The following is a 72,089-nucleotide window of genomic DNA, read 5'->3' as shown; positions in this document are numbered from 1 at the left end:
CTCTGATTCCACACCTCTGATTCCCCATATCTGATTCCCCGCCTCTATTTCCCCATATCTGATTCCCCGCCTCTGATTCCCCAACTCTGATTCCCCGCCTCTGATTCCCCAGCTCTGATTCCCCGCCTCTGATTCCCTGCGTCCGATTCCCTGCCTCTGATTCCCCGCCTCTGATTCCCCATCTCTGATTCTCCATATCTGATTCCCCGCCTCTGAATCCCCATCTCTGATTCCCGGACTCTGATTCCCCTCCTCTGATTCCAGGCCTCTTATTCCCAGCATCTGATTCCCGGCCTCTGATTCCCGGCCTCTGATTCCCCGCTTCTGATTCTGATTCCCTGCCTCTGATTCCCCATCTCTGATTCCGCACATCTGATTCCGTGCCTCTGATTCCCCACCTCTGATTCCCCATATCTGATTCCCCGCCTCTGTTTCCCCGCCTCTGATTCCCCGCCTCTGTTTCCCTATATCTAATTCCCCACCTCTGATGCCCCAACTCTGATTCCCCGCCTCTGATTCCCCAGCTCTGATTCCCCGCCTCTGATTCCCTGCATCCGATTCCCCATATCTGATTCCCCGCCTCTGTTTCCCCGCCTCTGATTCCCCGCCTCTGTTTCCCCATATCTGATTCCGGCCTCTGATTCCCAACTATGATTCCCCGCCTCTGATTCCCCAGCTCTGATTCCCTGTCTCTGATTCCCCGCGTTCTATTCCCTGCCTCTGATTCCCCGCCTGTGATTCCCCATCACTGATTCACCACCTCTGATTCCCTACCTCTGATTCTCCATATCTAATTCCCCGCCTCTGTTTGCCCGCCTCTGATTCCCCGCCTCTCTTTCCCCATATCTGATTCCCCGCCTATGAATCCCCAACTCTGATTCCCTGCCTCAGATTACCCAGCTCTGATTCCCCGCCATTGATTCCCCCCGTCTGATTCCCAGCCTCTGAATCCCCGTGTCTGATTTCCTGCCTCTGATTCCCCGCCTCTGATTCCCCATCTCTGATTCACCGCCTCTGATTCCCCACCTCTGATTCCCCATCTCTGATTCCGCACATCCAATTCCCTGCCTCTGATTCCCCAACTCTGATTCCCCACCTCTGATTCCCCAGCTCTGATTCCCCGCCTCAGATTCCCCGCGTCTGATTCCCTGCCTCTGATTCCCCGCCTCTGATTCCCTGCCTCTGATTCCCCATATCTGATTCCCCGCCTCTGATTCCCCAACTCTGATTCCCCGCTTCTGATTCCCCATCTCTGATTCACCGCCTCTGATTCCCCACCTCTGATTCCCCATCTCTGATTCCGCACATCCAATTCCCTGCCTCTGATTCCCCAACTCTGATTCCCCACCTCTGATTCCCCAGCTCTGATTCCCCGCCTCAGATTCCCCGCGTCTGATTCCCTGCCTCTGATTCCCCGCCTCTGATTCCCTGCCTCTGATTCCCCATATCTGATTCCCCGCCTCTGATTCCCCAACTCTGATTCCCCGCTTCTGATTCCCCAGCTCTGAATCCCCGCCTCTGATTCCCCGCATCTGATTCCCTGCCTCTGATTCCCCGCATCTGATTCCCTGCCTCTGATTCCCCGCCTCTGATTCCCCATCTGTGATTCACAACCTCTGATGCCCCACCTCTGATTCCCCATATCTGATTCCCCGCCTCTGTTTCCCCGCCTCTGATTCCCTGCCTCTGATTCCCCGCCTCTGATTCCCCATCTCTGATTCCCCACCTCTGATTCCCCGTGTCTGATTCCCTGCCTCTGATTCCCCGCCTCTGAATCCCAGCCTCTGATTCCCCATATCTGATTCCCGGCCTCTGATTCCCTGCCTCTGATTCCCCAGCTCTGATTCCCCGCCTTTGATTCCCCCCGTCTGATTCCCAGCCTCTGAATCCCCGTGTCTGATTTCCTGCCTCTGATTCCCCGCCTCTGATTCCCCATCTCTGATTCACCGCCTCTGATTCCCCATCTCTGATTCCCCACCTCTGATTCCCCATATCTGATTCCCTGCCTCTGTTTCCCCGCCTCTGATTCCCCACCTCTGTTTCCCCATATCTGATTCCCCGCCTCTGATTCCCCAACTCTAATACCCCACCTCTGATTCCCCAGCTCTGATTCCCCGCCTCTGATTCCCCGCATCTGATTCCCTGCCTCTGATTCCCCGCCTCTGATTCCAGGCCTCTGATTCCCAGCATCTGATTCCGGCCTCTGATTCCCGGCCTCTGATTCCCTGCTTCTGATTCTGATTCCCTGCCTCTGATTCCCCATCTCTGATTCCGCACATCTGATTCCTTGCCTCTGATTCCCCACCTCTGATTCCCCATATCTGATTCCCCGCCTGGGTTTCCCCGCCTCTGATTCCACGCCTCTGTTTCCCAATATCTAAGTCCCCACCTCTGATTCCCCAAATCTGATTCCCCACCTCTGATTCCCCAGCTCTGATTCCCCGCCTCTGATTCCCCGCATCTGATTCCCTGCATCTGATTCCAAGCCTCTGATTCCCTGCCTCTTATTCCCAACCTCTGATTCCCCACCTCTGATTCCCCATATCTGATTCCCCGCCTCTGTTTCCCCGCCTCGGATTCCCCGCCTCTGTTTCCCCATATCTGATTCCCGGCCTCTGATTCCCCGCCTCTGATTCCCCGCCTCTGATTCCCTGCCTCTGATTCCCCATCTCCGATTCCGCACATCTGATTCACTTCCTCTGATTCCCCGCCTCTGATTCCCCGCCTCTGATTCCCTGCCTCTGATTCCCAACCTCGGATTCCCCACCTCTGATTCCCCATATCTGATTCCCCGCCTCTGTTTCCCCGCCTCTGATTCCCCGCCTCTGATTCCCAACTCTGATTCGCCGCCTCTGATTCCCCAGCTCTGATTCCCCGTGTTTGATTCCCTGCCTCTGATTCCCTGCCCTGATTCCCCATCTCTGTTTCACCGCCTTTGATTCGCCACCTCTGATTCACCATATCTGATTCCCCGCCTCTGTTTCCCCGACTCTGATTCCCTGCCTCTGATTCCCAACCTCTGATTCCACACCTCTGATTCCCCATATCTGATTCCCCACCTCTATTTCCGCATATCTGATTCCCCGCCTCTGATTCCCCAACTCTGATTCCCCACCTCTGATTCCCCAGCTCTGATTCCCCGACTCTGATTCCCGGAGTCCGATTCCCTGCCTCTGATTCCCCGCCTCTGATTCCCCACCTCTGATTCCCCGCCTCCGATTCCCCGTGTCTGATTCCCTGCCTCTGATTCCCCGCCTCTGATTCCCCGCCTCTGATTCACTGCCACTGATTCCCTGCCCCTGATTCCCCAATTCTGATTCCCCATATCTGATTCCCCGCCTCTGTTTCCCCGCCTCTGATTCCCCGCCTCTGATTCCCCAGCTCTGATTCCCCACCTCTGATTCCCAAGCTCTGATTCCCTGCCACTGATTCCCCAGCTCTGATTCCCCACCTCTGATTTCCCATATCTGATTCCCCGCCTCTGTTTCCCCAGCTCTGATTCCCTGCCTCTGATTCCCTGCCCTGATTCCCCATCTCTGTTTCACCGCCTTTGATTCGCCACCTCTGATTCCCCATATCTGATTCCCCGCCTCTGTTTCCCCGCCTCTGATTCCTGCCTCTGATTCCCAACCTCTGATTCCACACCTCTGATTCCCCATATCTGATTCCCCGCCTCTATTTCCCCATATCTGATTCCCCGCCTCTGATTCCCCAACTCTGATTCCCCGCCTCTGATTCCCCAGCTCTGATTCCCCGCCTCTGATTCCCTGCGTCCGATTCCCTGCCTCTGATTCCCCGCCTCTGATTCCCCATCTCTGATTCTCCATATCTGATTCCCCGCCTCTGAATCCCCATCTCTGATTCCCGGACTCTGATTCCCCTCCTCTGATTCCAGGCCTCTTATTCCCAGCATCTGATTCCCGGCCTCTGATTCCCGGCCTCTGATTCCCCGCTTCTGATTCTGATTCCCTGCCTCTGATTCCCCATCTCTGATTCCGCACATCTGATTCCGTGCCTCTGATTCCCCACCTCTGATTCCCCATATCTGATTCCCCGCCTCTGTTTCCCCGCCTCTGATTCCCCGCCTCTGTTTCCCTATATCTAATTCCCCACCTCTGATGCCCCAACTCTGATTCCCCGCCTCTGATTCCCCAGCTCTGATTCCCCGCCTCTGATTCCCTGCATCCGATTCCCCATATCTGATTCCCCGCCTCTGTTTCCCCGCCTCTGATTCCCCGCCTCTGTTTCCCCATATCTGATTCCGGCCTCTGATTCCCAACTATGATTCCCCGCCTCTGATTCCCCAGCTCTGATTCCCTGTCTCTGATTCCCCGCGTTCTATTCCCTGCCTCTGATTCCCCGCCTGTGATTCCCCATCACTGATTCACCACCTCTGATTCCCTACCTCTGATTCTCCATATCTAATTCCCCGCCTCTGTTTGCCCGCCTCTGATTCCCCGCCTCTCTTTCCCCATATCTGATTCCCCGCCTATGAATCCCCAACTCTGATTCCCTGCCTCAGATTACCCAGCTCTGATTCCCCGCCATTGATTCCCCCCGTCTGATTCCCAGCCTCTGAATCCCCGTGTCTGATTTCCTGCCTCTGATTCCCCGCCTCTGATTCCCCATCTCTGATTCACCGCCTCTGATTCCCCACCTCTGATTCCCCATCTCTGATTCCGCACATCCAATTCCCTGCCTCTGATTCCCCAACTCTGATTCCCCACCTCTGATTCCCCAGCTCTGATTCCCCGCCTCAGATTCCCCGCGTCTGATTCCCTGCCTCTGATTCCCCGCCTCTGATTCCCTGCCTCTGATTCCCCATATCTGATTCCCCGCCTCTGATTCCCCAACTCTGATTCCCCGCTTCTGATTCCCCATCTCTGATTCACCGCCTCTGATTCCCCACCTCTGATTCCCCATCTCTGATTCCGCACATCCAATTCCCTGCCTCTGATTCCCCAACTCTGATTCCCCACCTCTGATTCCCCAGCTCTGATTCCCCGCCTCAGATTCCCCGCGTCTGATTCCCTGCCTCTGATTCCCCGCCTCTGATTCCCTGCCTCTGATTCCCCATATCTGATTCCCCGCCTCTGATTCCCCAACTCTGATTCCCCGCTTCTGATTCCCCAGCTCTGAATCCCCGCCTCTGATTCCCCGCATCTGATTCCCTGCCTCTGATTCCCCGCATCTGATTCCCTGCCTCTGATTCCCCGCCTCTGATTCCCCAACTGTGATTCACAACCTCTGATGCCCCACCTCTGATTCCCCATATCTGATTCCCCGCCTCTGTTTCCCCGCCTCTGATTCCCTGCCTCTGATTCCCCGCCTCTGATTCCCCATCTCTGATTCCCCACCTCTGATTCCCCGTGTCTGATTCCCTGCCTCTGATTCCCCGCCTCTGAATCCCAGCCTCTGATTCCCCATATCTGATTCCCGGCCTCTGATTCCCTGCCTCTGATTCCCCAGCTCTGATTCCCCGCCTTTGATTCCCCCCGTCTGATTCCCAGCCTCTGAATCCCCGTGTCTGATTTCCTGCCTCTGATTCCCCGCCTCTGATTCCCCATCTCTGATTCCCCGCCTGTGATTCCCCATCACTGATTCACCACCTCTGATTCCCTACCTCTGATTCTCCATATCTAATTCCCCGCCTCTGTTTGCCCGCCTCTGATTCCCCGCCTCTCTTTCCCCATATCTGATTCCCCGCCTATGAATCCCCAACTCTGATTCCCTGCCTCAGATTACCCAGCTCTGATTCCCCGCCATTGATTCCCCCCGTCTGATTCCCAGCCTCTGAATCCCCGTGTCTGATTTCCTGCCTCTGATTCCCCGCCTCTGATTCCCCATCTCTGATTCACCGCCTCTGATTCCCCACCTCTGATTCCCCATCTCTGATTCCGCACATCCAATTCCCTGCCTCTGATTCCCCAACTCTGATTCCCCACCTCTGATTCCCCAGCTCTGATTCCCCGCCTCAGATTCCCCGCGTCTGATTCCCTGCCTCTGATTCCCCGCCTCTGATTCCCTGCCTCTGATTCCCCATATCTGATTCCCCGCCTCTGATTCCCCAACTCTGATTCCCCGCTTCTGATTCCCCATCTCTGATTCACCGCCTCTGATTCCCCACCTCTGATTCCCCATCTCTGATTCCGCACATCCAATTCCCTGCCTCTGATTCCCCAACTCTGATTCCCCACCTCTGATTCCCCAGCTCTGATTCCCCGCCTCAGATTCCCCGCGTCTGATTCCCTGCCTCTGATTCCCCGCCTCTGATTCCCTGCCTCTGATTCCCCATATCTGATTCCCCGCCTCTGATTCCCCAACTCTGATTCCCCGCTTCTGATTCCCCAGCTCTGAATCCCCGCCTCTGATTCCCCGCATCTGATTCCCTGCCTCTGATTCCCCGCATCTGATTCCCTGCCTCTGATTCCCCGCCTCTGATTCCCCATCTGTGATTCACAACCTCTGATGCCCCACCTCTGATTCCCCATATCTGATTCCCCGCCTCTGTTTCCCCGCCTCTGATTCCCTGCCTCTGATTCCCCGCCTCTGATTCCCCATCTCTGATTCCCCACCTCTGATTCCCCGTGTCTGATTCCCTGCCTCTGATTCCCCGCCTCTGAATCCCAGCCTCTGATTCCCCATATCTGATTCCCGGCCTCTGATTCCCTGCCTCTGATTCCCCAGCTCTGATTCCCCGCCTTTGATTCCCCCCGTCTGATTCCCAGCCTCTGAATCCCCGTGTCTGATTTCCTGCCTCTGATTCCCCGCCTCTGATTCCCCATCTCTGATTCACCGCCTCTGATTCCCCATCTCTGATTCCCCACCTCTGATTCCCCATATCTGATTCCCTGCCTCTGTTTCCCCGCCTCTGATTCCCCACCTCTGTTTCCCCATATCTGATTCCCCGCCTCTGATTCCCCAACTCTAATACCCCACCTCTGATTCCCCAGCTCTGATTCCCCGCCTCTGATTCCCCGCATCTGATTCCCTGCCTCTGATTCCCCGCCTCTGATTCCAGGCCTCTGATTCCCAGCATCTGATTCCGGCCTCTGATTCCCGGCCTCTGATTCCCTGCTTCTGATTCTGATTCCCTGCCTCTGATTCCCCATCTCTGATTCCGCACATCTGATTCCTTGCCTCTGATTCCCCACCTCTGATTCCCCATATCTGATTCCCCGCCTGGGTTTCCCCGCCTCTGATTCCACGCCTCTGTTTCCCAATATCTAAGTCCCCACCTCTGATTCCCCAAATCTGATTCCCCACCTCTGATTCCCCAGCTCTGATTCCCCGCCTCTGATTCCCCGCATCTGATTCCCTGCATCTGATTCCAAGCCTCTGATTCCCTGCCTCTTATTCCCAACCTCTGATTCCCCACCTCTGATTCCCCATATCTGATTCCCCGCCTCTGTTTCCCCGCCTCGGATTCCCCGCCTCTGTTTCCCCATATCTGATTCCCGGCCTCTGATTCCCCGCCTCTGATTCCCCGCCTCTGATTCCCTGCCTCTGATTCCCCATCTCCGATTCCGCACATCTGATTCACTTCCTCTGATTCCCCGCCTCTGATTCCCCGCCTCTGATTCCCTGCCTCTGATTCCCAACCTCGGATTCCCCACCTCTGATTCCCCATATCTGATTCCCCGCCTCTGTTTCCCCGCCTCTGATTCCCCGCCTCTGATTCCCAACTCTGATTCGCCGCCTCTGATTCCCCAGCTCTGATTCCCCGTGTTTGATTCCCTGCCTCTGATTCCCTGCCCTGATTCCCCATCTCTGTTTCACCGCCTTTGATTCGCCACCTCTGATTCACCATATCTGATTCCCCGCCTCTGTTTCCCCGACTCTGATTCCCTGCCTCTGATTCCCAACCTCTGATTCCACACCTCTGATTCCCCATATCTGATTCCCCACCTCTATTTCCGCATATCTGATTCCCCGCCTCTGATTCCCCAACTCTGATTCCCCACCTCTGATTCCCCAGCTCTGATTCCCCGACTCTGATTCCCGGAGTCCGATTCCCTGCCTCTGATTCCCCGCCTCTGATTCCCCACCTCTGATTCCCCGCCTCCGATTCCCCGTGTCTGATTCCCTGCCTCTGATTCCCCGCCTCTGATTCCCCGCCTCTGATTCACTGCCACTGATTCCCTGCCCCTGATTCCCCAATTCTGATTCCCCATATCTGATTCCCCGCCTCTGTTTCCCCGCCTCTGATTCCCCGCCTCTGATTCCCCAGCTCTGATTCCCCACCTCTGATTCCCAAGCTCTGATTCCCTGCCACTGATTCCCCAGCTCTGATTCCCCACCTCTGATTTCCCATATCTGATTCCCCGCCTCTGTTTCCCCAGCTCTGATTCCCTGCCTCTGATTCCCTGCCCTGATTCCCCATCTCTGTTTCACCGCCTTTGATTCGCCACCTCTGATTCCCCATATCTGATTCCCCGCCTCTGTTTCCCCGCCTCTGATTCCTGCCTCTGATTCCCAACCTCTGATTCCACACCTCTGATTCCCCATATCTGATTCCCCGCCTCTATTTCCCCATATCTGATTCCCCGCCTCTGATTCCCCAACTCTGATTCCCCGCCTCTGATTCCCCAGCTCTGATTCCCCGCCTCTGATTCCCTGCGTCCGATTCCCTGCCTCTGATTCCCCGCCTCTGATTCCCCATCTCTGATTCTCCATATCTGATTCCCCGCCTCTGAATCCCCATCTCTGATTCCCGGACTCTGATTCCCCTCCTCTGATTCCAGGCCTCTTATTCCCAGCATCTGATTCCCGGCCTCTGATTCCCGGCCTCTGATTCCCCGCTTCTGATTCTGATTCCCTGCCTCTGATTCCCCATCTCTGATTCCGCACATCTGATTCCGTGCCTCTGATTCCCCACCTCTGATTCCCCATATCTGATTCCCCGCCTCTGTTTCCCCGCCTCTGATTCCCCGCCTCTGTTTCCCTATATCTAATTCCCCACCTCTGATGCCCCAACTCTGATTCCCCGCCTCTGATTCCCCAGCTCTGATTCCCCGCCTCTGATTCCCTGCATCCGATTCCCCATATCTGATTCCCCGCCTCTGTTTCCCCGCCTCTGATTCCCCGCCTCTGTTTCCCCATATCTGATTCCGGCCTCTGATTCCCAACTATGATTCCCCGCCTCTGATTCCCCAGCTCTGATTCCCTGTCTCTGATTCCCCGCGTTCTATTCCCTGCCTCTGATTCCCCGCCTGTGATTCCCCATCACTGATTCACCACCTCTGATTCCCTACCTCTGATTCTCCATATCTAATTCCCCGCCTCTGTTTGCCCGCCTCTGATTCCCCGCCTCTCTTTCCCCATATCTGATTCCCCGCCTATGAATCCCCAACTCTGATTCCCTGCCTCAGATTACCCAGCTCTGATTCCCCGCCATTGATTCCCCCCGTCTGATTCCCAGCCTCTGAATCCCCGTGTCTGATTTCCTGCCTCTGATTCCCCGCCTCTGATTCCCCATCTCTGATTCACCGCCTCTGATTCCCCACCTCTGATTCCCCATCTCTGATTCCGCACATCCAATTCCCTGCCTCTGATTCCCCAACTCTGATTCCCCACCTCTGATTCCCCAGCTCTGATTCCCCGCCTCAGATTCCCCGCGTCTGATTCCCTGCCTCTGATTCCCCGCCTCTGATTCCCTGCCTCTGTTTCCCCATATCTGATTCCCCGCCTCTGATTCCCCAACTCTGATTCCCCGCTTCTGATTCCCCATCTCTGATTCACCGCCTCTGATTCCCCACCTCTGATTCCCCATCTCTGATTCCGCACATCCAATTCCCTGCCTCTGATTCCCCAACTCTGATTCCCCACCTCTGATTCCCCAGCTCTGATTCCCCGCCTCAGATTCCCCGCGTCTGATTCCCTGCCTCTGATTCCCCGCCTCTGATTCCCTGCCTCTGATTCCCCATATCTGATTCCCCGCCTCTGATTCCCCAACTCTGATTCCCCGCTTCTGATTCCCCAGCTCTGAATCACCGCCTCTGATTCCCCGCATCTGATTCCCTGCCTCTGATTCCCCGCATCTGATTCCCTGCCTCTGATTCCCCGCCTCTGATTCCCCAACTGTGATTCACAACCTCTGATGCCCCACCTCTGATTCCCCATATCTGATTCCCCGCCTCTGTTTCCCCGCCTCTGATTCCCTGCCTCTGATTCCCCGCCTCTGATTCCCCATCTCTGATTCCCCACCTCTGATTCCCCGTGTCTGATTCCCTGCCTCTGATTCCCCGCCTCTGAATCCCAGCCTCTGATTCCCCATATCTGATTCCCGGCCTCTGATTCCCTGCCTCTGATTCCCCAGCTCTGATTCCCCGCCTTTGATTCCCCCCGTCTGATTCCCAGCCTCTGAATCCCCGTGTCTGATTTCCTGCCTCTGATTCCCCGCCTCTGATTCCCCATCTCTGATTCACCGCCTCTGATTCCCCATCTCTGATTCCCCACCTCTGATTCCCCATATCTGATTCCCTGCCTCTGTTTCCCCGCCTCTGATTCCCCACCTCTGTTTCCCCATATCTGATTCCCCGCCTCTGATTCCCCAACTCTAATACCCCACCTCTGATTCCCCAGCTCTGATTCCCCGCCTCTGATTCCCCGCATCTGATTCCCTGCCTCTGATTCCCCGCCTCTGATTCCAGGCCTCTGATTCCCAGCATCTGATTCCGGCCTCTGATTCCCGGCCTCTGATTCCCTGCTTCTGATTCTGATTCCCTGCCTCTGATTCCCCATCTCTGATTCCGCACATCTGATTCCTTGCCTCTGATTCCCCACCTCTGATTCCCCATATCTGATTCCCCGCCTGGGTTTCCCCGCCTCTGATTCCACGCCTCTGTTTCCCAATATCTAAGTCCCCACCTCTGATTCCCCAAATCTGATTCCCCACCTCTGATTCCCCAGCTCTGATTCCCCGCCTCTGATTCCCCGCATCTGATTCCCTGCATCTGATTCCAAGCCTCTGATTCCCTGCCTCTTATTCCCAACCTCTGATTCCCCACCTCTGATTCCCCATATCTGATTCCCCGCCTCTGTTTCCCCGCCTCGGATTCCCCGCCTCTGTTTCCCCATATCTGATTCCCGGCCTCTGATTCCCCGCCTCTGATTCCCCGCCTCTGATTCCCTGCCTCTGATTCCCCATCTCCGATTCCGCACATCTGATTCACTTCCTCTGATTCCCCGCCTCTGATTCCCCGCCTCTGATTCCCTGCCTCTGATTCCCAACCTCGGATTCCCCACCTCTGATTCCCCATATCTGATTCCCCGCCTCTGTTTCCCCGCCTCTGATTCCCCGCCTCTGATTCCCAACTCTGATTCGCCGCCTCTGATTCCCCAGCTCTGATTCCCCGTGTTTGATTCCCTGCCTCTGATTCCCTGCCCTGATTCCCCATCTCTGTTTCACCGCCTTTGATTCGCCACCTCTGATTCACCATATCTGATTCCCCGCCTCTGTTTCCCCGACTCTGATTCCCTGCCTCTGATTCCCAACCTCTGATTCCACACCTCTGATTCCCCATATCTGATTCCCCACCTCTATTTCCGCATATCTGATTCCCCGCCTCTGATTCCCCAACTCTGATTCCCCACCTCTGATTCCCCAGCTCTGATTCCCCGAGTCTGATTCCCGGAGTCCGATTCCCTGCCTCTGATTCCCCGCCTCTGATTCCCCACCTCTGATTCCCCGCCTCCGATTCCCCGTGTCTGATTCCCTGCCTCTGATTCCCCGCCTCTGATTCCCCGCCTCTGATTCACTGCCACTGATTCCCTGCCCCTGATTCCCCAATTCTGATTCCCCATATCTGATTCCCCGCCTCTGTTTCCCCGCCTCTGATTCCCCGCCTCTGATTCCCCAGCTCTGATTCCCCACCTCTGATTCCCAAGCTCTGATTCCCTGCCACTGATTCCCCAGCTCTGATTCCCCACCTCTGATTTCCCATATCTGATTCCCCGCCTCTGTTTCCCCAGCTCTGATTCCCTGCCTCTGATTCCCTGCCCTGATTCCCCATCTCTGTTTCACCGCCTTTGATTCGCCACCTCTGATTCCCCATATCTGATTCCCCGCCTCTGTTTCCCCGCCTCTGATTCCTGCCTCTGATTCCCAACCTCTGATTCCACACCTCTGATTCCCCATATCTGATTCCCCGCCTCTATTTCCCCATATCTGATTCCCCGCCTCTGATTCCCCAACTCTGATTCCCCGCCTCTGATTCCCCAGCTCTGATTCCCCGCCTCTGATTCCCTGCGTCCGATTCCCTGCCTCTGATTCCCCGCCTCTGATTCCCCATCTCTGATTCTCCATATCTGATTCCCCGCCTCTGAATCCCCATCTCTGATTCCCGGACTCAGATTCCCCTCCTCTGATTCCAGGCCTCTTATTCCCAGCATCTGATTCCCGGCCTCTGATTCCCGGCCTCTGATTCCCCGCTTCTGATTCTGATTCCCTGCCTCTGATTCCCCATCTCTGATTCCGCACATCTGATTCCGTGCCTCTGATTCCCCACCTCTGATTCCCCATATCTGATTCCCCGCCTCTGTTTCCCCGCCTCTGATTCCCCGCCTCTGTTTCCCTATATCTAATTCCCCACCTCTGATGCCCCAACTCTGATTCCCCGCCTCTGATTCCCCAGCTCTGATTCCCCGCCTCTGATTCCCTGCATCCGATTCCCCATATCTGATTCCCCGCCTCTGTTTCCCCGCCTCTGATTCCCCGCCTCTGTTTCCCCATATCTGATTCCGGCCTCTGATTCCCAACTATGATTCCCCGCCTCTGATTCCCCAGCTCTGATTCCCTGCCTCTGATTCCCCGCGTTCTATTCCCTGCCTCTGATTCCCCGCCTGTGATTCCCCATCACTGATTCACCACCTCTGATTCCCTACCTCTGATTCCCCATATCTAATTCCTCGCCTCTGTTTGCCCGCCTCTGATTCCCCGCCTCTCTTTCCCCATATCTGATTCCCCGCCTATGAATCCCCAACTCTGATTCCCTGCCTCAGATTACCCAGCTCTGATTCCCCGCCATTGATTCCCCCCGTCTGATTCCCAGCCTCTGAATCCCCGTGTCTGATTTCCTGCCTCTGATTCCCCGCCTCTGATTCCCCATCTCTGATTCACCGCCTCTGATTCCCCACCTCTGATTCCCCATCTCTGATTCCGCACATCCAATTCCCTGCCTCTGATTCCCCAACTCTGATTCCCCACCTCTGATTCCCCAGCTCTGATTCCCCGCCTCAGATTCCCCGCGTCTGATTCCCTGCCTCTGATTCCCCGCCTCTGATTCCCTGCCTCTGATTCCCCATATCTGATTCCCCGCCTCTGATTCCCCAACTCTGATTCCCCGCTTCTGATTCCCCAGCTCTGAATCCCCGCCTCTGATTCCCCGCATCTGATTCCCTGCCTCTGATTCCCCGCCTCTGATTCCCCATCTGTGATTCACAACCTCTGATGCCCCACCTCTGATTCCCCATATCTGATTCCCCGCCTCTGTTTCCCCGCCTCTGATTCCCTGCCTCTGATTCCCCGCCTCTGATTCCCCATCTCTGATTCCCCACCTCTGATTCCCCGTGTCTGATTCCCTGCCTCTGATTCCCCGCCTCTGAATCCCAGCCTCTGATTCCCCATATCTGATTCCCGGCCTCTGATTCCCTGCCTCTGATTCCCCAGCTCTGATTCCCCGCCTTTGATTCCCCCCGTCTGATTCCCAGCCTCTGAATCCCCGTGTCTGATTTCCTGCCTCTGATTCCCCGCCTCTGATTCCCCATCTCTGATTCACCGCCTCTGATTCCCCATCTCTGATTCCCCACCTCTGATTCCCCATATCTGATTCCCTGCCTCTGTTTCCCCGCCTCTGATTCCCCACCTCTGTTTCCCCATATCTGATTCCCCGCCTCTGATTCCCCAACTCTAATACCCCACCTCTGATTCCCCAGCTCTGATTCCCCGCCTCTGATTCCCCGCATCTGATTCCCTGCCTCTGATTCCCCGCCTCTGATTCCAGGCCTCTGATTCCCAGCATCTGATTCCGGCCTCTGAATCCCGGCCTCTGATTCCCTGCTTCTGATTCTGATTCCCTGCCTCTGATTCCCCATCTCTGATTCCGCACATCTGATTCCTTGCCTCTGATTCCCCACCTCTGATTCCCCATATCTGATTCCCCGCCTGGGTTTCCCCGCCTCTTATTCCACGCCTCTGTTTCCCAATATCTAAGTCCCCACCTCTGATTCCCCAAATCTGATTCCCCACCTCTGATTCCCCAGCTCTGATTCCCCGCCTCTGATTCCCCGCATCTGATTCCCTGCATCTGATTCCAAGCCTCTGATTCCCTGCCTCTTATTCCCAACCTCTGATTCCCCACCTCTGATTCCCCATATCTGATTCCCCGCCTCTGTTTCCCCGCCTCGGATTCCCCGCCTCTGTTTCCCCATATCTGATTCCCGGCCTCTGATTCCCCGCCTCTGATTCCCCGCCTCTGATTCCCTGCCTCTGATTCCCCATCTCCGATTCCGCACATCTGATTCACTTCCTCTGATTCCCCGCCTCTGATTCCCCGCCTCTGATTCCCTGCCTCTGATTCCCAACCTCGGATTCCCCACCTCTGATTCCCCATATCTGATTCCCCGCCTCTGTTTCCCCGCCTCTGATTCCCCGCCTCTGATTCCCAACTCTGATTCGCCGCCTCTGATTCCCCAGCTCTGATTCCCCGTGTTTGATTCCCTGCCTCTGATTCCCTGCCCTGATTCCCCATCTCTGTTTCACCGCCTTTGATTCGCCACCTCTGATTCACCATATCTGATTCCCCGCCTCTGTTTCCCCGACTCTGATTCCCTGCCTCTGATTCCCAACCTCTGATTCCACACCTCTGATTCCCCATATCTGATTCCCCACCTCTATTTCCGCATATCTGATTCCCCGCCTCTGATTCCCCAACTCTGATTCCCCACCTCTGATTCCCCAGCTCTGATTCCCCGACTCTGATTCCCGGAGTCCGATTCCCTGCCTCTGATTCCCCGCCTCTGATTCCCCACCTCTGATTCCCCGCCTCCGATTCCCCGTGTCTGATTCCCTGCCTCTGATTCCCCGCCTCTGATTCCCCGCCTCTGATTCACTGCCACTGATTCCCTGCCCCTGATTCCCCAATTCTGATTCCCCATATCTGATTCCCCGCCTCTGTTTCCCCGCCTCTGATTCCCCGCCTCTGATTCCCCAGCTCTGATTCCCCACCTCTGATTCCCAAGCTCTGATTCCCTGCCACTGATTCCCCAGCTCTGATTCCCCACCTCTGATTTCCCATATCTGATTCCCCGCCTCTGTTTCCCCAGCTCTGATTCCCTGCCTCTGATTCCCTGCCCTGATTCCCCATCTCTGTTTCACCGCCTTTGATTCGCCACCTCTGATTCCCCATATCTGATTCCCCGCCTCTGTTTCCCCGCCTCTGATTCCTGCCTCTGATTCCCAACCTCTGATTCCACACCTCTGATTCCCCATATCTGATTCCCCGCCTCTATTTCCCCATATCTGATTCCCCGCCTCTGATTCCCCAACTCTGATTCCCCGCCTCTGATTCCCCAGCTCTGATTCCCCGCCTCTGATTCCCTGCGTCCGATTCCCTGCCTCTGATTCCCCGCCTCTGATTCCCCATCTCTGATTCTCCATATCTGATTCCCCGCCTCTGAATCCCCATCTCTGATTCCCGGACTCTGATTCCCCTCCTCTGATTCCAGGCCTCTTATTCCCAGCATCTGATTCCCGGCCTCTGATTCCCGGCCTCTGATTCCCCGCTTCTGATTCTGATTCCCTGCCTCTGATTCCCCATCTCTGATTCCGCACATCTGATTCCGTGCCTCTGATTCCCCACCTCTGATTCCCCATATCTGATTCCCCGCCTCTGTTTCCCCGCCTCTGATTCCCCGCCTCTGTTTCCCTATATCTAATTCCCCACCTCTGATGCCCCAACTCTGATTCCCCGCCTCTGATTCCCCAGCTCTGATTCCCCGCCTCTGATTCCCTGCATCCGATTCCCCATATCTGATTCCCCGCCTCTGTTTCCCCGCCTCTGATTCCCCGCCTCTGTTTCCCCATATCTGATTCCGGCCTCTGATTCCCAACTATGATTCCCCGCCTCTGATTCCCCAGCTCTGATTCCCTGTCTCTGATTCCCCGCGTTCTATTCCCTGCCTCTGATTCCCCGCCTGTGATTCCCCATCACTGATTCACCACCTCTGATTCCCTACCTCTGATTCTCCATATCTAATTCCCCGCCTCTGTTTGCCCGCCTCTGATTCCCCGCCTCTCTTTCCCCATATCTGATTCCCCGCCTATGAATCCCCAACTCTGATTCCCTGCCTCAGATTACCCAGCTCTGATTCCCCGCCATTGATTCCCCCCGTCTGATTCCCAGCCTCTGAATCCCCGTGTCTGATTTCCTGCCTCTGATTCCCCGCCTCTGATTCCCCATCTCTGATTCACCGCCTCTGATTCCCCACCTCTGATTCCCCATCTCTGATTCCGCACATCCAATTCCCTGCCTCTGATTCCCCAACTCTGATTCCCCACCTCTGATTCCCCAGCTCTGATTCCCCGCCTCAGATTCCCCGCGTCTGATTCCCTGCCTCTGATTCCCCGCCTCTGATTCCCTGCCTCTGATTCCCCATATCTGATTCCCCGCCTCTGATTCCCCAACTCTGATTCCCCGCTTCTGATTCCCCATCTCTGATTCACCGCCTCTGATTCCCCACCTCTGATTCCCCATCTCTGATTCCGCACATCCAATTCCCTGCCTCTGATTCCCCAACTCTGATTCCCCACCTCTGATTCCCCAGCTCTGATTCCCCGCCTCAGATTCCCCGCGTCTGATTCCCTGCCTCTGATTCCCCGCCTCTGATTCCCTGCCTCTGATTCCCCATATCTGATTCCCCGCCTCTGATTCCCCAACTCTGATTCCCCGCTTCTGATTCCCCAGCTCTGAATCCCCGCCTCTGATTCCCCGCATCTGATTCCCTGCCTCTGATTCCCCGCATCTGATTCCCTGCCTCTGATTCCCCGCCTCTGATTCCCCATCTGTGATTCACAACCTCTGATGCCCCACCTCTGATTCCCCATATCTGATTCCCCGCCTCTGTTTCCCCGCCTCTGATTCCCTGCCTCTGATTCCCCGCCTCTGATTCCCCATCTCTGATTCCCCACCTCTGATTCCCCGTGTCTGATTCCCTGCCTCTGATTCCCCGCCTCTGAATCCCAGCCTCTGATTCCCCATATCTGATTCCCGGCCTCTGATTCCCTGCCTCTGATTCCCCAGCTCTGATTCCCCGCCTTTGATTCCCCCCGTCTGATTCCCAGCCTCTGAATCCCCGTGTCTGATTTCCTGCCTCTGATTCCCCGCCTCTGATTCCCCATCTCTGATTCACCGCCTCTGATTCCCCATCTCTGATTCCCCACCTCTGATTCCCCATATCTGATTCCCTGCCTCTGTTTCCCCGCCTCTGATTCCCCACCTCTGTTTCCCCATATCTGATTCCCCGCCTCTGATTCCCCAACTCTAATACCCCACCTCTGATTCCCCAGCTCTGATTCCCCGCCTCTGATTCCCCGCATCTGATTCCCTGCCTCTGATTCCCCGCCTCTGATTCCAGGCCTCTGATTCCCAGCATCTGATTCCGGCCTCTGATTCCCGGCCTCTGATTCCCTGCTTCTGATTCTGATTCCCTGCCTCTGATTCCCCATCTCTGATTCCGCACATCTGATTCCTTGCCTCTGATTCCCCACCTCTGATTCCCCATATCTGATTCCCCGCCTGGGTTTCCCCGCCTCTGATTCCACGCCTCTGTTTCCCAATATCTAAGTCCCCACCTCTGATTCCCCAAATCTGATTCCCCACCTCTGATTCCCCAGCTCTGATTCCCCGCCTCTGATTCCCCGCATCTGATTCCCTGCATCTGATTCCAAGCCTCTGATTCCCTGCCTCTTATTCCCAACCTCTGATTCCCCACCTCTGATTCCCCATATCTGATTCCCCGCCTCTGTTTCCCCGCCTCGGATTCCCCGCCTCTGTTTCCCCATATCTGATTCCCGGCCTCTGATTCCCCGCCTCTGATTCCCCGCCTCTGATTCCCTGCCTCTGATTCCCCATCTCCGATTCCGCACATCTGATTCACTTCCTCTGATTCCCCGCCTCTGATTCCCCGCCTCTGATTCCCTGCCTCTGATTCCCAACCTCGGATTCCCCACCTCTGATTCCCCATATCTGATTCCCCGCCTCTGTTTCCCCGCCTCTGATTCCCCGCCTCTGATTCCCAACTCTGATTCGCCGCCTCTGATTCCCCAGCTCTGATTCCCCGTGTTTGATTCCCTGCCTCTGATTCCCTGCCCTGATTCCCCATCTCTGTTTCACCGCCTTTGATTCGCCACCTCTGATTCACCATATCTGATTCCCCGCCTCTGTTTCCCCGACTCTGATTCCCTGCCTCTGATTCCCAACCTCTGATTCCACACCTCTGATTCCCCATATCTGATTCCCCACCTCTATTTCCGCATATCTGATTCCCCGCCTCTGATTCCCCAACTCTGATTCCCCACCTCTGATTCCCCAGCTCTGATTCCCCGACTCTGATTCCCGGAGTCCGATTCCCTGCCTCTGATTCCCCGCCTCTGATTCCCCACCTCTGATTCCCCGCCTCCGATTCCCCGTGTCTGATTCCCTGCCTCTGATTCCCCGCCTCTGATTCCCCGCCTCTGATTCACTGCCACTGATTCCCTGCCCCTGATTCCCCAATTCTGATTCCCCATATCTGATTCCCCGCCTCTGTTTCCCCGCCTCTGATTCCCCGCCTCTGATTCCCCAGCTCTGATTCCCCACCTCTGATTCCCAAGCTCTGATTCCCTGCCACTGATTCCCCAGCTCTGATTCCCCACCTCTGATTTCCCATATCTGATTCCCCGCCTCTGTTTCCCCAGCTCTGATTCCCTGCCTCTGATTCCCTGCCCTGATTCCCCATCTCTGTTTCACCGCCTTTGATTCGCCACCTCTGATTCCCCATATCTGATTCCCCGCCTCTGTTTCCCCGCCTCTGATTCCTGCCTCTGATTCCCAACCTCTGATTCCACACCTCTGATTCCCCATATCTGATTCCCCGCCTCTATTTCCCCATATCTGATTCCCCGCCTCTGATTCCCCAACTCTGATTCCCCGCCTCTGATTCCCCAGCTCTGATTCCCCGCCTCTGATTCCCTGCGTCCGATTCCCTGCCTCTGATTCCCCGCCTCTGATTCCCCATCTCTGATTCTCCATATCTGATTCCCCGCCTCTGAATCCCCATCTCTGATTCCCGGACTCTGATTCCCCTCCTCTGATTCCAGGCCTCTTATTCCCAGCATCTGATTCCCGGCCTCTGATTCCCGGCCTCTGATTCCCCGCTTCTGATTCTGATTCCCTGCCTCTGATTCCCCATCTCTGATTCCGCACATCTGATTCCGTGCCTCTGATTCCCCACCTCTGATTCCCCATATCTGATTCCCCGCCTCTGTTTCCCCGCCTCTGATTCCCCGCCTCTGTTTCCCTATATCTAATTCCCCACCTCTGATGCCCCAACTCTGATTCCCCGCCTCTGATTCCCCAGCTCTGATTCCCCGCCTCTGATTCCCTGCATCCGATTCCCCATATCTGATTCCCCGCCTCTGTTTCCCCGCCTCTGATTCCCCGCCTCTGTTTCCCCATATCTGATTCCGGCCTCTGATTCCCAACTATGATTCCCCGCCTCTGATTCCCCAGCTCTGATTCCCTGTCTCTGATTCCCCGCGTTCTATTCCCTGCCTCTGATTCCCCGCCTGTGATTCCCCATCACTGATTCACCACCTCTGATTCCCTACCTCTGATTCTCCATATCTAATTCCCCGCCTCTGTTTGCCCGCCTCTGATTCCCCGCCTCTCTTTCCCCATATCTGATTCCCCGCCTATGAATCCCCAACTCTGATTCCCTGCCTCAGATTACCCAGCTCTGATTCCCCGCCATTGATTCCCCCCGTCTGATTCCCAGCCTCTGAATCCCCGTGTCTGATTTCCTGCCTCTGATTCCCCGCCTCTGATTCCCCATCTCTGATTCACCGCCTCTGATTCCCCACCTCTGATTCCCCATCTCTGATTCCGCACATCCAATTCCCTGCCTCTGATTCCCCAACTCTGATTCCCCACCTCTGATTCCCCAGCTCTGATTCCCCGCCTCAGATTCCCCGCGTCTGATTCCCTGCCTCTGATTCCCCGCCTCTGATTCCCTGCCTCTGATTCCCCATATCTGATTCCCCGCCTCTGATTCCCCAACTCTGATTCCCCGCTTCTGATTCCCCATCTCTGATTCACCGCCTCTGATTCCCCACCTCTGATTCCCCATCTCTGATTCCGCACATCCAATTCCCTGCCTCTGATTCCCCAACTCTGATTCCCCACCTCTGATTCCCCAGCTCTGATTCCCCGCCTCAGATTCCCCGCGTCTGATTCCCTGCCTCTGATTCCCCGCCTCTGATTCCCTGCCTCTGATTCCCCATATCTGATTCCCCGCCTCTGATTCCCCAACTCTGATTCCCCGCTTCTGATTCCCCAGCTCTGAATCCCCGCCTCTGATTCCCCGCATCTGATTCCCTGCCTCTGATTCCCCGCATCTGATTCCCTGCCTCTGATTCCCCGCCTCTGATTCCCCAACTGTGATTCACAACCTCTGATGCCCCACCTCTGATTCCCCATATCTGATTCCCCGCCTCTGTTTCCCCGCCTCTGATTCCCTGCCTCTGATTCCCCGCCTCTGATTCCCCATCTCTGATTCCCCACCTCTGATTCCCCGTGTCTGATTCCCTGCCTCTGATTCCCCGCCTCTGAATCCCAGCCTCTGATTCCCCATATCTGATTCCCGGCCTCTGATTCCCTGCCTCTGATTCCCCAGCTCTGATTCCCCGCCTTTGATTCCCCCCGTCTGATTCCCAGCCTCTGAATCCCCGTGTCTGATTTCCTGCCTCTGATTCCCCGCCTCTGATTCCCCATCTCTGATTCCCCGCCTGTGATTCCCCATCACTGATTCACCACCTCTGATTCCCTACCTCTGATTCTCCATATCTAATTCCCCGCCTCTGTTTGCCCGCCTCTGATTCCCCGCCTCTCTTTCCCCATATCTGATTCCCCGCCTATGAATCCCCAACTCTGATTCCCTGCCTCAGATTACCCAGCTCTGATTCCCCGCCATTGATTCCCCCCGTCTGATTCCCAGCCTCTGAATCCCCGTGTCTGATTTCCTGCCTCTGATTCCCCGCCTCTGATTCCCCATCTCTGATTCACCGCCTCTGATTCCCCACCTCTGATTCCCCATCTCTGATTCCGCACATCCAATTCCCTGCCTCTGATTCCCCAACTCTGATTCCCCACCTCTGATTCCCCAGCTCTGATTCCCCGCCTCAGATTCCCCGCGTCTGATTCCCTGCCTCTGATTCCCCGCCTCTGATTCCCTGCCTCTGATTCCCCATATCTGATTCCCCGCCTCTGATTCCCCAACTCTGATTCCCCGCTTCTGATTCCCCATCTCTGATTCACCGCCTCTGATTCCCCACCTCTGATTCCCCATCTCTGATTCCGCACATCCAATTCCCTGCCTCTGATTCCCCAACTCTGATTCCCCACCTCTGATTCCCCAGCTCTGATTCCCCGCCTCAGATTCCCCGCGTCTGATTCCCTGCCTCTGATTCCCCGCCTCTGATTCCCTGCCTCTGATTCCCCATATCTGATTCCCCGCCTCTGATTCCCCAACTCTGATTCCCCGCTTCTGATTCCCCAGCTCTGAATCCCCGCCTCTGATTCCCCGCATCTGATTCCCTGCCTCTGATTCCCCGCATCTGATTCCCTGCCTCTGATTCCCCGCCTCTGATTCCCCATCTGTGATTCACAACCTCTGATGCCCCACCTCTGATTCCCCATATCTGATTCCCCGCCTCTGTTTCCCCGCCTCTGATTCCCTGCCTCTGATTCCCCGCCTCTGATTCCCCATCTCTGATTCCCCACCTCTGATTCCCCGTGTCTGATTCCCTGCCTCTGATTCCCCGCCTCTGAATCCCAGCCTCTGATTCCCCATATCTGATTCCCGGCCTCTGATTCCCTGCCTCTGATTCCCCAGCTCTGATTCCCCGCCTTTGATTCCCCCCGTCTGATTCCCAGCCTCTGAATCCCCGTGTCTGATTTCCTGCCTCTGATTCCCCGCCTCTGATTCCCCATCTCTGATTCACCGCCTCTGATTCCCCATCTCTGATTCCCCACCTCTGATTCCCCATATCTGATTCCCTGCCTCTGTTTCCCCGCCTCTGATTCCCCACCTCTGTTTCCCCATATCTGATTCCCCGCCTCTGATTCCCCAACTCTAATACCCCACCTCTGATTCCCCAGCTCTGATTCCCCGCCTCTGATTCCCCGCATCTGATTCCCTGCCTCTGATTCCCCGCCTCTGATTCCAGGCCTCTGATTCCCAGCATCTGATTCCGGCCTCTGATTCCCGGCCTCTGATTCCCTGCTTCTGATTCTGATTCCCTGCCTCTGATTCCCCATCTCTGATTCCGCACATCTGATTCCTTGCCTCTGATTCCCCACCTCTGATTCCCCATATCTGATTCCCCGCCTGGGTTTCCCCGCCTCTGATTCCACGCCTCTGTTTCCCAATATCTAAGTCCCCACCTCTGATTCCCCAAATCTGATTCCCCACCTCTGATTCCCCAGCTCTGATTCCCCGCCTCTGATTCCCCGCATCTGATTCCCTGCATCTGATTCCAAGCCTCTGATTCCCTGCCTCTTATTCCCAACCTCTGATTCCCCACCTCTGATTCCCCATATCTGATTCCCCGCCTCTGTTTCCCCGCCTCGGATTCCCCGCCTCTGTTTCCCCATATCTGATTCCCGGCCTCTGATTCCCCGCCTCTGATTCCCCGCCTCTGATTCCCTGCCTCTGATTCCCCATCTCCGATTCCGCACATCTGATTCACTTCCTCTGATTCCCCGCCTCTGATTCCCCGCCTCTGATTCCCTGCCTCTGATTCCCAACCTCGGATTCCCCACCTCTGATTCCCCATATCTGATTCCCCGCCTCTGTTTCCCCGCCTCTGATTCCCCGCCTCTGATTCCCAACTCTGATTCGCCGCCTCTGATTCCCCAGCTCTGATTCCCCGTGTTTGATTCCCTGCCTCTGATTCCCTGCCCTGATTCCCCATCTCTGTTTCACCGCCTTTGATTCGCCACCTCTGATTCACCATATCTGATTCCCCGCCTCTGTTTCCCCGACTCTGATTCCCTGCCTCTGATTCCCAACCTCTGATTCCACACCTCTGATTCCCCATATCTGATTCCCCACCTCTATTTCCGCATATCTGATTCCCCGCCTCTGATTCCCCAACTCTGATTCCCCACCTCTGATTCCCCAGCTCTGATTCCCCGACTCTGATTCCCGGAGTCCGATTCCCTGCCTCTGATTCCCCGCCTCTGATTCCCCACCTCTGATTCCCCGCCTCCGATTCCCCGTGTCTGATTCCCTGCCTCTGATTCCCCGCCTCTGATTCCCCGCCTCTGATTCACTGCCACTGATTCCCTGCCCCTGATTCCCCAATTCTGATTCCCCATATCTGATTCCCCGCCTCTGTTTCCCCGCCTCTGATTCCCCGCCTCTGATTCCCCAGCTCTGATTCCCCACCTCTGATTCCCAAGCTCTGATTCCCTGCCACTGATTCCCCAGCTCTGATTCCCCACCTCTGATTTCCCATATCTGATTCCCCGCCTCTGTTTCCCCAGCTCTGATTCCCTGCCTCTGATTCCCTGCCCTGATTCCCCATCTCTGTTTCACCGCCTTTGATTCGCCACCTCTGATTCCCCATATCTGATTCCCCGCCTCTGTTTCCCCGCCTCTGATTCCTGCCTCTGATTCCCAACCTCTGATTCCACACCTCTGATTCCCCATATCTGATTCCCCGCCTCTATTTCCCCATATCTGATTCCCCGCCTCTGATTCCCCAACTCTGATTCCCCGCCTCTGATTCCCCAGCTCTGATTCCCCGCCTCTGATTCCCTGCGTCCGATTCCCTGCCTCTGATTCCCCGCCTCTGATTCCCCATCTCTGATTCTCCATATCTGATTCCCCGCCTCTGAATCCCCATCTCTGATTCCCGGACTCTGATTCCCCTCCTCTGATTCCAGGCCTCTTATTCCCAGCATCTGATTCCCGGCCTCTGATTCCCGGCCTCTGATTCCCCGCTTCTGATTCTGATTCCCTGCCTCTGATTCCCCATCTCTGATTCCGCACATCTGATTCCGTGCCTCTGATTCCCCACCTCTGATTCCCCATATCTGATTCCCCGCCTCTGTTTCCCCGCCTCTGATTCCCCGCCTCTGTTTCCCTATATCTAATTCCCCACCTCTGATGCCCCAACTCTGATTCCCCGCCTCTGATTCCCCAGCTCTGATTCCCCGCCTCTGATTCCCTGCATCCGATTCCCCATATCTGATTCCCCGCCTCTGTTTCCCCGCCTCTGATTCCCCGCCTCTGTTTCCCCATATCTGATTCCGGCCTCTGATTCCCAACTATGATTCCCCGCCTCTGATTCCCCAGCTCTGATTCCCTGTCTCTGATTCCCCGCGTTCTATTCCCTGCCTCTGATTCCCCGCCTGTGATTCCCCATCACTGATTCACCACCTCTGATTCCCTACCTCTGATTCTCCATATCTAATTCCCCGCCTCTGTTTGCCCGCCTCTGATTCCCCGCCTCTCTTTCCCCATATCTGATTCCCCGCCTATGAATCCCCAACTCTGATTCCCTGCCTCAGATTACCCAGCTCTGATTCCCCGCCATTGATTCCCCCCGTCTGATTCCCAGCCTCTGAATCCCCGTGTCTGATTTCCTGCCTCTGATTCCCCGCCTCTGATTCCCCATCTCTGATTCACCGCCTCTGATTCCCCACCTCTGATTCCCCATCTCTGATTCCGCACATCCAATTCCCTGCCTCTGATTCCCCAACTCTGATTCCCCACCTCTGATTCCCCAGCTCTGATTCCCCGCCTCAGATTCCCCGCGTCTGATTCCCTGCCTCTGATTCCCCGCCTCTGATTCCCTGCCTCTGTTTCCCCATATCTGATTCCCCGCCTCTGATTCCCCAACTCTGATTCCCCGCTTCTGATTCCCCATCTCTGATTCACCGCCTCTGATTCCCCACCTCTGATTCCCCATCTCTGATTCCGCACATCCAATTCCCTGCCTCTGATTCCCCAACTCTGATTCCCCACCTCTGATTCCCCAGCTCTGATTCCCCGCCTCAGATTCCCCGCGTCTGATTCCCTGCCTCTGATTCCCCGCCTCTGATTCCCTGCCTCTGATTCCCCATATCTGATTCCCCGCCTCTGATTCCCCAACTCTGATTCCCCGCTTCTGATTCCCCAGCTCTGAATCACCGCCTCTGATTCCCCGCATCTGATTCCCTGCCTCTGATTCCCCGCATCTGATTCCCTGCCTCTGATTCCCCGCCTCTGATTCCCCAACTGTGATTCACAACCTCTGATGCCCCACCTCTGATTCCCCATATCTGATTCCCCGCCTCTGTTTCCCCGCCTCTGATTCCCTGCCTCTGATTCCCCGCCTCTGATTCCCCATCTCTGATTCCCCACCTCTGATTCCCCGTGTCTGATTCCCTGCCTCTGATTCCCCGCCTCTGAATCCCAGCCTCTGATTCCCCATATCTGATTCCCGGCCTCTGATTCCCTGCCTCTGATTCCCCAGCTCTGATTCCCCGCCTTTGATTCCCCCCGTCTGATTCCCAGCCTCTGAATCCCCGTGTCTGATTTCCTGCCTCTGATTCCCCGCCTCTGATTCCCCATCTCTGATTCACCGCCTCTGATTCCCCATCTCTGATTCCCCACCTCTGATTCCCCATATCTGATTCCCTGCCTCTGTTTCCCCGCCTCTGATTCCCCACCTCTGTTTCCCCATATCTGATTCCCCGCCTCTGATTCCCCAACTCTAATACCCCACCTCTGATTCCCCAGCTCTGATTCCCCGCCTCTGATTCCCCGCATCTGATTCCCTGCCTCTGATTCCCCGCCTCTGATTCCAGGCCTCTGATTCCCAGCATCTGATTCCGGCCTCTGATTCCCGGCCTCTGATTCCCTGCTTCTGATTCTGATTCCCTGCCTCTGATTCCCCATCTCTGATTCCGCACATCTGATTCCTTGCCTCTGATTCCCCACCTCTGATTCCCCATATCTGATTCCCCGCCTGGGTTTCCCCGCCTCTGATTCCACGCCTCTGTTTCCCAATATCTAAGTCCCCACCTCTGATTCCCCAAATCTGATTCCCCACCTCTGATTCCCCAGCTCTGATTCCCCGCCTCTGATTCCCCGCATCTGATTCCCTGCATCTGATTCCAAGCCTCTGATTCCCTGCCTCTTATTCCCAACCTCTGATTCCCCACCTCTGATTCCCCATATCTGATTCCCCGCCTCTGTTTCCCCGCCTCGGATTCCCCGCCTCTGTTTCCCCATATCTGATTCCCGGCCTCTGATTCCCCGCCTCTGATTCCCCGCCTCTGATTCCCTGCCTCTGATTCCCCATCTCCGATTCCGCACATCTGATTCACTTCCTCTGATTCCCCGCCTCTGATTCCCCGCCTCTGATTCCCTGCCTCTGATTCCCAACCTCGGATTCCCCACCTCTGATTCCCCATATCTGATTCGCCGCCTCTGATTCCCCAGCTCTGATTCCCCGTGTTTGATTCCCTGCCTCTGATTCCCTGCCCTGATTCCCCATCTCTGTTTCACCGCCTTTGATTCGCCACCTCTGATTCACCATATCTGATTCCGCGCCTCTGTTTCCCCGACTCTGATTCCCTGCCTCTGATTCCCAACCTCTGATTCCACACCTCTGATTCCCCATATCTGATTCCCCACCTCTATTTCCGCATATCTGATTCCCCGCCTCTGATTCCCCAACTCTGATTCCCCACCTCTGATTCCCCAGCTCTGATTCCCCGAGTCTGATTCCCGGAGTCCGATTCCCTGCCTCTGATTCCCCGCCTCTGATTCCCCACCTCTGATTCCCCGCCTCCGATTCCCCGTGTCTGATTCCCTGCCTCTGATTCCCCGCCTCTGATTCCCCGCCTCTGATTCACTGCCACTGATTCCCTGCCCCTGATTCCCCAATTCTGATTCCCCATATCTGATTCCCCGCCTCTGTTTCCCCGCCTCTGATTCCCCGCCTCTGATTCCCCAGCTCTGATTCCCCACCTCTGATTCCCAAGCTCTGATTCCCTGCCACTGATTCCCCAGCTCTGATTCCCCACCTCTGATTTCCCATATCTGATTCCCCGCCTCTGTTTCCCCAGCTCTGATTCCCTGCCTCTGATTCCCTGCCCTGATTCCCCATCTCTGTTTCACCGCCTTTGATTCGCCACCTCTGATTCCCCATATCTGATTCCCCGCCTCTGTTTCCCCGCCTCTGATTCCTGCCTCTGATTCCCAACCTCTGATTCCACACCTCTGATTCCCCATATCTGATTCCCCGCCTCTATTTCCCCATATCTGATTCCCCGCCTCTGATTCCCCAACTCTGATTCCCCGCCTCTGATTCCCCAGCTCTGATTCCCCGCCTCTGATTCCCTGCGTCCGATTCCCTGCCTCTGATTCCCCGCCTCTGATTCCCCATCTCTGATTCTCCATATCTGATTCCCCGCCTCTGAATCCCCATCTCTGATTCCCGGACTCAGATTCCCCTCCTCTGATTCCAGGCCTCTTATTCCCAGCATCTGATTCCCGGCCTCTGATTCCCGGCCTCTGATTCCCCGCTTCTGATTCTGATTCCCTGCCTCTGATTCCCCATCTCTGATTCCGCACATCTGATTCCGTGCCTCTGATTCCCCACCTCTGATTCCCCATATCTGATTCCCCGCCTCTGTTTCCCCGCCTCTGATTCCCCGCCTCTGTTTCCCTATATCTAATTCCCCACCTCTGATGCCCCAACTCTGATTCCCCGCCTCTGATTCCCCAGCTCTGATTCCCCGCCTCTGATTCCCTGCATCCGATTCCCCATATCTGATTCCCCGCCTCTGTTTCCCCGCCTCTGATTCCCCGCCTCTGTTTCCCCATATCTGATTCCGGCCTCTGATTCCCAACTATGATTCCCCGCCTCTGATTCCCCAGCTCTGATTCCCTGCCTCTGATTCCCCGCGTTCTATTCCCTGCCTCTGATTCCCCGCCTGTGATTCCCCATCACTGATTCACCACCTCTGATTCCCTACCTCTGATTCCCCATATCTAATTCCCCGCCTCTGTTTGCCCGCCTCTGATTCCCCGCCTCTCTTTCCCCATATCTGATTCCCCGCCTATGAATCCCCAACTCTGATTCCCTGCCTCAGATTACCCAGCTCTGATTCCCCGCCATTGATTCCCCCCGTCTGATTCCCAGCCTCTGAATCCCCGTGTCTGATTTCCTGCCTCTGATTCCCCGCCTCTGATTCCCCATCTCTGATTCACCGCCTCTGATTCCCCACCTCTGATTCCCCATCTCTGATTCCGCACATCCAATTCCCTGCCTCTGATTCCCCAACTCTGATTCCCCACCTCTGATTCCCCAGCTCTGATTCCCCGCCTCAGATTCCCCGCGTCTGATTCCCTGCCTCTGATTCCCCGCCTCTGATTCCCTGCCTCTGATTCCCCATATCTGATTCCCCGCCTCTGATTCCCCAACTCTGATTCCCCGCTTCTGATTCCCCAGCTCTGAATCCCCGCCTCTGATTCCCCGCATCTGATTCCCTGCCTCTGATTCCCCGCCTCTGATTCCCCATCTGTGATTCACAACCTCTGATGCCCCACCTCTGATTCCCCATATCTGATTCCCCGCCTCTGTTTCCCCGCCTCTGATTCCCCGCCTCTGATTCCCCATATCTGATTCCCCGCCTCTGATTGCCCACCTCTGATTCCCCGCGTCTGATACCCTGCCTCTGATTCCCCGCCTCTGATTCCCCATCTCTGATTCACCACCTCTGATTCCCGGCCTCGATTCCCCATCTCTGATTCCGCACATCCGATTCCCTGCCTATGATTCCCCACCTCTGATTCCCCGCCTCTGATTCACCATATCTGATTCCCTGCCTCTGTTTCCCCGCCTCTGATTCCCTACCTCTGTTGCCCCATATCTGATTCCCCGCCTCTGATTCCCCAACTCTAATACCCCGCCTCTGATTCCCCAGCTCTGATTCCCCGCCTCTGATTCCCCGCATCTGATTCCCTGCCTCTGATTCCCCGCCTCTGATTCCAGGCCTCTGATTCCCAGCATCTGATTCCAGCCTCTGATTCCCGGCCTCTGATTCCCTGCTTCTGATTCTGTTTCCCTGCCTCTGATTCCCCATCTCTGATTCCGCACATCTGATTCCCTGCCTCTGATTCCCCACCTCTGATTCCCCATATCTGATTCCCCGCCTCTGTTTCCCCGCCTCTGATTCCCCGCCTCTGTTTCCCAATATCTAAGTCCCCACCTCTGATTCCCCAAATCTGATTCCCCACCTCTGATTCCCCAGCTCTGATTCCCCGCCTCTGATTCCCCGCATCTGATTCCCTGCATCTGATTCCAAGCCTCTGATTCCCTGCCTCTGATTCCCAACCTCTGATTCCCCACCTCTGATTCCCCATATCTGATTCCCCGCCTCTGTTTCCCCGCCTCGGATTCCCCGCCTCAGTTTCCCCATATCTGATTCCCCGCCTCTGTTTGCCCGCCTCTGATTCCCCGCCTCTCTTTCCCCATATCTGATTCCCCGCCTATGAATCCCCAACTCTGATTCCCTGCCTCAGATTACCCAGCTCTGATTCCCCGCCATTGATTCCCCCCGTCTGATTCCCAGCCTCTGAATCCCCGTGTCTGATTTCCTGCCTCTGATTCCCCGCCTCTGATTCCCCATCTCTGATTCACCGCCTCTGATTCCCCACCTCTGATTCCCCATCTCTGATTCCGCACATCCAATTCCCTGCCTCTGATTCCCCAACTCTGATTCCCCACCTCTGATTCCCCAGCTCTGATTCCCCGCCTCAGATTCCCCGCGTCTGATTCCCTGCCTCTGATTCCCCGCCTCTGATTCCCTGCCTCTGATTCCCCATATCTGATTCCCCGCCTCTGATTCCCCAACTCTGATTCCCCGCTTCTGATTCCCCAGCTCTGAATCCCCGCCTCTGATTCCCCGCATCTGATTCCCTGCCTCTGATTCCCCGCCTCTGATTCCCCATCTGTGATTCACAACCTCTGATGCCCCACCTCTGATTCCCCATATCTGATTCCCCGCCTCTGTTTCCCCGCCTCTGATTCCCTGCCTCTGATTCCCCGCCTCTGATTCCCCATCTGATTCCCCACCTCTGATTCCCCGTGTCTGATTCCCTGCCTCTGATTCCCCGCCTCTGAATCCCAGCCTCTGATTCCCCATATCTGATTCCCCGCCTCTGATTCCCTGCCTCTGATTCCCCAGCTCTGATTCCCCGCCTTTGATTCCCCCCGTCTGATTCCCAGCCTCTGAATCCCCGTGTCTGATTTCCTGCCTCTGATTCCCCGCCTCTGATTCCCCATCTCTGATTCACCGCCTCTGATTCCCCATCTCTGATTCCCCACCTCTGATTCCCCATATCTGATTCCCTGCCTCTGTTTCCCCGCCTCTGATTCCCCACCTCTGTTTCCCCATATCTGATTCCCCGCCTCTGATTCCCCAACTCTAATACCCCACCTCTGATTCCCCAGCTCTGATTCCCCGCCTCTGATTCCCCGCATCTGATTCCCTGCCTCTGATTCCCCGCCTCTGATTCCAGGCCTCTGATTCCCAGCATCTGATTCCGGCCTCTGATTCCCGGCCTCTGATTCCCTGCTTCTGATTCTGATTCCCTGCCTCTGATTCCCCATCTCTGATTCCGCACATCTGATTCCTTGCCTCTGATTCCCCACCTCTGATTCCCCATATCTGATTCCCCGCCTGGGTTTCCCCGCCTCTGATTCCACGCCTCTGTTTCCCAATATCTAAGTCCCCGCCTCTGATTCCCCAAATCTGATTCCCCACCTCTGATTCCCCAGCTCTGATTCCCCGCCTCTGATTCCCCGCATCTGATTCCCTGCATCTGATTCCAAGCCTCTGATTCCCTGCCTCTTATTCCCAACCTCTGATTCCCCACCTCTGATTCCCCATATCTGATTCCCCGCCTCTGTTTCCCCGCCTCGGATTCCCCGCCTCTGTTTCCCCATATCTGATTCCCGGCCTCTGATTCCCCGCCTCTGATTCCCCGCCTCTGATTCCCTGCCTCTGATTCCCCATCTCCGATTCCGCACATCTGATTCACTTCCTCTGATTCCCCGCCTCTGATTCCCCGCCTCTGATTCCCTGCCTCTGATTCCCAACCTCGGATTCCCCACCTCTGATTCCCCATATCTGATTCCCCGCCTCTGTTTCCCCGCCTCTGATTCCCCGCCTCTGATTCCCAACTCTGATTCGCCGCCTCTGATTCCCCAGCTCTGATTCCCCGTGTTTGATTCCCTGCCTCTGATTCCCTGCCCTGATTCCCCATCTCTGTTTCACCGCCTTTGATTCGCCACCTCTGATTCACCATATCTGATTCCCCGCCTCTGTTTCCCCGACTCTGATTCCCTGCCTCTGATTCCCAACCTCTGATTCCACACCTCTGATTCCCCATATCTGATTCCCCACCTCTATTTCCGAATATCTGATTCCCCGCCTCTGATTCCCCAACTCTGATTCCCCACCTCTGATTCCCCAGCTCTGATTCCCCGACTCTGATTCCCGGAGTCCGATTCCCTGCCTCTGATTCCCCGCCTCTGATTCCCCACCTCTGATTCCCCGCCTCCGATTCCCCGTGTCTGATTCCCTGCCTCTGATTCCCCGCCTCTGATTCCCCGCCTCTGATTCACTGCCACTGATTCCCTGCCCCTGATTCCCCAATTCTGATTCCCCATATCTGATTCCCCGCCTCTGTTTCCCCGCCTCTGATTCCCCGCCTCTGATTCCCCAGCTCTGATTCCCCACCTCTGATTCCCAAGCTCTGATTCCCTGCCACTGATTCCCCAGCTCTGATTCCCCTCCTCTGATTTCCCATATCTGATTCCCCGCCTCTGTTTCCCCAGCTCTGATTCCCTGCCTCTGATTCCCTGCCCTGATTCCCCATCTCTGTTTCACCGCCTTTGATTCGCCACCTCTGATTCCCCATATCTGATTCCCCGCCTCTGTTTCCCCGCCTCTGATTCCTGCCTCTGATTCCCAACCTCTGATTCCACACCTCTGATTCCCCATATCTGATTCCCCGCCTCTATTTCCCCATATCTGATTCCCCGCCTCTGATTCCCCAACTCTGATTCCCCGCCTCTGATTCCCCAGCTCTGATTCCCCGCCTCTGATTCCCGGCGTCCGATTCCCTGCCTCTGATTCCCCGCCTCTGATTCCCCATCTCTGATTCTCCATATCTGATTCCCCGCCTCTGAATCCCCATCTCTGATTCCCGGACTCTGATTCCCCTCCTCTGATTCCAGGCCTCTTATTCCCAGCATCTGATTCCCGGCCTCTGATTCCCGGCCTCTGATTCCCCGCTTCTGATTCTGATTCCCTGCCTCTGATTCCCCATCTCTGATTCCGCACATCTGATTCCGTGCCTCTGATTCCCCACCTCTGATTCCCCATATCTGATTCCCCGCCTCTGTTTCCCCGCCTCTGATTCCCCGCCTCTGTTTCCCTATATCTAATTCCCCACCTCTGATGCCCCAACTCTGATTCCCCGCCTCTGATTCCCCAGCTCTGATTCCCTGCCTCTGATTCCCTGCATCCGATTCCCCATATCTGATTCCCCGCCTCTGTTTCCCCGCCTCTGATTCCCCGCCTCTGTTTCCCCATATCTGATTCCGGCCTCTGATTCCCAACTATGATTCCCCGCCTCTGATTCCCCAGCTCTGATTCCCTGCCTCTGATTCCCCGCGTTCTATTCCCTGCCTCTGATTCACCGCCTGTGATTCCCCATCACTGATTCACCACCTCTGATTCCCTACCTCTGATTCCCCATATCTAATTCCCCGCCTCTGTTTGCCCGCCTCTGATTCCCCGCCTCTCTTTCCCCATATCTGATTCCCCGCCTATGAATCCCCAACTCTGATTCCCTGCCTCAGATTACCCAGCTCTGATTCCCCGCCATTGATTCCCCCCGTCTGATTCCCAGCCTCTGAATCCCCGTGTCTGATTTCCTGCCTCTGATTCCCCGCCTCTGATTCCCCATCTCTGATTCACCGCCTCTGATTCCCCACCTCTGATTCCCCATCTCTGATTCCGCACATCCAATTCCCTGCCTCTGATTCCCCAACTCTGATTCCCCACCTCTGATTCCCCAGCTCTGATTCCCCGCCTCAGATTCCCCGCGTCTGATTCCCTGCCTCTGATTCCCCGCCTCTGATTCCCTGCCTCTGATTCCCCATATCTGATTCCCCGCCTCTGATTCCCCAACTCTGATTCCCCGCTTCTGATTCCCCAGCTCTGAATCCCCGCCTCTGATTCCCCGCATCTGATTCCCTGCCTCTGATTCCCCGCCTCTGATTCCCCATCTGTGATTCACAACCTCTGATGCCCCACCTCTGATTCCCCATATCTGATTCCCCGCCTCTGTTTCCCCGCCTCTGATTCCCTGCCTCTGATTCCCCGCCTCTGATTCCCCATCTCTGATTCCCCACCTCTGATTCCCCGTGTCTGATTCCCTGCCTCTGATTCCCCGCCTCTGAATCCCAGCCTCTGATTCCCCATATCTGATTCCCGGCCTCTGATTCCCTGCCTCTGATTCCCCAGCTCTAATTCCCCGCCTTTGATTCCCCCCGTCTGATTCCCAGCCTCTGAATCCCCGTGTCTGATTTCCTGCCTCTGATTCCCCGCCTCTGATTCCCCATCTCTGATTCACCGCCTCTGATTCCCCATCTCTGATTCCCCACCTCTGATTCCCCATATCTGATTCCCTGCCTCTGTTTCCCCGCCTCTGATTCCCCACCTCTGTTTCCCCATATCTGATTCCCCGCCTCTGATTCCCCAACTCTAATACACCACCTCTGATTCCCCAGCTCTGATTCCCCGCCTCTGATTCCCCGCATCTGATTCCCTGCCTTTGATTCCCCGCCTCTGATTCCAGGCCTCTGATTCCCAGCATCTGATTCCGGCCTCTGATTCCCGGCCTCTGATTCCCTGCTTCTGATTCTGATTCCCTGCCTCTGATTCCCCATCTCTGATTCCGCACATCTGATTCCTTGCCTCTGATTCCCCACCTCTGATTCCCCATATCTGATTCCCCGCCTGGGTTTCCCCGCCTCTGATTCCACGCCTCTGTTTCCCAATATCTAAGTCCCCACCTCTGATTCCCCAAATCTGATTCCCCACCTCTGATTCCCCAGCTCTGATTCCCCGCCTCTGATTCCCCGCATCTGATTCCCTGCATCTGATTCCAAGCCTCTGATTCCCTGCCTCTTATTCCCAACCTCTGATTCCCCACCTCTGATTCCCCATATCTGATTCCCCGCCTCTGTTTCCCCGCCTCGGATTCCCCGCCTCTGTTTCCCCATATCTGATTCCCGGCCTCTGATTCCCCGCCTCTGATTCCCCGCCTCTGATTCCCTGCCTCTGATTCCCCATCTCCGATTCCGCACATCTGATTCACTTCCTCTGATTCCCCGCCTCTGATTCCCCGCCTCTGATTCCCTGCCTCTGATTCCCAACCTCGGATTCCCCACCTCTGATTCCCCATATCTGATTCCCCGCCTCTGTTTCCCCGCCTCTGATTCCCCGCCTCTGATTCCCAACTCTGATTCGCCGCCTCTGATTCCCCAGCTCTGATTCCCCGTGTTTGATTCCCTGCCTCTGATTCCCTGCCCTGATTCCCCATCTCTGTTTCACCGCCTTTGATTCGCCACCTCTGATTCACCATATCTGATTCCCCGCCTCTGTTTCCCCGACTCTGATTCCCTGCCTCTGATTCCCAACCTCTGATTCCACACCTCTGATTCCCCATATCTGATTCCCCACCTCTATTTCCGCATATCTGATTCCCCGCCTCTGATTCCCCAACTCTGATTCCCCACCTCTGATTCCCCAGCTCTGATTCCCCGACTCTGATTCCCGGAGTCCGATTCCCTGCCTCTGATTCCCCGCCTCTGATTCCCCACCTCTGATTCCCCGCCTCCGATTCCCCGTGTCTGATTCCCTGCCTCTGATTCCCCGCCTCTGATTCCCCGCCTCTGATTCACTGCCACTGATTCCCTGCCCCTGATTCCCCAATTCTGATTCCCCATATCTGATTCCCCGCCTCTGTTTCCCCGCCTCTGATTCCCCGCCTCTGATTCCCCAGCTCTGATTCCCCACCTCTGATTCCCAAGCTCTGATTCCCTGCCACTGATTCCCCAGCTCTGATTCCCCACCTCTGATTTCCCATATCTGATTCCCCGCCTCTGTTTCCCCAGCTCTGATTCCCTGCCTCTGATTCCCTGCCCTGATTCCCCATCTCTGTTTCACCGCCTTTGATTCGCCACCTCTGATTCCCCATATCTGATTCCCCGCCTCTGTTTCCCCGCCTCTGATTCCTGCCTCTGATTCCCAACCTCTGATTCCACACCTCTGATTCCCCATATCTGATTCCCCGCCTCTATTTCCCCATATCTGATTCCCCGCCTCTGATTCCCCAACTCTGATTCCCCGCCTCTGATTCCCCAGCTCTGATTCCCCGCCTCTGATTCCCTGCGTCCGATTCCCTGCCTCTGATTCCCCGCCTCTGATTCCCCATCTCTGATTCTCCATATCTGATTCCCCGCCTCTGAATCCCCATCTCTGATTCCCGGACTCTGATTCCCCTCCTCTGATTCCAGGCCTCTTATTCCCAGCATCTGATTCCCGGCCTCTGATTCCCGGCCTCTGATTCCCCGCTTCTGATTCTGATTCCCTGCCTCTGATTCCCCATCTCTGATTCCGCACATCTGATTCCGTGCCTCTGATTCCCCACCTCTGATTCCCCATATCTGATTCCCCGCCTCTGTTTCCCCGCCTCTGATTCCCCGCCTCTGTTTCCCTATATCTAATTCCCCACCTCTGATGCCCCAACTCTGATTCCCCGCCTCTGATTCCCCAGCTCTGATTCCCCGCCTCTGATTCCCTGCATCCGATTCCCCATATCTGATTCCCCGCCTCTGTTTCCCCGCCTCTGATTCCCCGCCTCTGTTTCCCCATATCTGATTCCGGCCTCTGATTCCCAACTATGATTCCCCGCCTCTGATTCCCCAGCTCTGATTCCCTGCCTCTGATTCCCCGCGTTCTATTCCCTGCCTCTGATTCCCCGCCTGTGATTCCCCATCACTGATTCACCACCTCTGATTCCCTACCTCTGATTCCCCATATCTAATTCCCCGCCTCTGTTTGCCCGCCTCTGATTCCCCGCCTCTCTTTCCCCATATCTGATTCCCCGCCTATGAATCCCCAACTCTGATTCCCTGCCTCAGATTACCCAGCTCTGATTCCCCGCCATTGATTCCCCCCGTCTGATTCCCAGCCTCTGAATCCCCGTGTCTGATTTCCTGCCTCTGATTCCCCGCCTCTGATTCCCCATCTCTGATTCACCGCCTCTGATTCCCCACCTCTGATTCCCCATCTCTGATTCCGCACATCCAATTCCCTGCCTCTGATTCCCCAACTCTGATTCCCCACCTCTGATTCCCCAGCTCTGATTCCCCGCCTCAGATTCCCCGCGTCTGATTCCCTGCCTCTGATTCCCCGCCTCTGATTCCCTGCCTCTGATTCCCCATATCTGATTCCCCGCCTCTGATTCCCCAACTCTGATTCCCCGCTTCTGATTCCCCAGCTCTGAATCCCCGCCTCTGATTCCCCGCATCTGATTCCCTGCCTCTGATTCCCCGCCTCTGATTCCCCATCTGTGATTCACAACCTCTGATGCCCCACCTCTGATTCCCCATATCTGATTCCCCGCCTCTGTTTCCCCGCCTCTGATTCCCCGCCTCTGATTCCCCATATCTGATTCCCCGCCTCTGATTGCCCACCTCTGATTCCCCGCGTCTGATACCCTGCCTCTGATTCCCCGCCTCTGATTCCCCATCTCTGATTCACCACCTCTGATTCCCGGCCTCGATTCCCCATCTCTGATTCCGCACATCCGATTCCCTGCCTATGATTCCCCACCTCTGATTCCCCGCCTCTGATTCACCATATCTGATTCCCTGCCTCTGTTTCCCCGCCTCTGATTCCCTACCTCTGTTTCCCCATATCTGATTCCCCGCCTCTGATTCCCCAACTCTAATACCCCGCCTCTGATTCCCCAGCTCTGATTCCCCGCCTCTGATTCCCCGCATCTGATTCCCTGCCTCTGATTCCCCGCCTCTGATTCCAGGCCTCTGATTCCCAGCATCTGATTCCAGCCTCTGATTCCCGGCCTCTGATTCCCTGCTTCTGATTCTGTTTCCCTGCCTCTGATTCCCCATCTCTGATTCCGCACATCTGATTCCCTGCCTCTGATTCCCCACCTCTGATTCCCCATATCTGATTCCCCGCCTCTGTTTCCCCGCCTCTGATTCCCCGCCTCTGTTTCCCAATATCTAAGTCCCCACCTCTGATTCCCCAAATCTGATTCCCCACCTCTGATTCCCCAGCTCTGATTCCCCGCCTCTGATTCCCCGCATCTGATTCCCTGCATCTGATTCCAAGCCTCTGATTCCCTGCCTCTGATTCCCAACCTCTGATTCCCCACCTCTGATTCCCCATATCTGATTCCCCGCCTCTGTTTCCCCGCCTCGGATTCCCCGCCTCAGTTTCCCCATATCTGATTCCCCGCCTCTGTTTGCCCGCCTCTGATTCCCCGCCTCTCTTTCCCCATATCTGATTCCCCGCCTATGAATCCCCAACTCTGATTCCCTGCCTCAGATTACCCAGCTCTGATTCCCCGCCATTGATTCCCCCCGTCTGATTCCCAGCCTCTGAATCCCCGTGTCTGATTTCCTGCCTCTGATTCCCCGCCTCTGATTCCCCATCTCTGATTCACCGCCTCTGATTCCCCACCTCTGATTCCCCATCTCTGATTCCGCACATCCAATTCCCTGCCTCTGATTCCCCAACTCTGATTCCCCACCTCTGATTCCCCAGCTCTGATTCCCCGCCTCAGATTCCCCGCGTCTGATTCCCTGCCTCTGATTCCCCGCCTCTGATTCCCTGCCTCTGATTCCCCATATCTGATTCCCCGCCTCTGATTCCCCAACTCTGATTCCCCGCTTCTGATTCCCCAGCTCTGAATCCCCGCCTCTGATTCCCCGCATCTGATTCCCTGCCTCTGATTCCGCGCCTCTGATTCCCCATCTGTGATTCACAACCTCTGATGCCCCACCTCTGATTCCCCATATCTGATTCCCCGCCTCTGTTTCCCCGCCTCTGATTCCCTGCCTCTGATTCCCCGCCTCTGATTCCCCATCTGATTCCCCACCTCTGATTCCCCGTGTCTGATTCCCTGCCTCTGATTCCCCGCCTCTGAATCCCAGCCTCTGATTCCCCATATCTGATTCCCCGCCTCTGATTCCCTGCCTCTGATTCCCCAGCTCTGATTCCCCGCCTTTGATTCCCCCCGTCTGATTCCCAGCCTCTGAATCCCCGTGTCTGATTTCCTGCCTCTGATTCCCCGCCTCTGATTCCCCATCTCTGATTCACCACCTCTGATTCCCCATCTCTGATTCCCCACCTCTGATTCCCCATATCTGATTCCCTGCCTCTGTTTCCCCGCCTCTGATTCCCCACCTCTGTTTCCCCATATCTGATTCCCCGCCTCTGATTCCCCAACTCTAATACCCCACCTCTGATTCCCCAGCTCTGATTCCCCGCCTCTGATTCCCCGCATCTGATTCCCTGCCTCTGATTCCCCGCCTCTGATTCCAGGCCTCTGATTCCCAGCATCTGATTCCGGCCTCTGATTCCCGGCCTCTGATTCCCTGCTTCTGATTCTGATTCCCTGCCTCTGATTCCCCATCTCTGATTCCGCACATCTGATTCCTTGCCTCTGATTCCCCACCTCTGATTCCCCATATCTGATTCCCCGCCTGGGTTTCCCCGCCTCTGATTCCACGCCTCTGTTTCCCAATATCTAAGTCCCCGCCTCTGATTCCCCAAATCTGATTCCCCACCTCTGATTCCCCAGCTCTGATTCCCCGCCTCTGATTCCCCGCATCTGATTCCCTGCATCTGATTCCAAGCCTCTGATTCCCTGCCTCTTATTCCCAACCTCTGATTCCCCACCTCTGATTCCCCATATCTGATTCCCCGCCTCTGTTTCCCCGCCTCGGATTCCCCGCCTCTGTTTCCCCATATCTGATTCCCGGCCTCTGATTCCCCGCCTCTGATTCCCCGCCTCTGATTCCCTGCCTCTGATTCCCCATCTCCGATTCCGCACATCTGATTCACTTCCTCTGATTCCCCGCCTCTGATTCCCCGCCTCTGATTCCCTGCCTCTGATTCCCAGCCTCGGATTCCCCACCTCTGATTCCCCATATCTGATTCCCCGCCTCTGTTTCCCCGCCTCTGATTCCCCGCCTCTGATTCACAACTCTGATTCGCCGCCTCTGATTCCCCAGCTCTGATTCCCCGTGTTTGATTCCCTGCCTCTGATTCCCTGCCCTGATTCCCCATCTCTGTTTCACCGCCTTTGATTCGCCACCTCTGATTCACCATATCTGATTCCCCGCCTCTGTTTCCCCGACTCTGATTCCCTGCCTCTGATTCCCAACCTCTGATTCCACACCTCTGATTCCCCATATCTGATTCCCCACCTCTATTTCCGCATATCTGATTCCCCGCCTCTGATTCCCCAACTCTGATTCCCCACCTCTGATTCCCCAGCTCTGATTCCCCGACTCTGATTCCCGGAGTCCGATTCCCTGCCTCTGATTCCCCGCCTCTGATTCCCCACCTCTGATTCCCCGCCTCCGATTCCCCGTGTCTGATTCCCTGCCTCTGATTCCCCGCCTCTGATTCCCCGCCTCTGATTCACTGCCACTGATTCCCTGCCCCTGATTCCCCAATTCTGATTCCCCATATCTGATTCCCCGCCTCTGTTTCCCCGCCTCTGATTCCCCGCCTCTGATTCCCCAGCTCTGATTCCCCACCTCTGATTCCCAAGCTCTGATTCCCTGCCACTGATTCCCCAGCTCTGATTCCCCACCTCTGATTTCCCATATCTGATTCCCCGCCTCTGTTTCCCCAGCTCTGATTCCCTGCCTCTGATTCCCTGCCCTGATTCCCCATCTCTGTTTCACCGCCTTTGATTCGCCACCTCTGATTCCCCATATCTGATTCCCCGCCTCTGTTTCCCCGCCTCTGATTCCTGCCTCTGATTCCCAACCTCTGATTCCACACCTCTGATTCCCCATATCTGATTCCCCGCCTCTATTTCCCCATATCTGATTCCCCGCCTCTGATTCCCCAACTCTGATTCCCCGCCTCTGATTCCCCAGCTCTGATTCCCCGCCTCTGATTCCCGGCGTCCGATTCCCTGCCTCTGATTCCCCGCCTCTGATTCCCCATCTCTGATTCTCCATATCTGATTCCCCGCCTCTGAATCCCCATCTCTGATTCCCGGACTCTGATTCCCCTCCTCTGATTCCAGGCCTCTTATTCCCAGCATCTGATTCCCGGCCTCTGATTCCCGGCCTCTGATTCCCCGCTTCTGATTCTGATTCCCTGCCTCTGATTCCCCATCTCTGATTCCGCACATCTGATTCCGTGCCTCTGATTCCCCACCTCTGATTCCCCATATCTGATTCCCCGCCTCTGTTTCCCCGCCTCTGATTCCCCGCCTCTGTTTCCCTATATCTAATTCCCCACCTCTGATGCCCCAACTCTGATTCCCCGCCTCTGATTCCCCAGCTCTGATTCCCCGCCTCTGATTCCCTGCATCCGATTCCCCATATCTGATTCCCCGCCTCTGTTTCCCCGCCTCTGATTCCCCGCCTCTGTTTCCCCATATCTGATTCCGGCCTCTGATTCCCAACTATGATTCCCCGCCTCTGATTCCCCAGCTCTGATTCCCTGCCTCTGATTCCCCGCGTTCTATTCCCTGCCTCTGATTCCCCGCCTGTGATTCCCCATCACTGATTCACCACCTCTGATTCCCTACCTCTGATTCCCCATATCTAATTCCCCGCCTCTGTTTGCCCGCCTCTGATTCCCCGCCTCTCTTTCCCCATATCTGATTCCCCGCCTATGAATCCCCAACTCTGATTCCCTGCCTCAGATTACCCAGCTCTGATTCCCCGCCATTGATTCCCCCCGTCTGATTCCCAGCCTCTGAATCCCCGTGTCTGATTTCCTGCCTCTGATTCCCCACCTCTGATTCCCCATCTCTGATTCACCGCCTCTGATTCCCCACCTCTGATTCCCCATCTCTGATTCCGCACATCCAATTCCCTGCCTCTGATTCCCCAACTCTGATTCCCCACCTCTGATTCCCCAGCTCTGATTCCCCGCCTCAGATTCCCCGCGTCTGATTCCCTGCCTCTGATTCCCCGCCTCTGATTCCCTGCCTCTGATTCCCCATATCTGATTCCCCGCCTCTGATTCCCCAACTCTGATTCCCCGCTTCTGATTCCCCAGCTCTGAATCCCCGCCTCTGATTCCCCGCATCTGATTCCCTGCCTCTGATTCCCCGCCTCTGATTCCCCATCTGTCATTCACAACCTCTGATGCCCCACCTCTGATTCCCCATATCTGATTCCCCGCCTCTGTTTCCCCGCCTCTGATTCCCCGCCTCTGATTCCCCATATCTGATTCCCCGCCTCTGATTGCCCACCTCTGATTCCCCGCGTCTGATACCCTGCCTCTGATTCCCCGCCTCTGATTCCCCATCTCTGATTCACCACCTCTGATTCCCGGCCTCGATTCCCCATCTCTGATTCCGCACATCCGATTCCCTGCCTATGATTCCCCACCTCTGATTCCCCGCCTCTGATTCACCATATCTGATTCCCTGCCTCTGTTTCCCCGCCTCTGATTCCCTACCTCTGTTTCCCCATATCTGATTCCCCGCCTCTGATTCCCCAACTCTAATACCCCGCCTCTGATTCCCCAGCTCTGATTCCCCGCCTCTGATTCCCCGCATCTGATTCCCTGCCTCTGATTCCCCGCCTCTGATTCCAGGCCTCTGATTCCCAGCATCTGATTCCAGCCTCTGATTCCCGGCCTCTGATTCCCTGCTTCTGATTCTGTTTCCCTGCCTCTGATTCCCCATCTCTGATTCCGCACATCTGATTCCCTGCCTCTGATTCCCCACCTCTGATTCCCCATATCTGATTCCCCGCCTCTGTTTCCCCGCCTCTGATTCCCCGCCTCTGTTTCCCAATATCTAAGTCCCCACCTCTGATTCCCCAAATCTGATTCCCCACCTCTGATTCCCCAGCTCTGATTCCCCGCCTCTGATTCCCCGCATCTGATTCCCTGCATCTGATTCCAAGCCTCTGATTCCCTGCCTCTGATTCCCAACCTCTGATTCCCCACCTCTGATTCCCCATATCTGATTCCCCGCCTCTGTTTCCCCGCCTCGGATTCCCCGCCTCAGTTTCCCCATATCTGATTCCCGGCCTCTGATTCCCCGCCTCTGTTTCCCCGCCTCTGATTCCCTGCCTCTGATTCCCCATCTCCGATTCCGCACATCTGATTCCCTTCCTCTGATTCCCCGCCTCTGATTCCCCGCCTCTGATTCCCTGCCTCTGATTCCCAACCTCTGATTCCCCACCTCTGATTCCCCATATCTGATTCCCCGCCTCTGTTTCCCCGCCTCTGATTCCCCGCCTCTGATTCCCAACTCTGATTCCCCGCCTCTGATTCCCCAGCTCTGATTCCCCGTGTTTGATTCCCTGCCTCTGATTCCCTGCCCTGATTCCCCATCTCTGTTTCACCGCCTTTGATTCCCCATCACTGATTCACCACCTCTGATTCCCTACCTCTGATTCCCCATATCTAATTCCCCGCCTCTGTTTGCCCGCCTCTGATTCCCCGCCTCTCTTTCCCCATATCTGATTCCCCGCCTATGAATCCCCAACTCTGATTCCCTGCCTCAGATTACCCAGCTCTGATTCCCCGCCATTGATTCCCCCCGTCTGATTCCCAGCCTCTGAATCCCCGTGTCTGATTTCCTGCCTCTGATTCCCCGCCTCTGATTCCCCATCTCTGATTCCCCACCTCTGATTCCCCACCTCTGATTCCCCATCTCTGATTCCGCACATCCAATTCCCTGCCTCTGATTCCCCAACTCTGATTCCCCACCTCTGATTCCCCAGCTCTGATTCCCCGCCTCAGATTCCCCGCGTCTGATTCCCTGCCTCTGATTCCCCGCCTCTGATTCCCTGCCTCTGATTCCCCATATCTGATTCCCCGCCTCTGATTCCCCAACTCTGATTCCCCGCTTCTGATTCCCCAGCTCTGAATCCCCGCCTCTGATTCCCCGCATCTGATTCCCTGCCTCTGATTCCCCGCCTCTGATTCCCCATCTGTTATTCACAACCTCTGATGCCCCACCTCTGATTCCCCATATCTGATTCCCCGCCTCTGTTTCCCCGCCTCTGATTCCCCGCCTCTGATTCCCCATATCTGATTCCCCGCCTCTGATTGCCCACCTCTGATTCCCCGCGTCTGATACCCTGCCTCTGATTCCCCGCCTCTGATTCCCCATCTCTGATTCACCACCTCTGATTCCCGGCCTCGATTCCCCATCTCAGATTCCGCACATCCGATTCCCTGCCTATGATTCCCCACCTCTGATTCCCCGCCTCTGATTCACCATATCTGATTCCCTGCCTCTGTTTCCCCGCCTCTGATTCCCTACCTCTGTTTCCCCATATCTGATTCCCCGCCTCTGATTCCCCAGCTCTGATTCCCTGCCTCTGATTCCCCGCGTTCTATTCCCTGCCTCTGATTCCCCGCCTGTGATTCCCCATCACTGATTCACCACCTCTGATTCCCTACCTCTGATTCCCCATATCTAATTCCCCGCCTCTGTTTGCCCGCCTCTGATTCCCCGCCTCTCTTTCCCCATATCTGATTCCCCGCCTATGAATCCCCAACTCTGATTCCCTGCCTCAGATTACCCAGCTCTGATTCCCCGCCATTGATTCCCCCCGTCTGATTCCCAGCCTCTGAATCCCCGTGTCTGATTTCCTGCCTCTGATTCCCCGCCTCTGATTCCCCATCTCTGATTCACCGCCTCTGATTCCCCACCTCTGATTCCCCATCTCTGATTCCGCACATCCAATTCCCTGCCTCTGATTCCCCAACTCTGATTCCCCACCTCTGATTCCCCAGCTCTGATTCCCCGCCTCAGATTCCCCGCGTCTGATTCCCTGCCTCTGATTCCCCGCCTCTGATTCCCTGCCTCTGATTCCCCATATCTGATTCCCCGCCTCTGATTCCCCAACTCTGATTCCCCGCTTCTGATTCCCCAGCTCTGAATCCCCGCCTCTGATTCCCCGCATCTGATTCCCTGCCTCTGATTCCCCGCCTCTGATTCCCCATCTGTCATTCACAACCTCTGATGCCCCACCTCTGATTCCCCATATCTGATTCCCCGCCTCTGTTTCCCCGCCTCTGATTCCCCGCCTCTGATTCCCCATATCTGATTCCCCGCCTCTGATTGCCCACCTCTGATTCCCCGCGTCTGATACCCTGCCTCTGATTCCCCGCCTCTGATTCCCCATCTCTGATTCACCACCTCTGATTCCCGGCCTCGATTCCCCATCTCTGATTCCGCACATCCGATTCCCTGCCTATGATTCCCCACCTCTGATTCCCCGCCTCTGATTCACCATATCTGATTCCCTGCCTCTGTTTCCCCGCCTCTGATTCCCTACCTCTGTTTCCCCATATCTGATTCCCCGCCTCTGATTCCCCAACTCTAATACCCCGCCTCTGATTCCCCAGCTCTGATTCCCCGCCTCTGATTCCCCGCATCTGATTCCCTGCCTCTGATTCCCCGCCTCTGATTCCAGGCCTCTGATTCCCAGCATCTGATTCCAGCCTCTGATTCCCGGCCTCTGATTCCCTGCTTCTGATTCTGTTTCCCTGCCTCTGATTCCCCATCTCTGATTCCGCACATCTGATTCCCTGCCTCTGATTCCCCACCTCTGATTCCCCATATCTGATTCCCCGCCTCTGTTTCCCCGCCTCTGATTCCCCGCCTCTGTTTCCCAATATCTAAGTCCCCACCTCTGATTCCCCAAATCTGATTCCCCACCTCTGATTCCCCAGCTCTGATTCCCCGCCTCTGATTCCCCGCATCTGATTCCCTGCATCTGATTCCAAGCCTCTGATTCCCTGCCTCTGATTCCCAACCTCTGATTCCCCACCTCTGATTCCCCATATCTGATTCCCCGCCTCTGTTTCCCCGCCTCGGATTCCCCGCCTCAGTTTCCCCATATCTGATTCCCGGCCTCTGATTCCCCGCCTCTGTTTCCCCGCCTCTGATTCCCTGCCTCTGATTCCCCATCTCCGATTCCGCACATCTGATTCCCTTCCTCTGATTCCCCGCCTCTGATTCCCCGCCTCTGATTCCCTGCCTCTGATTCCCAACCTCTGATTCCCCACCTCTGATTCCCCATATCTGATTCCCCGCCTCTGTTTCCCCGCCTCTGATTCCCCGCCTCTGATTCCCAACTCTGATTCCCCGCCTCTGATTCCCCAGCTCTGATTCCCCGTGTTTGATTCCCTGCCTCTGATTCCCTGCCCTGATTCCCCATCTCTGTTTCACCGCCTTTGATTCCCCATCACTGATTCACCACCTCTGATTCCCTACCTCTGATTCCCCATATCTAATTCCCCGCCTCTGTTTGCCCGCCTCTGATTCCCCGCCTCTCTTTCCCCATATCTGATTCCCCGCCTATGAATCCCCAACTCTGATTCCCTGCCTCAGATTACCCAGCTCTGATTCCCCGCCATTGATTCCCCCCGTCTGATTCCCAGCCTCTGAATCCCCGTGTCTGATTTCCTGCCTCTGATTCCCCGCCTCTGATTCCCCATCTCTGATTCCCCACCTCTGATTCCCCACCTCTGATTCCCCATCTCTGATTCCGCACATCCAATTCCCTGCCTCTGATTCCCCAACTCTGATTCCCCACCTCTGATTCCCCAGCTCTGATTCCCCGCCTCAGATTCCCCGCGTCTGATTCCCTGCCTCTGATTCCCCGCCTCTGATTCCCTGCCTCTGATTCCCCATATCTGATTCCCCGCCTCTGATTCCCCAACACTGATTCCCCGCTTCTGATTCCCCAGCTCTGAATCCCCGCCTCTGATTCCCCGCATCTGATTCCCTGCCTCTGATTCCCCGCCTCTGATTCCCCATCTGTTATTCACAACCTCTGATGCCCCACCTCTGATTCCCCATATCTGATTCCCCGCCTCTGTTTCCCCGCCTCTGATTCCCCGCCTCTGATTCCCCATATCTGATTCCCCGCCTCTGATTGCCCACCTCTGATTCCCCGCGTCTGATACCCTGCCTCTGATTCCCCGCCTCTGATTCCCCATCTCTGATTCACCACCTCTGATTCCCGGCCTCGATTCCCCATCTCAGATTCCGCACATCCGATTCCCTGCCTATGATTCCCCACCTCTGATTCCCCGCCTCTGATTCACCATATCTGATTCCCTGCCTCTGTTTCCCCGCCTCTGATTCCCTACCTCTGTTTCCCCATATCTGATTCCCCGCCTCTGATTCCCCAACTCTAATACCCCGCCTCTGATTCCCCAGCTCTGATTCCCCGCCTCTGATTCCCCGCATCTGATTCCCTGCCTCTGATTCCCCGCCTCTGATTCCAGGCCTCTGATTCCCAGCATCTGATTCCAGCCTCTGATTCCCGGCCTCTGATTCCCTGCTTCTGATTCTGTTTCCCTGCCTCTGATTCCCCATCTCTGATTCCGCACATCTGATTCCCTGCCTCAGATTCCCCACCTCTGATTCCCCATATCTGATTCCCCGCCTCTGTTTCCCCGCCTCTGATTCCCCGCCTCTGTTTCCCAATATCTAAGTCCCCACCTCTGATTCCCCAAATCTGATTCCCCACCTCTGATTCCCCAGCTCTGATTCCCCGCCTCTGATTCCCCGCATCTGATTCCCTGCATCTGATTCCAAGCCTCTGATTCCCTGCCTCTGATTCCCAACCTCTGATTCCCCACCTCTGATTCCCCATATCTGATTCCCCGCCTCTGTTTCCCCGCCTCGGATTCCCCGCCTCAGTTTCCCCATATCTGATTCCCGGCCTCTGATTCCCCGCATCTGATTCCCCGCCTCTGATTCCCTGCCTCTGATTCCCCATCTCCGATTCCGCACATCTGATTCCCTTCCTCTGATTCCCCGCCTCTGATTCCCCGCCTCTGATTCCCTGCCTCTGATTCCCAACCTCTGATTCCCCACCTCTGATTCCCCATATCTGATTCCCCGCCTCTGTTTCCCCGCCTCTGATTCCCCGCCTCTGATTCCCAACTCTGATTCCCCGCCTCTGATTCCCCAGCTCTGATTCCCCGTGTTTGATTCCCTGCCTCTGATTCCCTGCCCTGATTCCCCATCTCTGTTTCACCGCCTTTGATTCCCCATCACTGATTCACCACCTCTGATTCCCTACCTCTGATTCCCCATATCTAATTCCCCGCCTCTGTTTGCCCGCCTCTGATTCCCCGCCTCTCTTTCCCCATATCTGATTCCCCGCCTATGAATCCCCAACTCTGATTCCCTGCCTCAGATTACCCAGCTCTGATTCCCCGCCATTGATTCCCCCCGTCTGATTCCCAGCCTCTGAATCCCCGTGTCTGATTTCCTGCCTCTGATTCCCCGCCTCTGATTCCCCATCTCTGATTCACCGCCTCTGATTCCCCACCTCTGATTCCCCATCTCTGATTCCGCACATCCAATTCCCTGCCTCTGATTCCCCAACTCTGATTCCCCACCTCTGATTCCCCAGCTCTGATTCCCCGCCTCAGATTCCCCGCGTCTGATTCCCTGCCTCTGATTCCCCGCCTCTGATTCCCTGCCTCTGATTCCCCATATCTGATTCCCCGCCTCTGATTCCCCAACTCTGATTCCCCGCTTCTGATTCCCCAGCTCTGAATCCCCGCCTCTGATTCCCCGCATCTGATTCCCTGCCTCTGATTCCCCGCCTCTGATTCCCCATCTGTTATTCACAACCTCTGATGCCCCACCTCTGATTCCCCATATCTGATTCCCCGCCTCTGTTTCCCCGCCTCTGATTCCCCGCCTCTGATTCCCCATATCTGATTCCCCGCCTCTGATTGCCCACCTCTGATTCCCCGCGTCTGATACCCTGCCTCTGATTCCACGCCTCTGATTCCCCATCTCTGATTCACCACCTCTGATTCCCGGCCTCGATTCCCCATCTCAGATTCCGCACATCCGATTCCCTGCCTATGATTCCCCACCTCTGATTCCCCGCCTCTGATTCACCATATCTGATTCCCTGCCTCTGTTTCCCCGCCTCTGATTCCCTACCTCTGTTTCCCCATATCTGATTCCCCGCCTCTGATTCCCCAACTCTAATACCCCGCCTCTGATTCCCCAGCTCTGATTCCCCGCCTCTGATTCCCCGCATCTGATTCCCTGCCTCTGATTCCCCGCCTCTGATTCCAGGCCTCTGATTCCCAGCATCTGATTCCAGCCTCTGATTCCCGGCCTCTGATTCCCTGCTTCTGATTCTGTTTCCCTGCCTCTGATTCCCCATCTCTGATTCCGCACATCTGATTCCCTGCCTCTGATTCCCCACCTCTGATTCCCCATATCTGATTCCCCGCCTCTGTTTCCCCGCCTCTGATTCCCCGCCTCTGTTTCCCAATATCTAAGTCCCCACCTCTGATTCCCCAAATCTGATTCCCCACCTCTGATTCCCCAGCTCTGATTCCCCGCCTCTGATTCCCCGCATCTGATTCCCTGCATCTGATTCCAAGCCTCTGATTCCCTGCCTCTGATTCCCAACCTCTGATTCCCCACCTCTGATTCCCCATATCTGATTCCCCGCCTCTGTTTCCCCGCCTCGGATTCCCCGCATTCAGTTTCCCCATATCTGATTCCCGGCCTCTGATTCCCCGCCTCTGATTCCCCGCCTCTGATTCCCTGCCTCTGATTCCCCATCTCCGATTCCGCACATCTGATTCCCTTCCTCTGATTCCCCGCCTCTGATTCCCCGCCTCTGATTCCCTGCCTCTGATTCCCAACCTCTGATTCCCCACCTCTGATTCCCCATATCTGATTCCCCGCCTCTGTTTCCCCGCCTCTGATTCCCCGCCTCTGATTCCCAACTCTGATTCCCCGCCTCTGATTCCCCAGCTCTGATTCCCCGTGTTTGATTCCCTGCCTCTGATTCCCTGCCCTGATTCCCCATCTCTGTTTCACCGCCTTTGATTCGCCACATCTGATTCCACATATCTGATTCCCCGCCTCTGTTTCCCCGACTCTGATTCCCTTCCTCTGATTCACAACCTCTGATTCCACACCTCTGATTCCCCATATCTGATTCCCCGCCTCTATTTCCCCATATCTGATTCCCCGCCTCTGATTCCCCAACTCTGATTCCCCGCCTCTGATTCCCCAGCTCTGATTCCCCGACTCTGATTCCCGGCGTCCGATTCCCTGCCTCAGATTCCCCGCCTCTGATTCCCCATCTCTGATTCCCCGCCTCTGATTCCCCGTGTCTGATTCCCTGCCTCTGATTCCCCGCCTGTGATTCCCCGCCTCTGATTCCCTGCCACTGATTCCCTGCCCCTGATTCCCCACCTCTGATTCCCCATATCTGATTCCCCGCCTCTGTTTCCCCGCCTTTGATTCCCCGACTCTGATTCCCATATCTGATTCCCTGCCTCTGATTCCCCAACTCTGATTCCCCGCCTCTGATTCCCCAGCTCTGAATCCCCGCCTCTGATTCCCCGTGTCTGATTCCCTGCCTCTGATTCCCCGCCTTGATTCCCCATCACTGATTCACCACCTCTGATTCCCCAACTCTGATTCCCCATATCTAATTCCCCGCCTCTGTTTGCCCGCCTCTGATTCCACGCCTCTGTTTCCCCATATCTGATTCCCCGTCTCTGAATCCCCAACTCTGATTCCCTGCCTCTGATTCCCCAGCTCTGATGCCCCGCCTTTGATTCCCCCCGTCTGATTCCCAGCCTCTGAATCCCCGTGTCTGATTTCCTGCCTCTGATTCCCCGCCTCTGATTCCCCATTTCTGATTCCTCTGATTCCCCACATCTGATTCCCCATCTCTGATTTCGCACATCCGATTCCCTGCCTCTGATTCCCCAACTCTGATTCCCCACCTCTGATTCCCCAGCTCTGATTCCCCGCCTCAGATTCATCACGTCTGATTCCCTGCCTCTGATTCCCCGCCTCTGATTCCCCATCTCTGATTCCCCACCTCTGATTCCCCGTGTCTGATTCCCTGCCTCTGATTCCCCACCTCTGAATCCCAGCCTCTGATTCCCCATATCTGATTCCCCGCCTCTGATTCCCTGCCTCTGATTCCCCAGCTCTGATTCCCCGGCTTTGATTCCCCCCGTCTGATTCCCAGCCTCTGAATCCCCGTGTCTGATTTCCTGCCTCTGATTCCCCGCCTCTGATTCCCCATCTCTGATTCACCGCCACTGATTCCCCATCTCTGATTCCCCACCTCTGATTCCCCATATCTGATTCCCTGCCTCTGTTTCCCCGCCTCTGATTCCCCACCTCTGTTTCCCCATATCTGATTCCCCGCCTCTGATTCCCCAACTCTAATACCCCACCTCTGATTCCCCAGCTCTGATTCCCCGCCTCTGATTCCCCGCATCTGATTCCCTGCCTCTGATTCCCCGCCTCTGATTCCAGGCCTCTGATTCCCAGCATCTGATTCCGGCCTCTGATTCCCGGCCTCTGATTCCCTGCTTCTGATTCTGATTCCCTGCCTCTGATTCCCCATTTCTGATTCCGCACATCTGAATCCTTGCCTCTGATTCCCCACCTCTGATTCCCCATATCTGATTCCCCGCCTGGGTTTCCCCGCCTCTGATTCCCCGCCTCTGTTTCCCAATATCTAAGTCCCCGCCTCTGATTCCCCAAATCTGATTCCCCACCTCTGATTCCCCAGCTCTGATTCCCCGCCTCTGATTCCCCGCATCTGATTCCCTGCATCTGATTCCAAGCCTCTGATTCCCTGCCTCTTATTCCCAACCTCTGATTCTCCACCTCTGATTTCCCATATCTGATTCCCCGCCTCTGTTTCCCCGCCTCGGATTCCCCGCCTCTGTTTCCCCATATCTGATTCCCGGCCTCTGATTCCCCGCCTCTGATTCCCCGCCTCTGATTCCCTGCCTCTGATTCCCCATTTCCGATTCCGCACATCTGATTCCCTTCCTCTGATTCCCCGCCTCTGATTCCCCGCCTCTGATTCCCTGCCTCTGATTCCCAACCTCGGATTCCCCACCTCTGATTCCCCATATCTGATTCCCCGCCTGGGTTTCCCCGCCTCTGATTCCCCGCCTCTGTTTCCCAATATCTAAGTACCCGCCTCTGATTCCCCAAATCTGATTCCCCACCTCTGATTCCCCGCCTCTGATTCCCCGCCTCTGTTTCCCAATATCTAAGTCCCCACCTCTGATTCCCCAAATCTGATTCCCCACCTCTGATTCCCCAGCTCTGATTCCCCGCCTCTGATGCCCCGCATCTGATTCCCTGCATCTCATTCCAAGCCTCTGATTCCCTGCCTCTGATTCCCAACCTCTGATTCCCCACCTCTGATTCCCCATATCTGATTCCCCGCCTCTGTTTCCCCGCCTCGGATTCCCCGCCTCAGTTTCCCCATATCTGATTCCCGGCCTCTGATTCCCCGCCACTGATTCCCCGCCTCTGATTCCCTGCCTCTGATTCCCCATCTCCGATTCCGCACATCTGATTCCCTTCCTCTGATTCCCCGCCTCTGATTCCCCGCCTCTGATTCCCTGCCTCTGATTCCCAACCTCTGATTCCCCACCTCTGATTCCCCATATCTGATTCCCCGCCTCTGTTTCCCCGCCTCTGATTCCCCGCCTCTGATTCCCAACTCTGATTCCCCGCCTCTGATTCCCCAGCTCTGATTCCCCGTGTTTGATTCCCTGCCTCTGATTCCCTGCCCTGATTCCCCATCTCTGTTTCACCGCCTTTGATTCGCCACCTCTGATTCCACATATCTGATTCCCCGCCTCTGTTTCCCCGACTCTGATTCCCTTCCTCTGATTCACAACCTCTGATTCCACACCTCTGATTCCCCATATCTGATTCCCCGCCTCTATTTCCCCATATCTGAATCCCCGCCTCTGATTCCCCAACTCTGATTCCCCGCCTCTGATTCCCCAGCTCTGATTCCCCGACTCTGATTCCCGGCGTCCGATTCCCTGCCTCTGATTCCCCGCCTCTGATTCCCCATCTCTGATTCCCCGCCTCTGATTCCCCATGTCTGATTCCCTGCCTCTGATTCCCCGCCTCTGATTCCCCGCCTCTGATTCCCTGCCACTGATTCCCTGCCCCTGATTCCCCACCTCTGATTCCCCATATCTGATTCCCCGCCTCTGTTTCCCCGCCTCTGATTCCCCGCCTCTGATTCCCCATATCTGATTCCCTGCCTCTGATTCCCCAACTCTGATTCCCCGCCTCTGATTCCCCAGCTCTGAATCCCCGCCTCTGATTCCCCGTGTCTGATTCCCTGCCTCTGATTCCCCGCCTTGATTCCCCATCTCTGATTCACAACCTCTGATTCCCCACCTCTGATTCCCTATATTTGATTCCCCGCCTCTGTTTCCCCGCCTCTGATTCCCCGCCTCTGATTCCCCATATCTGATTCCCCGCCTCTGATTGCCCACCTCTGATTCCCCGCCTCTGATTCGCCAGCTCTGATTCCCCGCTTCTGATTCCCCGCATCTGATTCCCTGCCTCTGATTACCCGCTTCTGATTCCCCATCTCTGATTCACAGCCTTTGATTCGCCACCTCTGATTCCCCATGTCTGATTCCCCACCTCTGTTTCCCGGCCTCTGATTCCCCGCATCTGATTCTCCATATCTCATTCCCCGCCTCTGAATCCCCATCTCTGAATCCCGGACGCTGATTCCCCACCTCTGATTCCCGGCCTCTTATTCCCAGCATCTGATTCCAGGCCTCTGATTCCCGGCCTCTGATTCCCGGCCTCTGATTCCCCGCTTCTGATTCTGATTCCCTGCCTCTGATTCCCCATCTCTGATTCCGCACATCTGATTCCCCGCCTCTGATTCCCCGCCTCTGTTTCCCCGCCTCTGATTCCCCGCCTCTGTTTCCCTATATCTAATTCCCCACCTCTGATGCCCCAACTCTGATTCCCCGCCTCTGATTCCCCAGCTCTGCTTCCCCGCCTCTGATTCCCCGCATCCGATTCCCCATATCTGATTCCCCGCCTCTGTTTCCCCGCCTCTGATTCCCCGCCTCTGTTTCCCCATATCTGATTCCCCGCCTCTGATTACCAACTATGATTCCCCGCCTCTGATTCCCCAGCTCTGATTCCCTGCGTCTGATTCCCTGCGTTCTATTCCCTGCCTCTGATTCCCCGCCTGTGATTCCCCATCACTGATTCACCACCTCTGATTCCCCACCTCTGATTCCCCATATCAAATTCCCCGCCTCTGTTTGCCCGCCTCTGATTCCCCGCCTCTGTTTCCCCATATCTGATTCCCCGTCTCTGAATCCCCAAATCTGATTCCCTGCCTCTGATTCCCCAGCTCTGATTCCCCGCCTTTGATTCCCCCCGTCTGATTCCCAGCCTCTGAATCCCCGTGTCTGATTTCCTGCCTCTGATTCCCCGCCTCTGATTGCCCATCTCTGATTCCTCTGATTCCCCACATCTGATTCCCCATCTCTGATTCCGCACATCCGATTCCCTGCCTCTGATTCCCCAACTCTGATTCCCCACCTCTGATTCCCCAGCTCTGATTCCCCGCCTCAGATTCATCGCGTCTGATTCCCTGCCTCTGATTCCCCGCCTCTGATTCCCCATCTCTGATTCCCCACCTCTGATTCCCCGTGTCTGATTCCCAGCCTCTGAATCCCCGTGTCTGATTTCCTGCCTCTGATTCCCCGCCTCTGATTCCCATCTCTGATTCACCGCCTCTGATTCCCCATCTCTGATTCCCCACCTCTGATTCCCCATATCTGATTCCCTGCCTCTGTTTCCCCTCCTCTGATTCCCCACCTCTGTTTCCCCATATCTGATTCCCCGCCTCTGATTCCCCAACTCTAATACCCCACCTCTGATTCCCCAGCTCTGATTCCCCGCCTCTGATTCCCCGCATCTGATTCCCTGCCTCTGATTCCCCGCCTCTGATTCCAGGCCTCTGATTCCCAGAATCTGATTCCGGCCTCTGATTCCCGGCCTCTGATTCCCTGCTTCTGATTCTGATTCCCTGCCTCTGATTCCCCATCTCTGATTCCGCACATCTGATTCCTTGCCTCTGATTCCCCACCTCTGATTCCCCATATCTGATTCCCCGCCTGGGTTTCCCCGCCTCTGATTCCCCGCCTCTGTTTCCCAATATCTAAGTCCCCGCCTCTGATTCCCCGCATCTGATTCCCTGCATCTGATTCCAAGCCTCTGATTCCCTGCCTCTTATTCCCAACCTCTGATTCCCCACCTCTGATTCCCCATATCTGATTCCCCGCCTCTGTTTCCCCGCCTCGGATTCCCCGCCTCTGTTTCCCCATATCTGATTCCCGGCCTCTGATTCCCCGCCTCTGATTCCCCGCCTCTGATTCCCTGCCTCTGATTCCCCATCTCCGATTCCGCACATCTGAATCCCTTCCTCTGATTCCCCGCCTCTGATTCCCCGCCTCTGATTCCCTGCCTCTGATTCCCAACCTCGGATTCCCCACCTCTGATTCCCCATATCTGATTCCCCGCCTCTGTTTCCCCGCCTCTGATTCCCCGCCTCTGATTCCCAACTCTGATTCGCCGCCTCTGATTCCCCAGCTCTGATTCCCCGTGTTTGATTCCCTGCCTCTGATTCCCTGCCCTGATTCCCCATCTCTGTTTCACCGCCTTTGATTCGCCACCTCTGATTCCCCATATCTGATTCCCCGCCTCTGTTTCCCCGACTCTGATTCCCTGCCTCTGATTCCCTACATCTGATTCCACACCTCTGATTCCCCATATCTGATTCCCCACCTCTATTTCCCCATATCTGATTCCCCGCCTCTTATTCCCCAACTCTGATTCCCCGCCTCTGATTCCCCAGCTCTGATTCCCCGACTCTGATTGCCGGAGTCCGATTCCCTGCCTCTGATTCCCCGCCTCTGATTCCCCATCTCTGATTCCCCGCCTCCGATTCCCCGTGTCTGATTCCCTGCCTCTGATTCCCCGCCTCTGATTCCCCGCCTCTGATTCCCTGCCACTGATTCCCTGCCCCTGATTCCCCAATTCTGATTCCCCATATCTGATTCCCCGCCTCTGTTTCCCCGCCTCTGATTCCCCGCCTCTGATTCCCCATATCTGATTCCCTGTCTCTGATTCCCCAACTCTGATTCACCGCCTCTGATTCCCCAGCTCTGAATCCCCGCCTCTGATTCCCAGCGTCTGATTCCCTGCCTCTGATTCCCCGCCTTGATTCCCCATCTCTGATTCACAACCTCTGATTCCCCACCTCTGATTCCCTATATTTGATTCCCCGCCTCTGTTTCCCCGCCTCTGATTCGCAACCTCTAATTCCCCACCTCTGATTCCCCATATCTGATTCCCCGCCTCTGTTACCCTGCCTCTGATTCCCGGCCTATGTTTCCCCATATCTGATTCCCCTCCTCTGATTCCCCAACTCTGATTCCCCGCCTCTGATTCCCCAGCTCTGATTCCCCGCCTTTTATTCCCGGCCTCTGATTCCCTGCCACTGATTCCCCGCCCCTGATTCCCCACCTCTGATTCCCCATATCTGATTCCCCGCCTTTGTTTCCCCAGCTCTGATTCCCCACCTCTGATTCCCAAGCTCTGATTCCCTGCCACTGATTCCCCGCCCCTGATTCCCCACCTCTGATTTCCCATATCTGATTCCCCGCCTCTGTTTCCCCAGCTCTGATTCCCTGCCTCTGATTCCCTGCCCTGATTCCCCATCTCTGTTTCACCGCCTTTGATTCGCCACCTCTGATTCCCCATATCTGATTCCCCGCCTCTGTTTCCCCGCCTCTGATTCCCTGCCTCTGATTCCCAACCTCTGATTCCACACCTCTGATTCCCCATATCTGATTCCCCGCCTCTATTTCCCCATATCTGATTCCCCGCCTCTGATTCCCCAACTCTGATTCCCCGCCTCTGATTCCCCAGCTCTGATTCCCCGCCTCTGATTCCCGGCGTCCGATTCCCTGCCTCTGATTCCCCGCCTCTGATTCCCCATCTCTGATTCTCCATATCTGATTCCCCGCCTCTTAATCCCCATCTCTGATTCCCGGACTCTGATTCCCCTCCTCTGATTCCTGGCCTCTTATTCCCTGCATCTGATTACCGGCCTCTGATTCCCGGCCTCTGATTCCCCGCTTCTGATTCTGATTCCCTGCCTCTGATTTCCCATCTCTGATTCCGCACATCTGATTCCCTGCCTCTGATTCCCCACCTCTGATTCCCCATATCTGATTCCCCGCCTCTGTTTCCCCGCCTCTGATTCCCCGCCTCTGTTTCCCTATATCTAATTCCCCACCTCTGATGCCCCAACTCTGATTCCCCGCCTCTGATTCCCCAGCTCTGATTCCCCGCCTCTGATTCCCTGCATCCGATTCCCCATATCTGATTCCCCGCCTCTGTTTCCCCGCCTCTGATTCCCCGCCTCTGTTTCCCCATATCTGATTCCCGCCTCTGATTCCCAACTATGATTCCCCGCCTCTGATTCCCCAGCTCTGATTCCCTGCCTCTGATTCCCCGCGTTCTATTCCCTGCCTCTGATTCCCCGCCTGTGATTCCCCATCACTGATTCACCACCTCTGATTCCCTACCTCTGATTCCCCAGATCTAATTCCCCGCCTCTGTTTGCCCGCCTCTGATTCCCCGCCTCTCTTTCCCCATATCTGATTCCCCGCCTATGAATCCCCAACTCTGATTCCCTGCCTCAGATTACCCAGCTCTGATTCCCCGCCATTGATTCCCCCCGTCTGATTCCCAGCCTCTGAATCCCCGTGTCTGATTTCCTGCCTCTGATTCCCCGCCTCTGATTCCCCATCTCTGATTCACTGCCTCTGATTCCCCACCTCTGATTCCCCATCTCTGATTCCGCACATCCAATTCCCTGCCTCTGATTCCCCAACTCTGATTCCCCACCTCTGATTCCCCAGCTCTGATTCCCCGCCTCAGATTCCCCGCGTCTGATTCCCTGCCTCTGATTCCCTGCCTCTGATTCCCTGCCTCTGATTCCCCATATCTGATTCCCCGCCTCTGATTCCCCAACTCTGATTGCCCGCTTCTGATTCCCCAGCTCTGAATCCCCGCCTCTGATTCCCCGCATCTGATTCCCTGCCTCTGATTCCCCGCCTCTGATTCCCCATCTGTGATTCACAACCTCTGATGCCCCACCTCTGATTCCCCATATCTGATTCCCCGCCTCTGTTTCCCCGCCTCTGATTCCCCGCCTCTGATTCCCCATATCTGATTCCCCGCCTCTGATTGCCCACCTCTGATTCCCCGCGTCTGATACCCTGCCTCTGATTCCCCGCCTCTGATTCCCCATCTCTGATTCACCACCTCTGATTCCCGGCCTCTGATTCCCCATCTCTGATTCCGCACATCCGATTCCCTGCCTATGATTCCCCACCTCTGATTCCCCGCCTCTGATTCACCATATCTGATTCCCTGCCTCTGTTTCCCCGCCTCTGATTCCCTACCTCTGTTTCCCCATATCTGATTCCCCGCCTCTGATTCCCCAACTCTAATACCCCGCCTCTGATTCCCCAGCTCTGATTCCCCGCCTCTGATTCCCCGCATCTGATTCCCTGCCTCTGATTCCCCGCCTCTGATTCCAGGCCTCTGATTCCCAGCATCTGATTCCGGCCTCTGATTCCCGGCCTCTGATTCCCTGCTTCTGATTCTGTTTCCCTGCCTCTGATTCCCCATCTCTGATTCCGCACATCTGATTCCCTGCCTCTGATTCCCCACCTCTGATTCCCCATATCTGATTCCCCGCCTCTGTTTCCCCGCCTCTGATTCCCCGCCTCTGTTTCCCAATATCTAAGTCCCCACCTCTGATTCCCCAAATCTGATTCCCCACCTCTGATTCCCCAGCTCTGATTCCCCGCCTCTGATTCCCCGCATCTGATTCCCTGCATCTGATTCCAAGCCTCTCATTCCCTGCCTCTGATTCCCAACCTCTGATTCCCCACCTCTGATTCCCCATATCTGATTCCCCGCCTCTGTTTCCCCGCCTCGGATTCCCCGCCTTAGTTTCCCCATATCTGATTCCCGGCCTCTGATTCCCCGCCTCTGATTCCCCGCCTCTGATTCCCTGCCTCTGATTCCCCATCTCCGATTCCGCACATCTGATTCCCTTCCTCTGATTCCCCGCCTCTGATTCCCCGCCTCTGATTCCCTGCCTCTGATTCCCAACCTCTGATTCCCCACCTCTGATTCCCCATATCTGATTCCCCGCCTCTGTTTCCCCGCCTCTGATTCCCCGCCTCTGATTCCCAACTCTGATTCCCCGCCTCTGATTCCCCAGCTCTGATTCCCCGTGTTTGATTCCCTGCCTCTGATTCCCTGCCCTGATTCCCCATCTCTGTTTCACCGCCTTTGATTCGCCACCTCTGATTCCACATATCTGATTCCCCGCCTCTGTTTCCCCGACTCTGATTCCCTTCCTCTGATTCCCAACCTCTGATTCCACACCTCTGATTCCCCATATCTGATTCCCCGCCTCTATTTCCCCATATCTGATTCCCCGCCTCTGATTCCCCAACTCTGATTCCCCGCCTCTGATTCCCCAGCTCTGATTCCCCGACTCTGATTCCCGGCGTCCGATTCCCTGCCTCTGATTCCCCGCCTCTGATTCCCCATCTCTGATTCCCCGCCTCTGATTCCCCGTGTCTGATTCCCTGCCTCTGATTCCCCGCCTCTGATTCCCCGCCTCTGATTCCCTGCCACTGATTCCCTGCCCCTGATTCCCCACCTCTGATTCCCCATATCTGAATCCCCGCCTCTGTTTCCCCGCCTCTGATTCCCCGCCTCTGATTCCCCAGCTCTGATTCCCTGCCTCAGTTTCCCCATATCTGATTCCCGGCCTCTGATTCCCCGCCTCTGATTCCCCGCCTCTGATTCCCTGCCTCTGATTCCTCATCTCCGATTCCGCACATCTGATTCCCTTCCTCTGATTCCCCGCCTCTGATTCTCCGCCTCTGATTCCCTGCCTCTGATTCCCAACCTCTGATTCCCCACCTCTGATTCCCCATATCTGATTCCCCGCCTCTGTTTCCCCGCCTCTGATTCCCCGCCTCTGATTCCCAACTCTGATTCCCCGCCTCTGATTCCCCAGCTCTGATTCCCCGTGTTTGATTCCCTGCCTCTGATTCCCTGCCCTGATTCCCCATCTCTGTTTCACCGCCTTTGATTCGCCACCTCTGATTCCACATATCTCATTCCCCGCCTCTGTTTCCCCGACTCTGATTCCCTTCCTCTGATTCCCAACCTCTGATTCCACACCTCTGATTCCCCATATCTGATTCCCCGCCTCTATTTCCCCATATCTGATTCCCCGCCTCTGATTCCCCAACTCTGATTCCCCGCCTCTGATTCCCCAGCTCTGATTCCCCGACTCTGATTCCCGGCGTCCGATTCCCTGCCTCTGATTCCCCGCCTCTGATTCCCCATCTCTGATTCCCCGCCTCTGATTCCCCGTGTCTGATTCCCTGCCTCTGATTCCCCGCCTCTGATTCCCCGCCTCTGATTCCCTGCCACTGATTCCCTGCCCCTGATTCCCCACCTCTGATTCCCCATATCTGAATCCCCGCCTCTGTTTCCCCGCCTCTGATTCCCCGCCTCTGATTCCCCAGCTCTGAATCCCCGCCTCTGATTCCCCGTGTCTGATTCCCTGCCTCTGATTCCCCGCCTTGATTCCCCATCTCTGATTCACAACCTCTGATTCCCCACCTCTGATTCCCTATATTTGATTCCCCGCCTCTGTTTCCCCGCCTCTGATACCCCGCCTCTGATTCCCCATATCTGATTCCCCGCCTCTGATTGCCCACCTCTGATTCCCCGCCTCTGATTCGCCAGCTCTGATTCCCCGCCTCTGATTCCCCGCATCTGTTTCCCCGCCTCTGATTCCCCGCCTCTGATTCCCAACTCTGATTCGCCGCCTCTGATTCCCCAGCTCTGATTCCCCGTGTTTGATTCCCTGCCTCTGATTCCCTGCCCTGATTCCCCATCTCTGTTTCACCGCCTTTGATTCGCCACCTCTGATTCCCCATATCTGATTCCCCGCCTCTGTTTCCCCGACTCTGATTCCCTGCCTCTGATTCCCAACCTCTGATTCCACACCTCTGATTCCCCATATCTGATTCCCCGCCTCTATTTCCCCATATCTGATTCCCCGCCTCTGATTCCCCAACTCTGATTCCCCGCCTCTGATTCCCCAGCTCTGATTCCCCGACTCTGATTCCCGGAGTCCGTTTCCCTGCCTCTGATTCCCCGCCTCTGATTCCCCATCTCTGATTCCCCGCCTCCGATTCCCCGTGTCTGATTCCCTGCCTCTGATTTCCCGCCTCTGATTCCCCGCCTCTGATTCCCTGCGACTGATTCCCTGCCCCTGATTCCCCAATTCTGATTCCCCATATCTGATTCCCCGCCTCTGTTTCCCCGCCTCTGATTCCCCGCCTCTGATTCCCCATATCTGATTCCCTGCCTCTGATTCCCCAACTCTGATTCACCGCCTCTGATTCCCCAGCTCTGAATCCCCGCCTCTGATTCCCCGCGTCTGATTCCCTGCCTCTGATTCCCCGCCTTGATTCCCCATCTCTGATTCACAACCTCTGATTCCCCACCTCTGATTCCCTATATTTGATTCCCCGCCTCTGTTTCCCCGCCTCTGATTCGCAACCTCTAATTCCCCACCTCTGATTCCCCATATCTGATTCCCCGCCTCTGTTACCCTGCCTCTGATTCCCGGCCTCTGTTTCCCCATATCTGATTCCCCTCCTCTGATTCCCCAACTCTGATTCCCCGCCTCTGATTCCCCAGCTCTGATTCCCCGCCTTTTATTCCCGGCCTCTGATTCCCTGCCACTGACTCCCCGCCCCTGATTCCCCACCTCTGATTCCCCATATCTGATTCCCCGCCTCTGTTTCCCCAGCTCTGATTCCCCACCTCTGATTCCCAAGCTCTGATTCCCTGCCACTGATTCCCCGCCCCTGATTCCCCACCTCTGATTTCCCATATCTGATTCCCCGCCTCTGTTTCCCCAGCTCTGATTCCCTGCCTCTGATTCCCTGCCCTGATTCCCCATCACTGATTCACCACCTCTGATTCCCTACCTCTGATTCCCCATATCTAATTCCCCGCCTCTGTTTGCCCGCCTCTGATTCCCCGCCTCTCTTTCCCCATATCTGATTCCCCGCCTATGAATCCCCAACTCTGATTCCCTGCCTCAGATTACCCAGCTCTGATTCCCCGCCATTGATTCCCCCCGTCTGATTCCCAGCCTCTGAATCCCCGTGTCTGATTTCCTGCCTCTGATTCCCCGCCTCTGATTCCCCATCTCTGATTCACTGCCTCTGATTCCCCACCTCTGATTCCCCATCTCTGATTCCGCACATCCAATTCCCTGCCTCTGATTCCCCAACTCTGATTCCCCACCTCTGATTCCCCAGCTCTGATTCCCCGCCTCAGATTCCCCGCGTCTGATTCCCTGCCTCTGATTCCCTGCCTCTGATTCCCTGCCTCTGATTCCACATATCTGATTCCCCGCCTCTGATTCCCCAACTCTGATTGCCCGCTTCTGATTCCCCAGCTCTGAATCCCCGCCTCTGATTCCCCGCATCTGATTCCCTGCCTCTGATTCCCCGCCTCTGATTCCCCATCTGTGATTCACAACCTCTGATGCCCCACCTCTGATTCCCCATATCTGATTCCCCACCTCTGTTTCCCCGCCTCTGATTCCCCGCCTCTGATTCCCCATATCTGATTCCCCGCCTCTGATTGCCCACCTCTGATTCCCCGCGTCTGATACCCTGCCTCTGATTCCCCGCCTCTGATTCCCCATCTCTGATTCACCACCTCTGATTCCCGGCCTCTGATTCCCCATCTCTGATTCCGCACATCCGATTCCCTGCCTATGATTCCCCACCTCTGATTCCCCGCCTCTGATTCACCATATCTGATTCCCTGCCTCTGTTTCCCCGCCTCTGATTCCCTACCTCTGTTTCCCCATATCTGATTCCCCGCCTCTGATTCCCCAACTCTAATACCCCGCCTCTGATTCCCCAGCTCTGATTCCCCGCCTCTGATTCCCCGCATCTGATTCCCTGCCTCTGATTCCCCGCCTCTGATTCCAGGCCTCTGATTCCCAGCATCTGATTCCGGCCTCTGATTCCCGGCCTCTGATTCCCTGCTTCTGATTCTGTTTCCCTGCCTCTGATTCCCCATCTCTGATTCCGCACATCTGATTCCCTGCCTCTGATTCCCCACCTCTGATTCCCAATATCTGATTCCCCGCCTCTGTTTCCCCGCCTCTGATTCCCCGCCTCTGTTTCCCAATATCTAAGTCCCCACCTCTGATTCCCCAAATCTGATTCCCCACCTCTGATTCCCCAGCTCTGATTCCCCGCCTCTGATTCCCCGCATCTGATTCCCTGCATCTGATTCCAAGCCTCTCATTCCCTGCCTCTGATTCCCAACCTCTGATTCCCCACCTCTGATTCCCCATATCTGATTCCCCGCCTCTGTTTCCCCGCCTCGGATTCCCCGCCTTAGTTTCCCCATATCTGATTCCCGGCCTCTGATTCCCCGCCTCTGATTCCCCGCCTCTGATTCCCTGCCTCTGATTCCCCATCTCCGATTCCGCACATCTGATTCCCTTCCTCTGATTCCCCGCCTCTGATTCCCCGCCTCTGATTCCCTGCCTCTGATTCCCAACCTCTGATTCCCCACCTCTGATTCCCCATATCTGATTCCCCGCCTCTGTTTCCCCGCCTCTGATTCCCCGCCTCTGATTCCCAACTCTGATTCCCCGCCTCTGATTCCCCAGCTCTGATTCCCCGTGTTTGATTCCCTGCCTCTGATTCCCTGCCCTGATTCCCCATCTCTGTTTCACCGCCTTTGATTCGCCACCTCTGATTCCACATATCTGATTCCCCGCCTCTGTTTCCCCGACTCTGATTCCCTTCCTCTGATTCCCAACCTCTGATTCCACACCTCTGATTCCCCATATCTGATTCCCCGCCTCTATTTCCCCATATCTGATTCCCCGCCTCTGATTCCCCAACTCTGATTCCCCGCCTCTGATTCCCCAGCTCTGATTCCCCGACTCTGATTCCCGGCGTCCGATTCCCTGCCTCTGATTCCCCGCCTCTGATTCCCCATCTCTGATTCCCCGCCTCTGATTCCCCGTGTCTGATTCCCTGCCTCTGATTCCCCGCCTCTGATTCCCCGCCTCTGATTCCCTGCCACTGATTCCCTGCCCCTGATTCCCCACCTCTGATTCCCCATATCTGAATCCCCGCCTCTGTTTCCCCGCCTCTGATTCCCCGCCTCTGATTCCCCAGCTCTGATTCCCTGCCTCAGTTTCCCCATATCTGATTCCCGGCCTCTGATTCCCCGCCTCTGATTCCCCGCCTCTGATTCCCTGCCTCTGATTCCCCATCTCCGATTCCGCACATCTGATTCCCTTCCTCTGATTCCCCGCCTCTGATTCTCCGCCTCTGATTCCCTGCCTCTGATTCCCAACCTCTGATTCCCCACCTCTGATTCCCCATATCTGATTCCCCGCCTCTGTTTCCCCGCCTCTGATTCCCCGCCTCTGATTCCCAACTCTGATTCCCCGCCTCTGATTCCCCAGCTCTGATTCCCCGTGTTTGATTCCCTGCCTCTGATTCCCTGCCCTGATTCCCCATCTCTGTTTCACCGCCTTTGATTCGCCACCTCTGATTCCACATATCTGATTCCCCGCCTCTGTTTCCCCGACTCTGATTCCCTTCCTCTGATTCCCAACCTCTGATTCCACACCTCTGATTCCCCATATCTGATTCCCCGCCTCTATTTCCCCATATCTGATTCCCCGCCTCTGATTCCCCAACTCTGATTCCCCGCCTCTGATTCCCCAGCTCTGATTCCCCGACTCTGATTCCCGGCGTCCGATTCCCTGCCTCTGATTCCCCGCCTCTGATTCCCCATCTCTGATTCCCCGCCTCTGATTCCCCGTGTCTGATTCCCTGCCTCTGATTCCCCGCCTCTGATTCCCCGCCTCTGATTCCCTGCCACTGATTCCCTGCCCCTGATTCCCCACCTCTGATTCCCCATATCTGAATCCCCGCCTCTGTTTCCCCGCCTCTGATTCCCCGCCTCTGATTCCCCAGCTCTGAATCCCCGCCTCTGATTCCCCGTGTCTGATTCCCTGCCTCTGATTCCCCGCCTTGATTCCCCATCTCTGATTCACAACCTCTGATTCCCCACCTCTGATTCCCTATATTTGATTCCCCGCCTCTGTTTCCCCGCCTCTGATACCCCGCCTCTGATTCCCCATATCTGATTCCCCGCCTCTGATTGCCCACCTCTGATTCCCCGCCTCTGATTCGCCAGCTCTGATTCCCCGCCTCTGATTCCCCGCATCTGTTTCCCCGCCTCTGATTCCCCGCCTCTGATTCCCAACTCTGATTCGCCGCCTCTGATTCCCCAGCTCTGATTCCCCGTGTTTGATTCCCTGCCTCTGATTCCCTGCCCTGATTCCCCATCTCTGTTTCACCGCCTTTGATTCGCCACCTCTGATTCCCCATATCTGATTCCCCGCCTCTGTTTCCCCGACTCTGATTCCCTGCCTCTGATTCCCAACCTCTGATTCCACACCTCTGATTCCCCATATCTGATTCCCCGCCTCTATTTCCCCATATCTGATTCCCCGCCTCTGATTCCCCAACTCTGATTCCCCGCCTCTGATTCCCCAGCTCTGATTCCCCGACTCTGATTCCCGGAGTCCGTTTCCCTGCCTCTGATTCCCCGCCTCTGATTCCCCATCTCTGATTCCCCGCCTCCGATTCCCCGTGTCTGATTCCCTGCCTCTGATTTCCCGCCTCTGATTCCCCGCCTCTGATTCCCTGCGACTGATTCCCTGCCCCTGATTCCCCAATTCTGATTCCCCATATCTGATTCCCCGCCTCTGTTTCCCCGCCTCTGATTCCCCGCCTCTGATTCCCCATATCTGATTCCCTGCCTCTGATTCCCCAACTCTGATTCACCGCCTCTGATTCCCTGCGACTGATTCCCTGCCCCTGATTCCCCAATTCTGATTCCCCATATCTGATTCCCCGCCTCTGTTTCCCCGCCTCTGATTCCCCGCGTCTGATTCCCTGCCTCTGATTCCCCGCCTTGATTCCCCATCTCTGATTCACAACCTCTGATTCCCCACCTCTGATTCCCTATATTTGATTCCCCGCCTCTGTTTCCCCGCCTCTGATTCGCAACCTCTAATTCCCCACCTCTGATTCCCCATATCTGATTCCCCGCCTCTGTTACCCTGCCTCTGATTCCCGGCCTCTGTTTCCCCATATCTGATTCCCCTCCTCTGATTCCCCAACTCTGATTCCCCGCCTCTGATTCCCCAGCTCTGATTCCCCGCCTTCTATTCCCGGCCTCTGATTCCCTGCCACTGACTCCCCGCCCCTGATTCCCCACCTCTGATTCCCCATATCTGATTCCCCGCCTCTGTTTCCCCAGCTCTGATTCCCCACCTCTGATTCCCAAGCTCTGATTCCCTGCCACTGATTCCCCGCCCCTGATTCCCCACCTCTGATTTCCCATATCTGATTCCCCGCCTCTGTTTCCCCAGCTCTGATTCCCTGCCTCTGATTCCCTGCCCTGATTCCCCATCTCTGTTTCACCGCCTTTGATTCGCCACCTCTGATTCCCCATATCAGATTCCCCGCCTCTGTTTCCCCGCCTCTGATTCCCTGCCTCTGATTCCCAACCTCTGATTCCACACCTCTGATTCCCCATATCTGATTCCCCGCCTCTATTTCCCCATATCTGATTCCCCGCCTCTGATTCCCCAGCTCTGATTCCCCGCCTCTGATTCCCGGCGTCCGATTCCCTGCCTCTGATTCCCCGCCTCTGATTCCCCATCTCTGATTCTCCATATCTGATTCCCCGCCTCTGAATCCCCATCTCTGATTCCCGGACTCTGATTCCCCTCCTCTGATTCCTGGCCTCTTATTCCCAGCATCTGATTCCCGGCCTCTGATTCCCGGCCTCTGATTCCCCGCTTCAGATTCTGATTCCCTGCCTCTGATTCCCCATCTCTGATTCCGCACATCTGATTCCCTGCCTCTGATTCCACACCTCTGATTCCCCATATCTGATTCCCCGCCTCTGTTTCCCCGCCTCTGATTCCCCGCCTCTGTTTCCCTATATCTAATTCCCCACCTCTGATGCCCCAACTCTGATTCCCCGCCTCTGATTCCCCAGCTCTGATTCCCCGCCTCTGATTCCCTGCATCCGATTCCCCATATCTGATTCCCCGCCTCTGTTTCCCCGCCTCTGATTCCCCGCCTCTGTTTCCCCATATTTGATTCCCGCCTCTGATTCCCAACTATGATTCCCCACCTCTGATTCCCCAGCTCTGATTCCCTGCCTCTGATTCCCCGCGTTCTATTCCCTGCCTCTGATTCCCCGCCTGTGATCCCCATCACTGATTCACCACTTCTGATTCCCTACCTCTGATTCCCCATATCTAATTCCCCGCCTCTGTTTGCCCGCCTCTGATTCCCCGCCTCTGTTTCCCCATATCTGATTCCCCGCCTATGAATCCCCAACTCTGATTCCCTGCCTCAGATTACCCAGCTCTGATTCCCCGCCATTGATTCCCCCCGTCTGATTCCCAGCCTCTGAATCCCCGTGTCTAATTTCCTGCCTCTGATTCCCCGCCTCTGATTCCCCATCTCTGATTCACCGCCTCTGATTCCCCACCTCTGATTCCCCATCTCTGATTCCGCAAATCCAATTCCCTGCCTCTGATTCCCCAACTCTGATTCCCCACCTCTGATTCCCCAGCTCTGATTCCCCGCCTCAGATTCCCCGCGTCTGATTCCCTGCCTCTGATTCCCCGCCTCTGATTCCCTGCCTCTGATTCCCCATATCTGATTCCCCGCCTCTGATTCTCCATCTGTGATTCACAACCTCTGATGCCCCACCTCTGATTCCCCATATCTGATTCCCCGCCTCTGTTTCCCCGCCTCTGATTCCCCGCCTCTGATTCCCCATATCTGATTCCCCGCCTCTGATTGCCCACCTCTGATTCCCCGCGTCTGATACCCTGCCTCTGATTCCCCGCCTCTGATTCCCCATCTCTGATTCACCACCTCTGATTCCCGGCCTCTGATTCCCCATCTCTGATTCCGCACATCCGATTCCCTGCCTATGATTCCCCACCTCTGATTCCCCGCCTCTGATTCACCATATCTGATTCCCTGCCTCTGTTTCCCCGCCTCTGATTCCCTACCTCTGTTTCCCCATATCTGATTCCCCGCCTCTGATTCCCCAACTCTAATACCCCGCCTCTGATTCCCCAGCTCTGATTCCCCGCCTCTGATTCCCCGCATCCTATTCCCTGCCTCTGATTCCCCGCCTCTGATTCCAGGCCTCTGATTCCCAGCATCTGATTCCGGCCTCTGATTCCCGGCCTCTGATTCCCTGCTTCTGATTCTGTTTCCCTGCCTCTGATTCCCCATCTCTGATTCCGCACATCTGATTCCCTGCCTCTGATTCCCCACCTCTGATTCCCCATATCTGATTCCCCGCCTCTGTTTCCCCGCCTCTGATTCCCCGCCTCTGTTTCCCAATATCTAAGTCCCCACCTCTGATTCCCCAAATCTGATTCCCCACCTCTGATTCCCCAGCTCTGATTCCCCGCCTCTGATTCCCCGCATCTGATTCCCTGCATCTGATTCCAAGCCTCTGATTCCCTGCCTCTGATTCCCAACCTCTGATTCCCCACCTCATATTCCCCATATCTGATTCCCCGCCACTGTTTCCCCGCCTCGGATTCCCCGCTTCAGTTTCCCCATATCTGATTCCCGGCCTCTGATTCCCCGCCTCTGATTCCCCGCCTCTGATTCCCTGCCTCTGATTCCCCATCTCCGATTCCGCACATCTGATTCCCTTCCTCTGATTCCCCGCCTCTGTTTCCCCGCCTCTGATTCCCTGCCTCTGATTCCCAACCTCTGATTCCCCACCTCTGATTCCCCATATCTGATTCCCCGCCTCTGTTTCCCCGCCTCTGATTCCCCGCCTCTGATTCCCAACTCTGATTCCCCGCCTCTGATTCCCCAGCTCTGATTCCCCGTTTTTGATTCCCTGCCTCTGATTCCCTGCCCTGATTCCCCATCTCTGTTTCACCGCCTTTGATTCGCCACCTCTGATTCCACATATCTGATTCCCCGCCTCTGTTTCCCCGACTCTGATTCCCTTCCTCTGATTCCCAACCTCTGATTCCACACCTCTGATTCCCCATATCTGATTCCCCGCCTCTATTTCCCCATATCTGATTCCCCGCCTCTGATTCCCCAACTCTGATTCCCCGCCTCTGATTCCCCAGCTCTGATTCCCCGACTCTGATTCCCGGCGTCCGATTCCCTGCCTCTGATTCCCCGCCTCTGATTCCCCATCTCTGATTCCCCGCCTCTGATTCCCCGTGTCTGATTCCCTGCCTCTGATTCCCCGCCTCTGATTCCCCGCCTCTGATTCCCTGCCACTGATTCCCTTCCCCTGATTCCCCACCTCTGATTCCCCATATCTGATTCTCCGCCTCTGTTTCTCCGCCTCTGATTCCCCGCCTCTGATTCCCCATATCTGATTCCCTGCCTCTGATTCCCCAACTCTGATTCCCCGCCTCTGATTCCCCAGCTCTGAATCCCCGCCTCTGATTCCCCGTGTCTGATTCCCTGCCTCTGATTCCCCGCCTTGATTCCCCATCTCTGATTCACAACCTCTGATTCCCCACCTCTGATTCCCTATATTTGATTCCCCGCCTCTGTTTCCCCGCCTCTGATTCCCCGCCTCTGATACCCCATATCTGATTCCCCGCCTCTGTTTGCCCGCCTCTGATTCCCCGCCTCTGTTTCCCCATATCTGATTCCCCGCCTATGAATCCCCAACTCTGATTCCCTGCCTCAGATTACCCAGCTCTGATTCCCCGCCATTGATTCCCCCCGTCTGATTCCCAGCCTCTGAATCCCCGTGTCTAATTTCCTGCCTCTGATTCCCCGCCTCTGATTCCCCATCTCTGATTCACCGCCTCTGATTCCCCACCTCTGATTCCCCATCTCTGATTCCGCACATCCAATTCCCTGCCTCTGATTCCCCAACTCTGATTCCCCACCTCTGATTCCCCAGCTCTGATTCCCCGCCTCAGATTCCCCGCGTCTGATTACCTGCCTCTGATTCCCCGCCTCTGATTCCCTGCCTCTGATTCCCCGCCTCTGATTCCCCAACTCTGATTCCCCGCCTCTGATTCCAGGCCTCTGATTCCCAGCATCTGATTCCGGCCTCTGATTCCCGGCCTCTGATTCCCTGCTTCTGATTCTCTTTCCCTGCCTCTGATTCCCCATCTCTGATTCCGCACATCTGATTCCCTGCCTCTGATTCCCCACCTCTGATTCCCCATATCTGATTCCCCGCCTCTGTTTCCCCGCCTCTGATTCCCCGCCTCTGTTTCCCAATATCTAAGTCCCCACCTCTGATTCCCCAAATCTGATTCCCCACCTCTGATTCCCCAGCTCTGATTCCCCGCCTCTGATTCCCCGCATCTGATTCCCTGCATCTGATTCCAAGCCTCTGATTCCCTGCCTCTGATTCCCAACCTCTGATTCCCCACCTCTGATTCCCCATATCTGATTCCCCGCCACTGTTTCCCCGCCTCGGATTCCCCGCTTCAGTTTCCCCATATCTGATTCCCGGCCTCTGATTCCCCGCCTCTGATTCCCCGCCTCTGATTCCCTGCCTCTGATTCCCCATCTCCGATTCCGCACATCTGATTCCCTTCCTCTGATTCCCCGCCTCTGATTCCCCGCCTCTGATTCCCTGCCTCTGATTCCCAACCTCTGATTCCCCACCTCTGATTCCCCATATCTGATTCCCCGCCTCTGTTTCCCCGCCTCTGATTCCCCGCCTCTGATTCCCAACTCTGATTCCCCGCCTCTGATTCCCCAGCTCTGATTCCCCGTTTTTGATTCCCTGCCTCTGATTCCCTGCCCTGATTCCCCATCTCTGTTTCACCGCCTTTGATTCGCCACCTCTGATTCCACATATCTGATTCCCCGCCTCTGTTTCCCCGACTCTGATTCCCTTCCTCTGATTCCCAACCTCTGATTCCACACCTCTGATTCCCCATATCTGATTCCCCGCCTCTATTTCCCCATATCTGATTCCCCGCCTCTGATTCCCCAACTCTGATTCCCCGACTCTGATTCCCCAGCTCTGATTCCCCGACTCTGATTCCCGGCGTCCGATTCCCTGCCTCTGATTCCCCGCCTCTGATTCCCCATCTCTGATTCCCCGCCTCTGATTCCCCGTGTCTGATTCCCTGCCTCTGATTCCCCGCCTCTGATTCCCCGCCTCTGATTCCCTGCCACTGATTCCCTTCCCCTGATTCCCCACCTCTGATTCCCCATATCTGATTCTCCGCCTCTGTTTCTCCGCCTCTGATTCCCCGCCTCTGATTCCCCATATCTGATTCCCTGCCTCTGATTCCCCAACTCTGATTCCCCGCCTCTGATTCCCCAGCTCTGAATCCCCGCCTCTGATTCCCCGTGTCTGATTCCCTGCCTCTGATTCCCCGCCTTGATTCCCCATCTCTGATTCACAACCTCTGATTCCCCACCTCTGATTCCCTATATTTGATTCCCCGCCTCTGTTTCCCCGCCTCTGATTCCCCGCCTCTGATACCCCATATCTGATTCCCCGCCTCTGATTGCCCACCTCTGATTCCCGGCCTCTGATTGGCCAGCTCTGATTCCCCGCCTCTGATTCCCCGCATCTGATTCCCTGCCTCTGATTCCCCGCCTCTGATTCCCATCTCTGATTCACCGCCTTTGATTCGCCACCTCTGATTCCCCATATCTGATTCCCCGCCTCTGTTTCCCCAGCTCTGATTCCCCACCTCTGATTCCCAAGCTCTGATTCCCTGCCACTGATTCCCCGCCCCTGATTCCCCACCTCTGATTTCCCATATCTGATTCCCCGCCTCTGTTTCCCCAGCTCTGATTCCCTGCCTCTGATTCCCTGCCCTGATTCCCCATCTCTGTTTCACCGCCTTTGATTCGCCACCTCTGATTCCCCATATCAGATTCCCCGCCTCTGTTTCCCCGCCTCTGATTCCCTGCCTCTGATTCCCAACCTCTGATTCCACACCTCTGATTCCCCATATCTGATTCCCCGCCTCTATTTCCCCATATCTGATTCCCCGCCTCTGATTCCCCAACTCTGATTCCCCGCCTCTGATTCCCCAGCTCTGATTCCCCGCCTCTGATTCCCGGCGTCCGATTCCCTGCCTCTGATTCCCCGCCTCTGATTCCCCATCTCTGATTCTCCATATCTGATTCCCCGCCTCTGAATCCCCATCTCTGATTCCCGGACTCTGATTCCCCTCCTCTGATTCCTGGCCTCTTATTCCCAGCATCTGATTCCCGGCCTCTGATTCCCGGCCTCTGATTCCCCGCTTCAGATTCTGATTCCCTGCCTCTGATTCCCCATCTCTGATTCCGCACATCTGATTCCCTGCCTCTGATTCCACACCTCTGATTCCCCATATCTGATTCCCCGCCTCT

This window comes from Narcine bancroftii, chromosome 2, assembly GCF_036971445.1.
Source record: "Narcine bancroftii isolate sNarBan1 chromosome 2, sNarBan1.hap1, whole genome shotgun sequence".
In the NCBI taxonomy this organism is placed as follows: domain Eukaryota; kingdom Metazoa; phylum Chordata; class Chondrichthyes; order Torpediniformes; family Narcinidae; genus Narcine; species Narcine bancroftii.
Note: the sequence above shows the minus strand (reverse complement) of the source record.